We start from the raw sequence: 72,089 nt of genomic DNA, 5'->3' as shown, positions 1-72,089 counted from the left end.
GTTCTAAAGCTCCGAACTGCATCAAATGATTCGCGAACTCGTTCTAAAGCTCCGAACTGCATCAAATGATTCGCAAACTCGTTCTTAAGCTCCGAACTGCATCAAATGATTCGCAAACTCGTTCTAAAGCTCCGAACTGCATCAAATAATTCGCGAACTCGTTCTAAAGCTCCGAACTGCATCAAATAATTCGCGAACTCGTTCTAAAGCTCCGAACTGCATCAAATGATTCGCAAACTCGTTCTAAAGCTCCGAACTGCATCAAATAATTCGCGAACTCGTTCTAAAGCTCCGAACTGCATCAAATAATTCGCGAACTCGTTCTAAAGCTCCGAACTGCATCAAATGATTCGCAAACTCGTTCTTAAGCTCCGAACTGCATCAAATGATTCGCAAACTCGTTCTAAAGCTCCGAACTGCATCAAATGATTCGCGAACTCGTCCTAAAGCTCCGAACTGCATGAAATGATTCGCGAACTCGTCCTAAAGCTCCGAACTGCATGAAATGATTCGCAAACTCGTTCTAAAGCTCCGAACTGCATCAAATGATTCGCAAACTCGTTCTTAAGCTCCGAACTGCATCAAATGATTCGCGAACTCGTTCTAAAGCTCCGAACTGCATCAAATGATTCGCGAACTCGTTCTAAAGCTCCGAACTGCATGAAATGATTCGCAAACTCGTTCTAAAGCTCCGAACTGCATCAAATGATTCGCAAACTCGTCCTAAAGCTCCGAACTGCATGAAATGATTCGCAAACTCGTTCTAAAGCTCCGAACTGCATCAAATGATTCGCAAACTCGTCCTAAAGCTCCGAACTGCATGAAATGATTCGCAAACTCGTTCTAAAGCTCCGAACTGCATCAAATAATTCGCGAACTCGTTCTAAAGCTCCGAACTGCATCAAATGATTCGCAAACTCGTTCTTAAGCTCCGAACTGCATCAAATGATTCGCAAACTCGTTCTAAAGCTCCGAACTGCATCAAATGATTCGCGAACTCGTTCTAAAGCTCCGAACTGCATCAAATGATTCGCAAACTCGTTCTTAAGCTCCGAACTGCATCAAATGATTCGCAAACTCGTTCTAAAGCTCCGAACTGCATCAAATAATTCGCGAACTCGTTCTAAAGCTCCGAACTGCATCAAATGATTCGCAAACTCGTTCTTAAGCTCCGAACTGCATCAAATGATTCGCAAACTCGTTCTAAAGCTCCGAACTGCATCAAATAATTCGCGAACTCGTTCTAAAGCTCCGAACTGCATCAAATGATTCGCAAACTCGTTCTTAAGCTCCGAACTGCATCAAATGATTCGCAAACTCGTTCTAAAGCTCCGAACTGCATCAAATGATTCGCGAACTCGTCCTAAAGCTCCGAACTGCATGAAATGATTCGCAAACTCGTTCTAAAGCTCCGAACTGCATCAAATGATTCGCGAACTCGTCCTAAAGCTCCGAACTGCATGAAATGATTCGCAAACTCGTTCTAAAGCTCCGAACTGCAACAAATGATTCGCGAACTCGTTCTGCAAACAAAAGTTTGCATATGTGTTTTTTGTTTTGTATCACATTTGCCTAATCAATCACAAAGCTTCAAGTAAAGCCAAGCTGCTTCAGTCCAGTAGGGAAATATTACCACAGTTATTATATAGAAATCAGATTGGAGACACATGAAGCACCAGTTGAAGGTGATATGTGGAAGCTCTGACTTGGTAAAAATGTAGACAGAAGGCATGTAATAGTTTGTATGAAACAGGTTTATCAGCACAGTTTTTATCATGTGGATCATTTACAGGCCTTATATACTGACCATGCCACTAAATAATGCACAGTCTTTTATTTACCTTGCTGCAGGACGTACCCATCATGCACTGGGATGGCAGTGGTGTGCGTGGCTCCGCTGTCCAGCACGAGGCCCGTGGCTCGACCGTTAGCAAAGCTGCAGTGGATCAGGTTAAGGTGACGTACAAACATCATGACATCATTAGCCTGTCTATAACACATGAGGGAACTCAGCCTCTCTGGATTATGATTGGCTGATGTTCCCAAGTAGTTCTTTGTGATTGGATACGCGGTGAGCACGGCGGTCTTGCACAGGAAGAAGGCAGGGATGTTGTAATGCTCGAATATGAGTTCAGTTAGTTTTTCCCTCTTCGCCCGCGAGTTCCACTGTCACAAGAGAAACATCACAACATTGCTTCAGATGAGAAATACTGTGAATGTCCACTTGGTTCTTTCAGATTTAACCCTAAACAAATATTCATAAATTTCTGTAGTTTTGATATTTAATTTTTTTTGAGTTTGTTTCTTCATCAGATTTGTAGAAATGTGTCATTCTATCACTAGCTCACCAATGGATGTGAATGGGTGCCGTCAGAATGAGAGTCCAAACAGCTGATAAAAACATCACAATAATCCACAACTAACCCACTCCAGTCCATCAGTTAACATCTGGAGAAGACAAAAGCTCAAACAAATCCATCATTAAGATGTTTTTAACTAAAATACATTGAGTCCATAATCCATAATAACGCTTCCTCCAGTGAAAAAGTCCATCTCCTGTTGTCTCTCACATCAAAATCCAGCCACATATTTGTTCAGAGCTGTTTTGGCTTGTAAACAGTTTCTTGATTTTGATGTGCAGATTTCTCTCCTGATTCAGACCAGACCACTTTTTCACTGGAGGAAGCGTTATTATGGATTATAGACTTGTATTTTAAAAACGTCTTAATGATGGATTTGTTTCAGCTTTTGTCTTCTCCAGATGTTAACTGATGGACTGGAGTGGAGTGGATTACTTGTGGATTATTGTGAGGTTTTTATAAAATGTTTGGACTCTCATTCTGACGGCACCCATTCACATCCATTGGGGAGCAAGTGATGAAATGACACACTTCTTTTGCTATTAAACATCATCTTTTCAGATCAAGTAATCCAAGATTAGGATGAGTTTGTTTCTTCATCAGATTTGTGGAAATGTGTCATTCCACCACTTGATCACCAATGGATGTGAATGGGTGCCGTCAGAATGAGAGTCCAAACAGCTGATAAAAACATCACAATAATTGTAAACAAGTAATCCACACCCCTCCAGTCCATCAGTTAACATCATGAGAAGACAAAAGCTGAAACAAATCCATCATTAAGACAGTTGTAGCTAAAAAAGTCCATAATCCATAATAACGCTTCCTCCAGTGAAAAAGTCCATCTCCTGTTGTCTCTCACATCAAAAGCCAGCCACATATTTGTTTAGAGCTGTTTTGTAAACGGTGCTTGATCTGTGCAGATTTGTCTCCTGATTCAGACCAGACCACTTTTTTACTGGAGGAAGCGTTATTATGCATTATGGACTCATTGTATTTGAGTTAAAAACGTCTTAATTATGGATTTGTTTCAGCTTTTGTCTTCTCCAGATGTTAACTGATGGACTGGAGTGGTGTGGATTATTGTGATGTTTTTATCAGCTGTTTGGACTCTCATTCTGACGGCACCCATTCACATCTATTGGTGAGACAGTTATGGAATGACACATTTATACAAATCTGATGAAGAAACAAACTCATCCTAATCTGGGATGGCCTGAAGATGAGCACATTTTCAGCTCATATGAATTTTTGGTGCTAATATGATTCCTGTAAGAGTGTTGATGTACTCACAGGAGCTTCAGACATCAGAACAGGGTGTAAGCTGGGCTCAGATTTGATGTGTTTGCTGTAGATGTGGTCGATTATGGCTTGAAATGCGTTCCAGTCCTCAACTAAAAGAAATCAATTGAGAACACAATCGAAACTGAGACATTCTGCAAAATGCAAACCTGGACCACAAAACCAGTTATACGTTTTTTTTTAAAGTTTTGATATATTTACGGTAGAAAATGTACAAAATATTTTCTTGGAACAAGATCTTTACTTAATATCCTAATGATTTTTGGCATAAAAGAAAACAATGTATTGTTAGCTATTGAAATATACCCATGCTACTTGAGACTGGTTTTGTGCTCCAGGGTCACAAATGTACTTCTGCATTTGATATCAGATCCTGTGTGTGTCGTACTCATGCCATTCTTTAGTGGAGAGATGAGTTCTACACCGGCCCGTGGCACATGCAGAGCTGTGGTGTCTATGTAATAGCTCCGCCCACTGTTGCTCTCTTGCTCCGCCCCCATATCCGCTTGCCCCTCCTCCTCAGCGCTCACTCCTATAGTAGTCGGGAAATCTGCCTGAACAGCAAATGGGAGCATAACAATGATAATCATGTGATGTTCAGTAGAGACAGACTCTAGGAACTCCAGACTTTCAGGATGATTCTCAAAGCTTTGGCTTTACCTGTCAATCATGTCAAGTCAGCAATACAGCAAATTTCTTCAGATCAACTCAAGATCTATTCTCATCTGATAGTGTCAGTGCAGTTACATTGATTATTTTGCTGAGTATTAATTTGATGGATGATAGATGATGGATGGGTCGTTACCTTGGGACAGTCCTCTCCTGCATATCCTGCTCTAGTGGAGAAGGAGCCGATATCAAACACCAAAGCGCCAACTTCATCTGAGACACACAGAGAGTGTATGATCAATATTAATGGCATCTCAGCTTTATTAGTAAATCTCTTTTCACACCAGTGTTGGAGAAAGTTACTTTTAAAAGTAATACATTACAATATTGAGTTACTCCCTAAAAAAGTAACTAATTACGTTACTTAGTTACTTTTTATGGAAAGTAATGTGTTACGTTACTTTTTTTGTTTCCTTTTAAACCTGGACAGGGCTTGTTTGTTTTTAATATAAAAACTCTATTTTTGTCAAATGTAAAAGCCTTTTCACACCAAAAACCTCAGGCTTAGAGAAAAGTAAATTGACGTCTGTACAGTAGACCGCAGAAGAACAAAATCAACTCTTCAGCAATAAAAAGGGAAAACAAATGTTAGATTATCTCGAGTCATTTCTGTTTATTAGTTTGGATGAATTGGATCATCGAAGGTCAGCAGCAAAGACATCGGTTCATAAAATGGGATTAAATACATAAAGGATATTTGTATTATTTAACATTTAATTATTGCAGATTTTTATTCATTTTGAAGAATACTGTATGTGTTTTTTAGTGAGTGAGATGAATTAATGCATGTTCACGTTTATTCTAGAACTAAAGGAACATCTTACTCACAATTTCTCTCAACATGAGGACAGGAGAGCTTTTAATCAATAAATGGGAAAAAGTAACTCAGATATTTTCTTGTCAATTAAAAAGTAATGCGTTACTTAACTAGTTACTTGGAAAAAGTAATATTATTACGTAACTTGCGTTACTTGTATACATTACTATTCACACACATTACTTGAAAGCAGATTTACATAAATCCATAAAGTGAGTGTTTGTGATCTGTGGATGTCTTCTAGGTGACTTTTCTTTCTGTTTTGAAGATGTTTTCTTTGGGTTGTTTGACTACTCGAAAGAGAATATAGGAAAATAGAACTTAAAATTAATGTGTTTCCTGCTAACTAAATTTCACACAAAAATCTGGCTCTAAACCTCTTTTTTCTTAAGCTGATCTCGACAAGTACATGGAAACTATCTAAAGTTCAGTGAAAACTCTCTATTCATCTTATGTGCAAAAGCTGTATACTTTTTTTCTTTTTTATTTGTTTTATTTTTATAGCTGTACTGCCTTAATAGTTTGATGTTTTGTACTATTTATTAAAAAAATCAGAAAAAAACATGAGTGATATGCGCTCTGAAGCTCTGAATCAAACGATTTGTAAACCGATCTGAAACTCCAATATCAATCAAATGATTCACTAACCCCCTTCTGAAGCTCTGATCTACATAAAATGATTCGTGAACCCACTGTGAAGACCTGATCTGAATTAATCACAAACCCGCTCTGAAGCCCCGATCTGAATCAAACAATTGTCGAACCCACCCCGAAGCTCTGATATGAATCAAATGAATCACAAATCCGCTCTGAAGCTCTGATCTACATAAAATGATTCGTGAACCCGCTGTGATGCACCGATCTGAATTAAATAATTTGCGAACTTGCTTCGAAGTTCCGATCTCAATCAAACAACTCGTGAACCATTCCGAAGCTCTGATCTACATCAAACAATTGGCGAAACTCACTCTGAATCTCTGATCTACACTCTTAAAAATAAAGGTGCTTTAAAAGGTTGTTCACAGCGATGCCATAGAAGAACCATTTTTTTGTTCCACAAAGAACCATTCAGTCAAAGGTTCTTGAAAGAACCAACTCTTTCATACCTTTTTATAATCTGAAGAACCTTCTTTCACCACAAAGAACCTTTTGTGAAGCAGAAAGGTACTTCAGATGTTAAAGGTTCTTTATGGAACCAGACAAAAAGGTTCTTCTAATCTATGGCATCGTGAAGCACCTTTATTTTTAAGAGTGTACATCAAATGATTCCTGAACCCACAACGAAGCTCCGATATGAATCAAACGTCCCTCACTCGCAAACCTTTGGTCACATGAATTCAGAGCTGCTGATTGGATCGTCCACATTAAGAGACAATAGACAGATTTACAGTATCTGTGGCTGTTTATGAACACGGAGAAGTTGATACACGTGTGATAACTGGCAACTAAAGTTACTCATCAGATCTGTGCTCATATATGACTCACTGATGAATGACCATTACAGGATTAGCAATTTATGACATTTTAAAATCATGATAAACACAGGCTAATTATTATCAGATAATGTGTTGCATGATTAAAAGAAGAATTTTGATTGTAGCATCCTCCTGTAATCAGATTGATTCATACTATAATATACAACACATATCTTTGGTGTCAAGACAAAAACTATGGCAAAGAAGAAAAACTCTATTGTGGTGTTGATCTGTAGGATGAGAGTCCAATGGTGAAAGCATGTCTTTTGCACGTGTGCGTTATTCCAGGTCTAGCATGTACACACTATGTTCATGAACGCAGGGATGCCGAGATGCTGGGATGCGGTTGTCATGGTGATGTGCGATCGCTCATCTTACCTCCGCCGTACACGCCGCCGCTCATCGCGCGTGGATCGATTAGTTTCCGCCGCTCGAACCGGGTGTGTTCGTGAGCTCGTGAGCTCGGTTCGCTGTTGGTGAAATAACAGAACCGAATATTCCCGCACGCGCACGCGCACGCGCGTCCCGCTGCTGCTGTCACCGGTCACGCGCTGCTGACGGTAACCGGCGAGTGTCCGGTAGACCCTCGCGCTGTCACGTGCTGCTGTAAAGCATTTTCGTCAGTGACGATTGTCTGTGAATTATCAATATAGTGGAGCATTTACATTATGCCACGTTTTAAATAAATCAGTGATTGTGCGGGTGATGATGGATGGCTGAGTAGTTGCATTCTTCATCACGGATGATGAAAAGTTCAGGCCCTTTTTTGCAAAAAGGAATTCAAATATGTTTAGTATGTTTTTATATATATATATGTAGGCCTACATACAGTGCCTTGCAAAAGTATTCATACCTATTCATTTTTTTCACGTTTTGTTGCAGCATTATGTTAAACTGCTTTAAATGAGTTTTTCCCCACATCAATTTACACTCCATACACCATAATAATGACAAAGCAAAAACCAGATTTGCACATTTGACAAATGTATTAAAAATAAAACACTGAAATAAGTAGATTGCATAAGTATTCATCCCCTTAACTCAGTCCATAGTTGAAGCAGCTTTACAGCCTCAAGTGTTTTTGGGTCTGATGTGAGCATCTTTGCACATCTGCATTTGGCAATTATCTGGCATTCTTTGCCTCACCTTTTCACCTCTCCATCTCTGTCAGCTTGGACATTTTCTAGAGTCCTAGTTGTTCCAGTCGTCTTCCATTATGGAGAATGCTTCTGTCAACCTTCAATGCAGCAGATTTGTTCCTGAACTCTTCTCTAGATCATCGCCTTAACGCAAGTCTGTCACTGAGCTCTACAGGCAGTTATCTTGGTTTTTGCTCTGATCTGCATTTTCAGCTGTTAGACCTTTTCTGAGAGGTGTGTGTCTTTCTAAATCAGACTCATTCAAATGAATTTGCCACAGTTTAACTCCACTCCAAGTGTAGGAACATCTAGAAACAATATGAATGCTCCTGAGCTACATTTCTTTTCTCGATCTTTTCAGTTTTTTTTATTTTTAATAAATTTGCACAAATGTTAAAAACCTATTTTTTGCTTTGCCATTATGGAGTAGGGAGTGTAGATTGATGTGGGGAAAAAAGTAATTTAAAGCAGTTTAACATAAGGCAGCAACAAATCAAAATGTGAAAAAAATGAAGGGGTATGAATACTTTTGCAAGGCACTGTGTAATGAAAAACATAGGGGAGAGTGGGGTAATATGTTTTTTTTTTTTTTTTTTTTTTTGAAAATGAGGCAGAAGTACAATGAAAAAATTATGGCTTCTTATAAAAAAGTGTTCCTATGGCTCAGTTTGCCCCAGGTTAGGGGTAAGTTGACCCGAGTCAGTGGGTAAGATGAACCATCCGGGTGAAAACTAACATAATAATCAAATTTAATTTTACAAACAGTCATATTTTTTTTTTCTCTGGAAGCTAACTTAAAATCCAAATTAAATGAAGTTTAATTTTCAATCTGATTGTTTGTATTTCTGAAACAATGTGTTGAACACCAACAGTTTTAACCAACCCAAAAACAGACTGAACAGAGAGATTGTAAAGTAAAATGAAATAAAATCTGAATTAGAATGAAGGAATAAATGTCACTGAAACTAATAAACATTTCAGTCAAAAGATTCTTGGCATGTTAGCTTTTCTGAAATGTCAAACAGGCCATTAGAGACTACAGGTGGAAAGATATATTTCATTATAATGTGATGAAAAGCATCTTCTGGTTGTCAGAGAAGGATCTGGTGCACTTCTACACAGTCTATCAAATAATATCTATATATAAAACCATTCATAAGGGGCAATTTTGAGATTCATACATCATCTGAAAGCTGAATAAAGAAGCTTGATGTATGATTTGTTAGGATATTTGGCAAAATCTGAAATCTGAGGGTGCAAAAAAAATCAAAACATTGAGAAAATCGCCTTTAAAGTTGTCTAAATGAAGTTCTTAGCAATGCATATTACTAATCAAAAATTAAGTTTTGATATATTTAGGGTAGAAAAAAAATATTTACAAAACATCTTCATGGAACATGATTTTAATATCCTAATGATTTTTGGCATAAAAGAAAAATTGATTATTGTGACCCATACAATGTATTGTTGGCTATTGCTACAAATATACCTGTGCTGCTAAGACTGGTTTTGTGCTCCAGGGTCACAAATATGATAAACGAAACCAGTTGCGTAATATCACATTAAAATACCAGTTTATACTTCAGAGATTTATCTTAACTTCAGTGCCTTATGGTGGGGTAAGTTAACGTGCTGGCCCAACTTACCCCACAGCATTGGCTCACTTTATCCCAAAGCTAACAGCCGTTATATCTGTTATACTAAAATTTTACTTTGACGTGCCAAAAGCAGTTTTTAGAGTAAATGGGTGTCTATGTGTCTCTCCTTTTCACAGTCTGGCAGAAATGATGTGTGATTCCAAAAGATACAGGGGGTGGGTCAACTTACCCCACTGGCTCATCTTACCCCACTCTCCCCTAAGAATAAAAAACACTTCACATGCTGCAGTAAAACCGAGGTCAATTTAGCAGCTCCATTTAGATCCATATTCATTTACTATTGTTCACTGACTACAGTGGAAACTATGATTACTGAGGTAAAGTTATGTAAGTGTGTGTTTTCAGGAAACACCTGTATCCAGATTTCCTTAAACCATCCCACACACACACACACACACACACACACACATGTTTGTTTTTGTGAAATGTGGGGACATTCCATAGACGTAATGGTTTTTATACTGTACAAACCGTACTTTCTATCACCCTACACCTTCCCTACACCTAAACCTAGCCCTCACAGGAGACTGTGCATATCTTTACATTCTCAAAAAAACTTATTCTGTATGATTTATAAGCCTTTTGAAAAGTGGGGACATGGGCAATGTCCTCATAAGTCACCCTCTCCTTGTAATACCTATGTCATACCCATGTTATTACACACATTTGTGTCCTGATATGTCACAAAAACATGCCCACACACACACACACACACACACACACACACACACACACACACACACACACACACACACATGTTGGGTTTACATGTTTTATGGGGACATTCCATAGGCGTAATGGTTTTTATACTGTACAAACCGTACTTTCTATCGCCCTACACCTACCCTACACCTAAACCTAGCCCTCACAGGAGATTGTGCACACCTTTACTTCCTCAAAAAAACTCATTGTGCATGATTTATAAGCCTGTTTCCTCATGGGGACCTGAGAAATGTCCCCACAAGGTCAAAATCTACTGGTATTCCTATCCTTGTGGGGACATTTGGTCCCTATAACGTGATGAATACCAGACCACACACACACACACACACACACACACACACACACACACACACACACACACACACACACACACACACACACACACACACACACACACACACACACACACACACACACACACACACACACACACTCTCTCTCACAGCTCTGGTGTGTGGCAGCATGTGACTGTCATGCGCTTCTATCATAAACACATTCTGTTGAACACCACAAAAATACAGTGAATAATGTTCAGACTACAAGAGTAAAACTCAAATTAAGTCATGGCTTTCTTTGCGTGTGCGCTACACTCTTAAAAATAAAGGTTGTTCACAGCGATGCCATAGAAGAACCATTTTTGGTTCCACAGAGAACCATTCAGTCAAAGGTTCTTTAAAGAACCATCTCTTTCTTACCTTTTTACTGTATAATCTGAAGAACCTTCTTTCGCCACAAAGAACCTTTTGGGAAACAGAAAGTTTCTTCAGATGTTAAAGGGTCTTTATGGAACCATTTAGACAAAAAAGGTTCTTCTGTGGAATCGTGAAGCACCTTTATTTTTAAGAGTGTACCCGGTCATACATTTGAACACATTTATAATTTATATTTATAACTTATTTATAGTATTTTCACTTTTTTAAAAATGTTTATTAATTATTTTAAATATTATTTTTTATAAATACTGTCAACACTAACATCAATTCAATACATGCTATAAAGGTGTGTAGCTACTTGAATTTTGATTAATTCAATAAAAAAAACAACATTTGACTAAATTTGTTTCTCATGAGTTTTCATGAGTATTTCTATTTAGATCAATATAAAATATTTATTTTTTAATTGGATGTTGGTGGAAAACTCATTTAGCAGTGTTTGAAAGCTTGAAATGTGTTTTGTGTGTTTTAATTACTTGACTATAATGTGGGAAATAGTCAGAATTAAGAAATATTATTGTATATTTATTTAAAATGCACCTTTTTTATTTTTCATACTTAAATCTAAAAACTGCCCTAATGGTGTGACTGTCTCAAGCATGGTTAAATTAACTTTAGAAATAAAAAAGATATTGTCCTTTGGGGTGACGCCTTTAAATTATATATAATTTTTAATTAAAAACTGTATGTTAAACTACATAATCATGGACGGTTATGCAAATGTGTGTTGCTAACCACTAATGACAGATTAGCTCAATAGCAAGGTCATTAATTGACACAAAAGGCTGAAACGTCCTTTGGTGTGACGCCTGTATCACTCCACAGGACAAAGATGGCACACCAGAGGACAAGGTCTCTTTAAGAAGCATTTTAAATAATTAAATACGATTGGTTTAACACCTCCCATATTCTTTTTTTTTTTTTTTTGATCATTTTCAGTGTTTTTTAATGCAGTAATACATTAATTAGACTTGTACTGTTATAAAGTGTCATGAAAATAAGTATAAAATGTGACACTTTTGGAGAACTGAAATTAATTGAAGAGAGACGGTGCAGAAATATGTAGAGAAAATGAACAGGGATCCACCAGATCCTAAAAGAACAATGCAGAAAGTAAATAGAATCAGAATGATGCCTTAAAAGAGCCTTTAAAAAATCATTTACATCTTAATAAATATAGCTTGAATATCAACCATTTTTATGGGAGTCTAGAAGAGTTTCAGATACATACTGATTAACTAAAAAGACTGAATTTTGTTGATGAAAACGATTTTTTTTTGTAAAAAAAACATGTTGATATTGTTTGTATTAAAATTAAACCTTCTTTCTCCTTTGACATGTTCAAAATTAAATAAAAATACTTTAATAATTACCATTTCTGTCCTTTAGTATGACGTAATGTCCTATGGTGTGACATAAAAGAACCACAGATTTGTTTTTGTTTTTTATCTCAAAATATCAACAAAAAATTGAGTATTGCAATAGGAGAGATATAAATATCACTCATCTTGAAATGGTATCATTTTCAGCAGTTTTGAAAGAGATGACAGCAAAGTTTGTCTTGAAATTGTCTAAGAAGTCACGGGGGGAAATTATGTTAATTATAATTTCATAGTAAGTAAATAAAACTTTATGAAAATAAGTGTCTAACAATGAAGCTACACCTCTCTAATGCAGTTTTGGAAATTATTATTATTGGAAATATAAAATAAAAAATATATAATATTTTCAAATTAATAAATTAATTCATAAATAAAACATTTAAATATATAAAGGCATAGTATAATACCATAGTAGTATATTTAAAATAAACTATAATATATTCTTTTCTAATTATAAATTATTATAAATATAAAATATAAAAATATAATATTTAAAAAATATTTTCCATTAAAATAAAAATAATAATAACAATAAATGTTAAATTATATTACATAGTTTCCAGATAAATTACAGAAATTATCAAAATACTTTCCATTATTATATATTTTTTTAATTAAATGTAATTACTTGTTTAAATATATAATGTATAGTATACTACCACAGCTGTATAATTAAAAAAAAAACTATAATATGTTCTATTCTAATTATAATTACACAGTTTCCAGATCAATTTTAGAAATTGCTGATATTTAAAAAATATTTTCTATTAAAATTAATTTTAAAAAATTAAATAATTAAAATAATAATTTTTTATCATTTTTTTTCTTTTTAATTTTTGCGATGTCACACCATAGGGCAAATTTATGATACAGCTCAGTAAAAAAATAAAATAAAATATAAAATAAATATTGACGTTAGTGACCATTTATATTTTCTCAAAGATCAGACTTTGAAAAAAGTCACACTACATACATATATGCTTTTTATCTAAGTAATAGTCAGTGGCGGTTCTAGACAAATTTGACTAGGGGGGCCAAGAAGGGGCCAGTGTTTAACCAGAGGGGCACATTAAAAAATGACAACAAGTGATATTTAAAGATTATAAACTTTATTTTACTTTAAAATCATACAAACATTTTAGGGATGCTCATATTGACCGTTCACTGTTAACCGACAGTAAGAATTTTAACCGATTTTTACTATAAGTTAAACGGTTTAATTTTTTTTACATTTGCTGCATGGTGAAAGAAAAAAAATGTTTACTCACGGGCGCGTGTCGACACGTGCAGTGCGGCTGTTTAGACATATTTTGATGAGTAAGCACCTGCTTTACCTTCTCTTAGTTTGTGTAACTGATGTATAGCCTATGTGCTGCACGATAGCAATGGCGATGTTGCGTTATCAGAGAGTGAATCCGTGAATAAATGAATTCAAATTCTGAATTAATTATAGTCTTAAAAGTGCGCGCTCCCCTTACAATCACTGGAAAGCTGTCACTCATACATTACTGTAGTTCATCGCAATCTCTCAAAGTTAATAAAAGGTAATAAAATCACATTTACACAATACAATTAATCTCTTATTTACATCATGTCTACACTTTCTTTGTTTTAATGAGAGAGTTCTCAGAGGTGTAGAATTTCAGCAGAACTGAACCGGCACTTGATCATGAACTAACAATGAACAGCTGTATATTTTTATTAACTAACGTTAACAAAGATTTTACAAAGCCATTTACAAACTTGATTTAATTATCAGTGTGAAAAACAAAAGTAACACGGTTATGTGCAAGAACAACAAGTCACTCACGAAATGAAATTGTTTTGCTTACCTTCAACTCTTGCAACAGGAGAAATAAATCGTAGCTCCTCTATCCAAGAGTAGTTCTAATTGTTGCTGCAGTGTTTGTGTGCGCCGCTCTAATTTACCCATGTAAGTAGAACGATGCGTCGCATTAGTTCCGCTTTTGGCGCTCGTGTGTAAAACCATGATTAATTAATTTTTTTATTTGGTCAGTAGGGGGGGCCACAGGGGTGGCCAAGGATATGTCTACAGGGGCACGGGCCTCCCTTGGCCTCCGTGTAGAACCGCCACTGGTAATAGTAGTAACTAACAAGTAACAAACTATCAGTAATAGCGAGTTTTTACATATATTAGTGCAATTAAAAAAAAATTACATATACTGAATAAAACATTATGCGCATCCGTGTAACTTGTAGGCTTGAATATGCTGATCATTCACCATCACTGTATCCGTGTGTAAATATCTCTGACTCTGTGTGTGTTTTGTGTGTGTTTGAGGTTCCGCCCCGGTGTCCGGTTCGCCGTCGTGACGTCACTGGCTGGACTCTCGGCTGCGCGAGGACGGGACGGGGTGGGGGGCGCGCGCACACACCGCGGCCAGCGGCGACTTTTTCCTCTTTATTTTATCTTTTCTTCACCCTAAAAACACCCTCATCCTCCCCGAAACACGCCGAACGAGCCTTCCAGCCACCGGAGAGCAGCGTCACCGACAGGATTGCGGGAAATCGGGCGCGCGCGGCCTCCGCTGGAAAGTTTCTCACCGGCGCTCGTGACAGCAGCTAACGTAAAGGACAGCGGCGGGAATCTCGCGCGGCTCCGGGATTCCACGAGAGGGGGATATATTAGTTACCCGTGGGGATAACGGAGAAATAGCCGTCAAATACTGTCAAAGTTTGTGTGGAAATATAAATAGAGTGAAAGTCAGAGACGGAGAACCGCAGCGCCCCCGCCCGTGTCCGCCGGTAAACTCACGGTAAACTCTCTCATCCGACACTTCAGCCACACACCGGCGGATCATCGGTGTCCTGTGAAGGTGACTCGTTTTTCCTTTAAATCCTCCTCAAATCTCTGAGAATAACAGTGTTTGATACGATCTACTATAATGTCAACAAATTTAACGGTTTCCTGGATGTTGAGGTAACGTTAACGTTAAAATCTGAAGCAAAAGTTTGCGTATTTCTTATGTTTTGTGTCATGTTTGGATTTTATAGCTAATATAGTATGATATAGTGAGGATATGAAGGAAAAACAGCTCAAAGAGACTGCTGCGATTCTGATATTTAACTTTAATGATGAAATTCTGCTGCTTGTAATGTACCTCAGTGAGATCTTTATAACACTAGAACAGATAGACTGCAAAAAAGCTTTTCTTACTTAGATTTTTTTTTGTTTCCAGCCAAAATATCTACAAATTCTTAAATCAATAAGGATTTTCTAGATGTGTAAAATTATTTTCTTGTTTTCAGAAAAAACAAGTCGAAATTAAGTTATGTACGTTACATCAATAAGATCTTTATAACACTGTCTAGAACAGATAGACTGCAAAAAAGCTTTTCTTACTTAGATTTTTTTTTGTTTCCAGCCAAAATATCTACAAATTCTTAAATCAAGAAGGATTTTCTAGACGACTACATTTTATTAGAAAAACAAGTAGAAATTGAGTGTGTTTTTGCTTAGAACAAGCAAAATAATCTGCCAATGGGGTAAAAAAATAATCTTGTTTTCTGTTTGAAATATTTTTTTTTTTGCTTACCCCATTGGCAGATTATTTTGCTTTTGTTCTAAGCAAAAACTCACTTAATTTTGACTTTTTTTTTTTTCTGGAAATAAGAAATTTTTTTACTTGTTTAGAAAATCTTTCATGATTTAAGAATTGGCTCGAAACAAGACAAAAAAGCTAAGTAAGAAAAGCATTTTTTTGCAGTGTACTGACATAAAATGATGTAAATATCAGTGGTCACTCTATATCTCCAATAATATGTCTTAGTAAAATGAGATTGAAATAATCCAAACATATGCAATGCAATCCAACGATGATTGAAAGATAAACAAACATTCCTCAAAAGATCCCGATTATCAGATTTGACTCTAAAAAATAATTTGTGGAGAATTAAGTAAAGCCGACCTGCTTCAGTTCAGTAAGTGTTCATCTGGAAATATTACTTCACTGCAAAAAATGCTTTTCTTACTTAGATGTTTTGTCTTGTTTCCAGCCAAAATATCTACAAATTCTTAAATTAAGAATTTTCTAGACAAGTAAAAATTATTGTAAAATTAAGTGTGTTTTTACTTGAAACAATAATAATCTGCCAGTGGAGTAAGAAAAATAATCTTGTTTTCTGTTTGAAAAAAAAAAAAAAATCTTACCCCATTGGGAGATTATTTAGCTTGCTCAAAGAAAAAATCACTTTCTGAAAGCAAGAAAATAATTTTTACTCGTCTAGAAAATTATTCTTGATTTAAGAATTTTTAGATATTTTGGCTGGAAATCAGACAAAAAACCTAAGTAAGAAAAACATTTGACAGCAAAAAGACAGGTGAGGCACCAGCTGAAGGTGGATGTTTGTACAGTTACACTAAAAGACTTTGAACTGGATAAAACACTCTAAACTATTAATCAGACGACAGAAGACATCAAGTAGATTGAGAGAAACCAGTTTAACAGCAAAGTTGTGATCATTTAGAGCCTTAGAAAGTCATGAATCAAATATGATACAGTGATTTTATAGAGTTAATGAGTTAATTGGGTTTTAATGATTGCATTGCATTGTATTTTACTGAAGTCACTCCTGCATGTGCTTCATTAAGTCATTCTATAATGACACGTTAATTCTGAGTAACAGACACAACATGTCCGGACAGACTAGAGCTGTGTGTGTGTGTGTGTGTGTGTGTGTGTGTGTGTGTGTGTGTTGATTGTGACAGCTGGAGCAACTTAATAGCAAACACACATGACATTCCTCTCCCGTCCCTTTAAACACCCTCTGACCGACTCTGTGTGTGTGTGTGTGTGTGTGTGTGTGTGTGTGTTTGTTTTTGTGACATATCAGGACACAAATTTGTGTAATAACATGGGTCTGACATAGGTATTACAAGGAGAGGGTGACTTATGAGGACATTGCCCATGTCCCCACTTTTCAAAAGGCTTATAAATCATACAGAATACGTTTTTCTGAGATTGTAAAGATATGCACAGTCTCCTGTGAGGGCTAGGTTTAGGTGTAGGGAAGGTGTAGGGTGATAGCAAATATCGTTTGTACAGTATAAAAAACATTACGTCTATGGAATGTCCCCACAATTCACAAAAACAAACATGTGTGTGTGTGTGTGTGTGTGTGTGTGTGTGTGTGTGTGTGTGTGCTGATGCTTTGACTGTATTTGCCAGTGAATCGCTGTAGTGTTGATGTGAGCGATTCATCAGGTCAAAGTATCTCTCATTCAGTCTGTTGATCTGACAGTCTAATCTTTAACTTCTGATGATCTTCTCATGTGATTCCATCATTTCTGATTGACTTTGTTTGGTTTTCACATGTTCAGGGTTTCGACTGGTCTTAAAAAGTCTTAAATCAGAGCAGAAAGTCTTCTTAAATTCATGAAGTCCTGCTATTAAATATGAATCTCTTCCTCAGTATTTTTGTAAAAAAAAAACATATTTTTGTTCACAGTACAAATACTGAAAATTGTTAAATCAGGATACATTGGAGATGCAAATGTAAAATTAAACATAATATTTAATGTAAAACTAAACAAAATTAAGTTTATGCTTAAAACAACAACAAATATCTGTTCTTGTTTTAATCATAAATTCACTTTATTTTGATCAGTATCTGATTTATCAAACCTGCAGTCAGACAGACACTGTGAAAAGGGTTATCATCATTAACTAAAGCTATTAAAACATTGAAATAAAGTGTAGAAATGTTGTGTAGAAAAGTGTAGAAAAGCCCATAACAAAGTTAATAAAAATTAAACTAAAGTTAAAATGAAAACAAAATATATATAAAATAAAATCAATTCAAAATATGAATAAAACTATAATAGTTTATTAGTAAAACTAAAGCTAGACCGTTGGGTTTCTAGGAGTCTATTTTTAGCACACATTTATTATTTTGATGCAGTGATTCACAATATTTTTTATGAGCTCAACCACTTTTAAGCTTGAATATTTTCCACCTGAGATTTTTTATTAATATTTCAATAATTTATCAACACATGTTCACAGTTCTTTGATGACTGTTTATAGTCACATGGCATGCAGCTGAACAAATTAAATATTTCACATTTTTTAATCATTTTTTTTTTTTTTTTTTTATATAGATGATCTGATTTAGGGTGAGACACTGCAAGTGAATAGGGTAAAAAATTAACTAATAGTTATTGCCTTACTTACCCAGTTGATTACACTGATAATTGCAAACATTTTTTGTATTACAAGTTTTCTAAAATGTTAGGTTTAAATATGCAAATGATCATTATTTAATGAAATATGCACTAATTTGCATACATTTCTGGTACAAAAATCTACACTGGATGAAGTCAGTTCTTTGTTTAATTTTTTTGACATATTAGAGTCAAATGTTTTTACAGAGGAGATTTTGGGTATCTCATTTTGTTACTCTATAATTCAGAAAATACTTAGAACAGGCAGAAAAGAAGACTTTAAAGAAGTCTCTTCTTCTGCTCATCAAGGCTGCATTTATTTGATTAAAAATACAGAAAAAAACAGTAATATTGCAAAATGTTTTTACAAGTTAAAATAATGTTTTTTATTTGAACATACTTTAAAATAGAATTTATTCCTGTGATGAAAAGCTGAATTTTTATCAGCTGTTACTCCAGTCTTAAGTGTCACATGGTCCTTCAGAAATCATTCTAATATGCTGATTTATTATTAGAATGATCAATGTTGGAAAATATCAACAAATATTTTTTGGAACCTGTGATTTTTTTTTTTTTTTTTTTTTTCCAGGATTCTTTCATGAATAACAAGTTTGAAAAGTACAGTGTTTATTCAAAATATATTTTTTTCTTATAACAATGTAAATTATTTATTATTAACTTTTAATAAACTTTTTATTAACTTAATACATCCTTGGTGAATAAAAGTATTAATTTGACCCCAAACTTTTGAACGGTAGTGTATATATTTTTAAATTTTTGGTGCAATAAAATGTTGTATAAAATCAAGCAAATTATATATGAACAAATCCCTCTGTAAAAACCTTCAGGCTATAGACAGGAATAAAAATGTAAAGTTGTGTGTGTGTAAGTGGAGATTTATAACTCTTGGCCTTTAAAAATATGTATTGTCTTTGAAGATAAAGCGCTATAAAAGAAACACTTAACAGCGTCTTTTAGATGTTTTTTTCCACTAGTCTAAAAAAACACACTTTATGAAAAAGCCCAGAATCTTAAACTTGACAGTAAATGTAAAATCTAAAAAAATATATATATATTTAAAATGCACAAAGTATATGCATATATATCTCTCTTATGTAGTAACGCTGTGTGTGAGGAGCAGCTGATGTGAGATCTGAATAACATCACATGTTTGAGAACTAACATTTAAATACTGAGTGTGTGACTGACATGTACAAGAGTTCAAAACAGAGCTGTCGGCATGACAACACACACACACACACACACACACACACACACACACACACACACACACACACACACACACACACACACACACACACACACACACACACACACACACACACACACACACACACAGACAGAGAGACAGCTGGAATGTGTTAAAGCAAACACACACAGAACAAGAGAGGCTGAAAACGACACAATGGAGGAATGAGGGAGAGTTGATGAGTCTTGTGTGTTTCTGTGGATTTGTATACATGTGAAACAGACATTTGTCAAAATCTGCCACACTGTGTTTGATACGCTATCCCACAATGCACCACACTCGACTTGTCCTTTTATGTCCAGCACTGCAAAAAATGCTTTTCTTACTTAGATTTTTTTGTCTTGTTTCCAGCCAAAATATCAAAAAAATATTGAATCAGGAAGGATTTTCTAGACAAGTAAAAATTTGAGTCTTGTTTTCAGTAAAAACAAATCAAAATTAGGTGAGTTTTTGCTTGAAACAAGCAAAATAATCTGCCAATGGGGTAAGAAAAATAATCTAGTTGTCTGTTTGAAATAAGATTTTTTTTTCTTACCCCATTGGCAGATTATTTTGCTTGTTTTAAGCAAAAACACACTTAATTTGGACTTGTTTTTACTAAAAACAAGATAATAATTTTTACTCGTCTAGAAAATCCTTCCTGATTTAAGAATTTTTAGATATTTTGGCTGGAAACAAGACAAAAAATCTAAGTAAGAAAAGCATTTTTTGCAGTGAGTGTGATGATCGTCACATCTAATTCTTGACTCATTTTCTCACTGACAAAGGTTCAGCTAATTTTACTTAAAACTGAACACTGCAAAAATGCTTTCTTCGATTTTTTGTCTTGTTTTTAGCCAAAAGTAGTTGAACTCATAAAAAATATTGTGAATCACTGCATTAAAATATTAATAAATGTGTGTTAAAAATAGACAAAATGCTCCTACTAGCTTTAGTTTCACTAATAAACTATTATAGTTTTATTCATATTTTGAATTGATTTTTAAATTTTTTTTTATAAATTTTGTTTTCATTTTAATGTGCTTTTGTCATCTTTATCATTTTTTTCTTTTTAGATATTACTATTTACGTTTAAAATAAAATAATAAATACAACTTTTTTATTTATTTACAGGTAGTGACTTCAGTGCTTCAAAAAATGCTTTTCTGACTTAATTTTTTGTCTTGTTTCCAGCCCAAGTATCTAAAAATTCTTAAATCAAGAAGGATTTTCTAGACGAGTAAGAATTTGACTTGTTTTTTCTGAAAACAAGACAATAATTTTTACTTGTCTAGGAAATCCTTCTTGAGAAAGGATGGGTGATTACCAAACATGGTTTTTTGTGGTTTTTCCCCCATGTATTTTGCCAGTTTTTTTCACCATTGCATAAATTAAATAGCCAAAATGTGCTTTTTACAGTTTTGTCTTGCTTTTCAAAGAAAAAAATAAATGACAAAACAACAATTAAAAAATATTTACTTAACACTGAACATTTGTAACATTCTAATAAACATTATAGCCTACCAACAAACCACAATTTAACTTTAAATTAATAAGTTAGTGAAATCATATTCTTTGGCCATTTTTAAGAGCCCCTTCTTGAATCAGGCATGTGTTTTTAATGTACAGATAAATGCAGCCTTGCTGAGCAAAAGAGAATGTTAGAATAAATGTATTAATAGAGCTGTTGAAATGATTATCATTTATTTTTATTTTACAGAACAACAGCAAAATTACAATACTATCATTTCTGAATGTTGTCTTTTATTTAGTGGTAAACCCGCAAGAAGAGCTCAGTCCTAGTGTTTGCTGGCAGCAGCAGATTTGTGAATGATTGTCATCTTTGGTCTTTGAACCCTGGCTAAGGAGCTGCTGTCAGAATAAACACAATTGGTGTCTGGTGTATTAGACAACAGAACGTTCTGGAGTTGATTGACTAATGGATGATTTCAGTCATCATACAGTAACCTTTCTCTCCTCATGAAGACATGCGATGCGCTTCTAAACAGTCTCTCGCTGTCGCTGCTTGGAATGAGTTTTGTGTCTTTCTCAGACAGTTTTAAATGCTTCCACACTGACCACATGTTTGATCATTAGTGCACAGTGATGCGCGGATGGCAGTTATATCCGAGGGTGCTGCGGATAATCCGCGGGTCGGGTAATAAAATAATGCATTCTGATTATTTGCGGGTGGGTCGCGGGTGGATGAGATAAATCAACAATGATGCCAATATTAACTACATTTTTTATATGAACCTGTTTTAAATACTTTTTTCATCAGGCATATGATTTCATTTGTGTGTGTTCGCCTGTTCGAGAAGTTGCGGTGACAGAAACGGTGACATTCCATATGAAGTTTAAAGGGAGTTATGCCTGTGTTAATGGTATTGAGTACGGTAATGCAGTGGTGCATTATCCAAAATCATGACAGTCTACCACACGAAGAGCTAATTCAATCGCATGTTAATAAATGCAAATATTCCCTAAAACCACCCAGTAAAGACGGTGATGTGGTCAGGACCGTGGCGCCGGCTTCTTTTGAAATATATTTGACGATTGTGCCTGATGCGCCTGTGCCCGCTCTGTCCACTTCTCTGCTGCCTGTTCATACGCGAGAGCATGTAAGGGGAGGTGCGCAGTGGTATAATAATACATATTATTGATTACTTATTTGAATCAGTACATTATAACGAAATCAGTACCTTAACAATGTAAAGAAGCAGATTTTTACGGTCACAATATTCCTAAACTGGTGAACCCCTGTAGCCTAAACTTAAGTCCGAGCTTCCAGTATGCGTTCATATGAATCTAATACAGAGAAAACCAGGCCGATTTCATCAGAGATTGCGGAGAGTCTCGTCCAGATGTCAGATAACATAACATTATTCTTTTCAGCGTGGATTTGGCTTAAAATCACGAGTGATTAAACGTATTTGAGTGCACAGCGATGTGCAGATCAGATGAATCAATCTGCTGTTAAAATGAACCAAAACTAAGAACTAAGAAGGGTGACGTTTGAGCCCATCCGCGCATCTCTAGTGCACACCTCTATTTGATCGCATCACGTCATTGATCATGTCACCACATTGTTCGCTATCATTTATTCAGACGAACACTGAAAGAGCTTTTAATGCTATTTTTGGCCGAATAATTTTGGTTGCTGAACATTCGGTGCATCCCTAGTTTTCACAAAAATATTGCGCAGCACAACTGTTTTCAACATTGATAATAATCATGTTCCTTGAGCAACAACGGATTGTCACATTAAAACTGCTGTTTTAAATTGGAATATTATTTGACATTTTTACTGTATTTTTAATCAAACAAAGGCAGCTGTGTTTCTCACTAGTCCTCTGTTCTCAACAGCCATCATTTCAGGGTTTCTGAGAGTTTGATGTGATTGACAGAGAAACATTAAGCTCTGATTGGTCCAAAGGGAGTTTCTGTAGTGTCTCTGATCCTGATTGGCTGTTGTTTTGTGTTTCAGGATGGCCGCCTCAGTGAAGGTAGCGGTGAGAGTTCGGCCCTTCAACTCCCGCGAAACCAACCGAGATGCTAAATGTGTCATACAGATGCAGGGAAACACCACCTGTGAGTGCTCACACACACACACACACACACACACACATATATATATAAACATAATCATTCCTTGGCACAATTTGTATTTGCAAATCAAATCAAATCAAATAAAAATATATTGTACTGTTTTTTTTAAATTATTAATATTTGACTAGAAAGTAAATCATCTCGATTACTGTATTTTCATGATCATTTGAAGCTGAAATTGAAATTGAAATTGAAACAGAATTTTGATGAATTGCACAGCCCTAAGTTAACCAAGGTGTGGGACCCCTGTCTGTATGAGTGTGTGATGTCTTAGAATGAAGTGTAAGCTGTCTATCTTCTGAAGAAAACCTCAATCTCTGAACCTCTGTTGTGTTTGTCATCTCACAGGCATCTGGAACCCCAAACAGTCCAAAGAATCAGCGAAGAACTTCAGCTTTGATTATTCGTACTGGTCTCACAGCACGGTAAGATCACACGCTTCTGTTTACTGTTGCTGTCTGTGCTCCTGTGCCTCTAAATTTACCGACGTGTGTGTATGTGTGTGTGTGTGTATGTGTGTGTGTTTGTGTGCAGGAGGACGACCCAGCGTTCGCGTCCCAGCGGCAGGTGTATCTGGACATCGGGGAGGAGATGCTGCTTCACGCCTTTGAGGGCTACAACGTCTGTATATTCGCCTACGGTCAGACCGGAGCCGGAAAATCCTACACCATGATGGGAAAACAAGAGCCTGGACAACAAGGCATCATTCCACAGGTACACACACTCTCACACACTCTCTCACACACACACACACACACACACACACACACACACACACACACACACACACACACACACACACACACACACACACACACACACACACTCACACACACACTCACACACACACACTCACACACACTCACACACACACACACACACACACACACACACACACACACACACACACACACACACACACACACACACACACACACACACACACACACACACACACACACACACACACACACACACACAGTCACTTGAAGATTTGCTGTGTAGTGTTGTTTTGGTGTTCTTGTGTGAATGTGTCTGATCAAGATGTGACGTGTGTTTCTGCAGATGTGTGAAGATCTGTTCCAGCGCACCAGTGAGAACACCGATCCTGATCTCTCTTACTCCGTAGAGGTGATGCTTCACACTCCTCCATCACTCATACACAAATATGCAGGGCTTTGATGACTGATATCAATATCTCAGAGAACAGGGTGACTCATTGCGTTCAAATAAACACCAAGACCTGATGCTGATCATTAAAATATGCCAAATAAATTGATATACAGTACAGACCAAAAGTTTGGACACACCTTTGAACCAAAGTTTTCTTTATTTTCATGACTATGAAAATTGTAGATTCGCACTGAAGGCATCAAAACTATGAATTAACACATGTGGAATTATATACATAACAAAAAAGTGTGAAACAACTGAAAATATGTCATATTCTAGGTTCTTCAAAGTAGCCACCTTTTGCACTTCACAGGTGTGCCCTGTCAGGTTTAATAAGTGGGATTTCTTGCCTTATAAATGGGATTGGGACCATCAGTTGTGTTGTGCAGAAGTATATATAGTATATATAGAATTAAATATAATTCCACATGTATTAATTCATAGTTTTGATGCCTTCAGTGTGAATCTACAATTTTCATAGTCATGAAAATAAAGAAAACTCTTTGAATGAGAAGGTGTGTCCAAACTTTTACCCTGTACTGTATATCAATTGAACACTACTTGACAGTACAGCTGAATACTGAGCTCAACGCGCTGTGGGTTGCTCGAGTATTTGCCAACTTGCTTTTCATGGTGAATTCATCAATGAAATATGATTTAAACACTAGGACATCATACACGGGCACACACAGTCATAAGAGTCAATTTTTGGAAATTGGAGAGTTACACCGCAAAAAAGGCTTGTCTTACTTAGTATTTTTGTCTTGTTTCTAGTCAAAATATCTAAAAATTCTTAAATTGAGATTAATTTATTAAATAAAAGAAATGAACAATATATTTAGTCTTGTTTTCAGGGGGGGAAAACTAAATGAAGTGCGTTTTTCTTAAAACAAGTAAAATTATCTGCCAGTGGTAAAAAAAAGCAAAATACTCTTGTTCTAAGAATATATTACTTACCACACTGGCAGATAATTTGAATTCCACTTAATTTAGTTTAGTTTTTCCCACCTGGAAACAAGACTAAATATCATTTTGCTTATCTAGTAAATGCATCTCAATTTAAGAATTTTTTGATATTTTGACTAGAAACAAGACAAAAATACTAAGTAAGACAAGCTTTTTTTGCAGTTTTTTTTTTGGCCACGATACAACTGTTTGAAAATCTGTAATCTGATGATGCAAAAAAAAAAAAAATCTAAATATTGAGAATATCGCCTTTAAAGTTGTCTAAATGAAGTTCTTAGAAATGCATTACTAATCAAATTTAAGTTTTTTATATATTAACGATAGGAATTTCACAGATCATAGCTAGGTGATAATTTATGTGATCATTTAATATATCAACACTCCCAGTTTCTGACATTAAAAATAAATTCAAATAAGCAGCTAAATCATAATTATTGAAAAATCTAAAATATATGGTCCACATCAGTGAGCCTTTCAATTAAAAAAAGGTTGAGAAGCACAGTTGTAGTTGAACATTATAATGAACGTGATGTTGTTTAATAACTAAAGTGTTGATGTGTGTGTGTTTAGGTGTCCTACATGGAGATCTACTGCGAGCGAGTGCGAGATCTGCTGAACCCCAAGAGCAAAGGTGCGCTGCGTGTCCGAGAGCATCCCATCATGGGGCCGTATGTCGAAGACCTGTCCAAACTCGCCGTGACGTCCTACCATGACATCAGAGACCTCATGGACGCCGGGAACAAGGCCCGGTACAAACTCGCACGAGCATTTATTCACATGAACACACATTACTCCTGTAGGGCCCTATGATTTCTGTGATGTGGAAAACATGGACTGAATGGCGGCATCCAGTCATAAAATCTAAATTTACTATATAACGCTAACATAAATAATAAGGACATAAAAGCATGAACAACATCTTCAGAACTGCTCTGAGAGTCACTTTATGACCACTTTACCATTTCTTTTGACAGAAACTAATGTCATACTATATACATACATACATACTTGAAGACTTGTGCCAGAAATATATTACTATTCAGTAATGTACATACATACTACTACTACTACTAATATTATTAAAACGTATTTTTAAGGAATAAACAAACAAAATTTCTTCCATGTTTTAATTTAAAATAAAGTTTGTTTAATTTTTACTAATTAAAAGATAATGGAAATTGTCTTTGATTTTCATTTGATAACCAGAAAAATGTAAACACACAACACAGAATTTCTGAGGGGAAAAAAGCATTTAAAAAAGCTATTTTTAATACATTATGTTTTTGTTCAAATAATAATAAAAATAGAAAAAATTCATAGGGCTATTTTTTTATACTTTTAATAAATTTATGTGAAATTGTGTAAAACATGCTTTTTGACTAATAATATTTCATTCAGCCATTAAAGAGGAGTAAAGAAAAATGAAAACAGAAAAAATGGAATAAAAAAAAAAAATAAAACGGAAAAAATGAAATCCAGAAAAATTAAAACAGAAAAAAAGAAATCCATAAATATTCAAATGGAAAAAATGGAATCCAGAAATATTAAAATGGAAAAAATGGAATCCAGAAATATTAAAATGGAAAAAATCATATCCAGAAAAATTAAAACGAAAAAAAAAAAAAAAAAAAAAAATCCAGAAATATTGAAACTGAAAAAACGGAATCCAGAAAAATTAAAATAGGAAAAAATGGAATCCAGAAAAATTAAAATAGGAAAAAATGGAATGCAGAAAAATTAAAATAGGAAAATATGAAATCCAGAAAACTTAAAACAGAAAAAATGGAATTTAGAAAAAAATAAAACAGAATTTTGGAACAAATAAAACAGATTTCATAGGGTCCTACTCCTGTACTCAGATGAATCATTCTCACCGTTGTGTGTTTGATTGATCAGGACGGTGGCGGCGACAAACATGAACGAGACGAGCAGCAGATCACACGCCGTCTTCACTATCGTCTTCACTCAGCGTCGCCGAGACCAGCTGACCGGCCTCGACACAGAGAAGGTGTGTGTGTGTTTGTATGAGTGTATGTGCATGTGTGTGATGGTCCGTGTGGTGTTCACGTGTTTGTCTGGCGTGTGTAGGTCAGTAAGGTGAGTCTGGTGGATTTGGCGGGCAGTGAGCGAGCGGATTCATCTGGAGCCAAAGGCGTGAGATTAAAGGTACTAAAACACGTTCACATCCGTAATGAAGAGTCAGCATCTCCATCAAAGTCTCAAACCCTGTCCATCTGTCTGTCCTTCAGGAAGGTGCTAATATCAATAAATCTCTCACCACGCTGGGGAAGGTCATCTCCGCTCTGGCTGAAATGGTGAGACACTGAATGATTTAGTTCGTTTTGTCCTCATGCCGCTCCAAAACCTGTGAAATACAAGAGAGTTCCAGAAGCTCCAGTCTGTGAAATGACTGTGTTGAGAGCGTCTTTCAGTAATCATGATTCATGGTTTTCGTCTTAAATTGTACAAGAAATTCTTAATTATGATTTCAAGAGCTCTTAAATTTGGCTGAACTTCAAAAGGCTATGATTTTATTAAATATAAGCGTTGCATGTTTTAAAGACCGGTGCTGTACTGCTTTGTGTACTGCCCTTAACAGGGGAAACGGTTATATTTCTACCAAAAGTGCCACCAGAAAATGCATTTTCAAAACGGCTGTTGTTTTTAGAGTTTAGATTAATGCACAAATCGACCTGTTTTTACCCTGCAAACATGCATGCAATGCATTATAAAATTATAAAATTGTAGGGGTATGCAATATATATCGTCTGCGCTGATATTGCAATTGTTGTTTTAAAGATGTGCGACGTTGTTGAGTATATCGTGAAAAGAAAACAAAACAGGTCTTTAAAAAAAGATTTTAAAAAGTCTTACATTTCAGTATAAAAATCCTGCAGAAATCCTGTGATTTCTACTGTGTTTTAACTCTGTGTGTTTGTGACGTACAGCAAAACAGCAAAAGAAGGAAAAGTGAATTCATCCCATACAGAGACTCAGTGCTCACCTGGATCCTGAAGGAGAACCTGGGTGAGACACCAAAACACACACATCAACACACAGACACTCATAGACAGAGTTTCAGAGTGCTTAAGAAACGTGTTTGTGTTTCAGGTGGTAACTCTCGTACGGCTATGATCGCTGCTCTCAGTCCTGCAGATATTAATTATGAGGAAACACTCAGCACTCTCAGGTACATCAATCAATCCATCAATCGATCTGTGCAGCTCTTTCAGAGCTTCATGTTGTGTGTGTGTTTGTTTGTGCAGATATGCCGACCGTGCGAAGCAGATCCGCTGTAATGCTGTAATTAACGAGGATCCAAACGCTCGTCTGATCAGAGAACTGAAGGAGGAAGTGAACCGACTCAGAGATCTGCTGCTGTCACAAGGACTGAGCCAACTGATCACTGCTCCAGGTACACACCAGTGTTCATTTAGTTGACCCTTTTGAATAATTTTCGTCATAATTTTCGTCAACAACATTTTTTCACAGACGATAAGGAAACGAGAACTCGTTTTGAATGACAAAATCTATGATGAAAATGTATTGACATTTTCGTCAACTAATAAAAACAAGACAAAAATGTTAAGGAGGGACGATTTAGGAAGAGATTCATTCAGAACGAATCTGCTGTGGTGAGGAGGTTAGATGCGTATATATATGAGCTGAATCATAGCCTATTGATCTATCCTGTGGGACACAAGTTAGCATACATTTGCTGCACGTCTCATAAAACATTCACAAATGTCAATATCTGGGACTAAGAGAAGAGCAGACTCTCTTAAGTTACTCTTTTGTGTCTCATGAACAGAGAAATACACAAAAAATGATGTTGAATTGTCCGTTTTGATGAGTATTCACATCCTTTCGGGTAACAGCAGTATCAGTGAAATCATAAGATTACAAAAAACAATAAATCATCAATACATATGTTAATGTTTGAAAACTAACATGAGCTTTTACTTAAACCAAACACCCTATTCTGTGTCGGATGATCTCTAATAAGTGCTCATCTAGTGTCAGGCGACGCTTCCTGAATGCTTAGAGCGTTATAAATCAAAATACAGATTTTTTTTTTCAGTCTGTTTGCCTTTAATTACACATCTGTGTTTATTCACATAAACACAGTTGGTTACATCTTAAGGTGAATGTAAACATTTGTGAGACTATCAGATGTGTGTCAGTACATTGAATCCGTGCGTTCGGTTTTAAAGGGACAGCAGCCTAATTTAGTTTCTATTGTCTGTGGCACTGATGTTAAAGGTTGTATCAGCGATTTCAAGCCTGAAACATAAAGTGTCACTTTCAGCTGACCTTTCTTCACGATCCGCTTGCTGCCTGCCCATAAATTGTCTGTAAAAAAATTGCATCTCTGTGGTCAGCCTAGGGTCCGAGATATGCCAAAAAAAACAACGGATCGTGAAGAGAGGTCAGCTAAAAGTGATACTTTATGTTTCAGCCTAGAATCGCTGATACAACCTTTAATAAAGAAACAAAAGAAAGACAGAAAATCACTCACAGCTCTTGACTGAGTCACTTTAGTAGCCCTAATAAAGATTCATCTAAAATGATTTATACAAATAAATGTCTGCTTGAAAGAATGAAGAATGTGGTGAACAAGTTGTTATAAAGAATGCATAATTAGCCTATATGTTCTTGTTTCTTTATGAGAAGTGGTTTCATTTCATTTTAATATAAAGGCATGTTGCATATCACAGCAGTCATGATAAAACCTTAACATCAAACCTACATAATGAGTTTGGTCATTTTAGAGAAATGTTTAATAAATGCATTACACTGTAACTAAACCCATTAGATTTTACTGTGGATTTAGTCGACTAAAATCTTTTGATATGACTAAAAATGTTTAAAATATGACTAAAACTAAATGGCATTTTAGTCAAAAGACTATGACTAAAACTAAATCAAAATTGTCTGTTAGCTGCTGAAGTCAATAATAACCGTGTGGACGTCACTCTGATGCCTGCTGACTCCGCCTCCAATGGTGCTCCGCCCACAACCGCACCTGTCCCGGGAGATGGCCCCGCCTCTGAGAGTGACCCCGCCTCTGTGGATGACCACAGCCAATTAGAAGAGTTTCAGGGCGAGATGATTACCAATGAAGAAGCAGTGGAGAGACTGAAGGTACGAGGGCGGAGCTATGAAGTGGGTGGAGCATAAGTTAATCAGCATCTTGCATTCGAACACAAGCTTTAATGTGTGTGTGTGTTTGTGCAGGAAACAGAGAAGATTATTGCTGAGCTGAATGAGACATGGGAGGAGAAGCTGAGGAAGACAGAGTCTATACGACTGGAGAGGTAAAGTACAATGTCACTGAAACCCCAGATGACAGTCAATAAGTTAATAAAAATGTATTTCTGTGATCAAAGCTGAATTTTCTGCATCATTACTCCAGTCTTCAGTGTCACATGATCCTTCAGAAATCATTCTAATATTCTGATTTATTATCAATATTGGAAACAGTTCTGCTGCTTAATATTTTTTTGCAACCTGTGATACTTTTTTCAGGATTCTTTGATGAATAAAGCATTAAAAAGAACAGCATTTAATTAAAATATTTATTTATTTAAAACTTTTATTCAGCAAGGATGTGTTAAATTGATAAAAAGTGGTAGTAAAGACTTATATTGATTTCTATTTTGAATAAATGCTGTTCTTTTGTACTTTTTCTTCATTAAAGAATCCTGAAAAAAGTATCACAGGTTCCGATAAAATATTAAGCAGCACAACTGTTTCCAACATTTATAATAAAAGTAATAAATCAGTATATTAGAAATGATTTCTGAAGGATCATGTGACACTAAAGACTGGAGTAATGGCTGATGAAAATTCAGCTTTGCGTTGCATAAATAAATTATATTTTAAACTATATTAAAAATAAAAACTGTTATTTTGAACTACAATAATATTTCAGAATATACATTTTTTTCTGTATTTTTGATCAAATAAATTACATTTTTTAGCACAAGAGATTTAAAAAAAAAACCAATCTTACGGATCCCAAACTTTTGAGTTTAGTGTCAATCTATCAGATTATTTTTTTTATTTTTAATCCATTATTAATTCCAGCGTAGAGGTGTTTTTGATAAGACGTATTAAAATTAAATTTTTAAGAACAAATAATATACAATAAAACATTAGGTTCAAGCATTTAATTGAATGAATTGTGTTTTATATTCCATGTTACGTTTTTTTTTCAGCGTCAAAACTTCATTCAGATTAATTTCCGACTGTGAATCTGTAAATGCTCAGATGGTCATGTGACCTGTGTGTTTCCTGTGTGCAGGGAGACAATTCTGGCGGAGATGGGAGTGTCCATTCAAGAGGATGGAGGAACTGTCGGAGTGTTTTCACCTAAAGGGGTCTGTTCACACACACACACACACACACACACACACACACACACACACACACACACACACACACACACACACACACACACACACTCACACACACACTCACACACACACACACACTCACACACACACACACACACACACACACACACACACACACACACACACACACACACACACACACACACACACACACACACACACACACGAGTATACTATGTAAAAACAGAGTGTAATGATGCTTATGTGTGTTTCAGACTCCTCATCTGGTGAATCTGAACGAGGATCCGCTGATGTCTGAGTGTCTGCTATACTACATCAAGGAGGGTGTGACCAGGTGAACGAGTCTAAACCATTAGATCTCTAGGGTGTTTGTGAGATTGTAACAGACGCCAAATCACTTAAAATGAATAGTTTGAAATAGGGTTGCCCAATTATGGCAAAAATCATAATCACGATTATTTTGGTCAATATTGTAATCACGATTATTTAACTCGATTATGACTGGGTCCAAAACTTTATATTAGTGATCAATTTAAAGATAGCAATACAACAGGAAAAAAAGATACAAATAAAAATACTGCAAAGTAGTCTAACAGCCTACTACAGAAATTGAATCTAATTATTTGAATGTAAAATAAAACGGCGTCTTCACCGTAAGAATTAAACATGCTTTCACTGCAAAAAATGCTTTTCTTACTAAGATTTTGTGTCTTGTTTCCAGCCAAAATATCTAAAAATTCTTAAATCAAGAAGGATTTTCTAGACAAGTGAAAATTAATGTCTTATTTTCAGAAAAAACAAGTCGAAATTAAGTGTGTTTTTGCTTGAAACAAGCAAAATAATCTGCCAAAGGGGTAAGAAAAATAATCTTGTTTTTTGTTTGAAATGAGATTTTTTTTCTTACCCCATTGGCAGATTATTTTGCTTGTTCTAAGAAAAAATCACTGAATTTTGGCTTGTTTTTTTTTCTGAAAACAAGAAAATAATTTTTACTCGTCTAGAAAATCCTTCTGGATTTAAGAATTTGTAGATATTTTGGCTAGAAACAAGACAAAAAAATCTTAAGTAAGAAAAGCATTTTTTGCAGTGTTGTTTCTTATTAAAACTACAAAAGTCCTTCATTTAAGAGCAGTGAGTGATTTATCTCTTTGTATTTTTACGTTTTATTAATATTAAGCACAGAGACGGCAGAAGGAATATTATCTGTTGCCGCTTTAAGAGCCACACGGATCCAATATACTGTTACACACGTATTTTCATTCTCAACCGTTTATGATCATTTAAGACAGAACTGACAAGGGTTTACACGAATGATCGCCAAATACCAAACCACCATTTTGAAATGTTTTTGCTTGTGTTTGACCGTTTAGGTGCACATCTTGAGCAAAAAGATAACTTTACATGTCTGTGTTCTGCTCCGTCTCTGAGCCCATCAAACATCAAAGAAACATTAATAAATCAAACACGTCCCGAATTAGGCTTTTATGGAGGAGCGAAAGCGCACCGCTGGAATTTGTTTCATCTCGATTAATGTATTTTCATGATAGTTTGAAGCCAAAATCTAAACTGAATTTTGATTAATTGCACAGTCCTACTTTGTTTCTTAAAAAAAACTACAAAAGTCCCTCCATAAAGAGCAGTGAGTGATTTTGTTGTTTAATTAACATTTAGCTGACGAAGGTTTACATGAATAATCACCAAATGCCGCATTTTGACATATATTTGCATGTATTTGGGCATTTAGGTCATCTTAAGCTAAACAATCGCTTTTCTTGTCTGTGTTCTGTTCCGTCTCTGAGCGCATACACAAAACAGCGCAAATACTCTTTCAGGCTTTTAAAAACACAACGTCAAATAAACATTAATAAATCAAGCACGTCCCATTTTATGCAAGTCACGTTACATGATTTTACTGATTTGCATGTGACATTGGGCTTTTATAGAGGAGCGAAAGCGCACAAAGAGGGTGGAATCAGGAGCAATAATCCTTTTATCTCCTAATTGTTTGAAGCCGAAATCGGAACTGAATTTCGATTTAATTGCACAGCCCTAGTTTGAAACTAAGAATGTTTTTAAAGAATTAGATGCTCTGATCTGGTAGTGCAGTACATAACTGCAAAAAATGCTTTTCTTACTTAGATTTTTTGTCTTGTTTCCAGCCAAAATATCTAAAAATTCTTAAATCAGGAAGGATTTTCTAGACAAGTAAAAATTATTATCTTGTTTTTAGTAAAAACAAGTCCAAATTAAGTGTGTTTTTGCTTAAAACAAGCAAAATAATCTGCCAATGGGGTAAGAAAAAAAATCTTATTTCAAACAGACAACTAGATTATTTTTCTTACCCCATTGGCAGATTATTTTGCTTGTTTCAAGCAAAAACTCACCTAATTTTGATTTGTTTTTACTGAAAACAAGACTCAAATTTTTACTTGTCTAGAAAATTCTTCCTGATTCAATATTTTTTTGATATTTTGGCTGGAAACAAGACAAAAAAAGTAAGAAAAGCATTTTTTGCAGTGCATAACTGCGTTGATGGATGTTTATGCACTGATATTCATCTGTGTGTTTGTCAGGGTCGGTCAGAAAGATGTGGACATTAAGCTGAGCGGTCAGTTTATTAAAGAGCAGCACTGTGTGTTTTACAGCTACATCAACCAGAATGGAGGAGGTAAGAGTGTGTGTGTGTGTGTGTGTGTGGTATGATACACCAGTGTTACAGTAGTATTATGATGCACAAACTGATGCCACAGTATTTTCTAAATTGTCGTACATGATGTGGATAAAAGCGTATACCTAATGCATAAATATAAATGTGCTTTGAGGCCAGAATGGCAGACGGAGCTCCACAGGATAAAAGACAAAGATGAACTTGATTTAATTTGACAGCGTCATATAACCAAACTAAACATTTTACAGTCAAACCTGTCTGATGCATCTGTGCTTAAACCATTATAAAGACAAATGAACCACATGAGCAGCTCCTCTGATCAGTTCAGTGAAAGATTGAAGAAACTTACATTTTAAAACTGCAATGCAGTGCTGCATGAAAGCAATCAAACAAGTCAGAGCTATACTTTTGTACAGTAATATTCCAGTATTTACTGTAGTAATAATTATAACATCATCTTCACAGGACAAAAGTTTTGGAGAACAGACTTATTGACTATAATAATGATTTTGTGTGAACTGTAAATAATGAACAGTAGGAAGATGATCGTAGAGAAACTGTGAGGCTGCTGTTAGTGCTGTGTTCAGGAAGTGTTTTGATTGAGTCACTCGTCTGTATGAAGTCATTGTTAGTGTTCGTGCTGAAGATAAAGTTCATGATCTCATGCTGAAGTAAGCTTTCATGAGATTCACACTCATCATGTGACGGCGAACAAACATATGAACTAACAGAGAGTTCAGCAGGGCCCTCTGAGACTTTTTTTTCTGCTTTTAATTTTTCTGGACTCCTTAAATAGTTAATTAAAAGATTACTCCACTTCCAGAATAAAAATTCCCTGAAAATTTACTCACTTGTCATCCAAGATTTGTTCATGTCTTTCTTTCTTCAGTCGCAAAGAAATTCGTTTTTTGAGAAAAACATTCCAGGATTTTTCTCCATGTAGTCGACTTCTGTGGTGCTCAACGGATTGAATGTTAAAAATGCAGATTCGGTGCAGCTTCAAAGGGCTCTAAACGACCCCAGCCGAGGAATGAGAGTCTTATCTAGTGAAACAATCATTTATTTTCTTAGAGAAAGTAATATTTCTACACTTTTTATCCTCAAATGCTCATCTTGTCTAGCTCTGCAATGTGCATGTGTAATCCGGTTCAAGACAGTTAGGGAATGTCTAAAAACTCCCATCTCATTTTCTCCTCCAACCTCAAAATCATCCTACATCGCTGTTTGACCTTTTTTGTAAAGAGCATTTGACCTTCTTTGCATGTTAATTTTGTAAACACTGGGCCGGTACTTTTGCAGCGATGGAGGACAATTTTGAAGTTAAAGGAGAAAATGAGATGGGAGTGTTTCTACATCCCCTGTCACAGAGCTAGACAAGATGAGCATTTGTGGTTAAAAAGTGCATAAATTGTAAATATTTTTAAAAAATAACCAACAATTTTGCTAGATAATACCTTTATTCCTCGGCTAAGGTCGTTTAGAGTCCTTTGAAACTGTATTTTTAACCTTCAATCCATTGAAGTCCTAGAATGAAGTCCTCAAAAAACGTAACTTCTTTACGACTGAAGAAAGAAAGACATGAACATCTTGGATGAGTAATCGAATCAATTGAATAAAACTCTGAATAAAATAAACTTGACAGTTTAAAGATAAATTAAAATGCAAAAAAAGTAATAATCCTACAGAAATTCTGTGTTCATTTTTCTGGTTTCTGTGTTTTATGATTTAATACAGATGTATCAAAAACAGTGGTCAAATTAACAAAACTTTGATGTTTATCAATTTATTAAAGTTTTATAATAATCGCACACTATGAAATGTTTTTTTGGCAGTGGCTCTTTACACTAACTGCAAATAGCTATAGATTCTATTTACACTGTGTTGAAATTGCAGGATTTTCTGCTATTTATAATACTTAATAGACGCAAGTATCTGCACCTTCACTGCAAAAAATGCTTTTCTTACTTAGATTTTTTTTGTCTTGTTTCCAGCCAAAATATCTACAAATTCTTAAATCAAGAAGGATTTTCTAGACGAGTAAAAATTATTTTCTTGTTTTCAGAAAAAACGAGCCAAAATTCAGTGATTTTTTCTTAGAACAAGCAAAATAATCTGCCAATGGGGTGAGAAAAAAAAATCTAATTTCAAACAGAAAACAAGATTATTTTTCTTACCCCATTGGCAGATTATTTTGCTTGTTTCAAGCAAAAACACACTTAATTTCGACTTGTTTTTTCGGAAAATAAGACATTAATTTTGACTCGTCTAGAAAATCCTTCTTGATTTAAGAATTTGTAGATATTTTGGCTGGAAACAAGACAAAAAAATCTTAGTAAGAAAAGCATTTTTTGCAGTGTTAGTACCGTAGTACATTAAAACAGTACGCAGTAATTGTGTACTGAGTGTAAAGTATAGTTTTAATTCAATTTATTAAATGGTACTGCCTTATTGGGACGACTTTTCAATTTTGTCCTTCATTTTTAATTCCAATGCCTTTCTAATAAGATATGATATGAGATTTGAAAAAGTAGAAAAAAGTTTGCCAGAAGGGGGATTTAAACCTGCAAGAGTCAAACACACAAACTATCCTCTGCGCCACCGGAGCTGATAATTACCAATCATCTTTTGTAGTGTTGACTGTTCCAATCACACATTGGTGGGTGGAGTTAGTGTAAATAGCCTCTGCCAACAAGACGCGCTGTTTGTACTCAGTGTAAATAGACACTCCGTTTTTTTTTAGGTTGTTTTAATTTAGTTCATATTCCTTATTTATGTGAATCATATTGTAATCAAATGAATGCATAAAACTTAGTTCATATTTTAAAAACTAAACAAACATTTAAACTATTATTTTAATTTTTTGGCAAACAAAGTGCAGCACAACAGATATGTATTTGTATTTGTAATGCAGATCTTAAGTCAAAATGCTGTGAAATATTGGTAGCATGAGTTTCAGATGAAGTTCATCTGTTTATGTGCTCATACACACGCACAACACGCAAACTTCAAGTTTAATAGCAGTTTATTATTCATAGACTCCAGTCAGTGCATATTATTCGATTAAGTGCACAGCCCTGCTTTTGATTCATCTAAAAATGTGCAGATTTTATAACATTTCACAGTAAATTCCATTTCTATGGCTAGATTTCGTGACTCTGTCCATGTCATAGGACTCTGCTGATATAGATGTGTGTGTGTGTGTGTGTGTGTCAGTAACACACACTCATGTACTGTGCTGGTTTTCTCTCTGTCGCTGGAACAGTTGCTGGGATTTGACACAGGTATCATCTGTAAATCACTCATGAGCTCCTTCCTCTGTCCTTCCTCAGCAGTCATCCTCCTCCTGTTGTGATCACACACTCTTAAACATGCATACATGTCATGTATTGTCCTATTTCACCACATGTCTGTGTGTCATCTGTGAGTTTCTCTGTGTGTTCATGTGCTGCATTAGCATGACATTGTTAATTCACTATCAGAGGTGTCTTCCGTCACACCGAACTCATTCGAAATCCGTAAATGTGTAAATAACGTTGTTTGCAATGCATGTAAATGAATCCCTGACCAGTCAAAGCTGCTCCATTTCATTTATTTGTTTTCGACTTGATTGACGATGATTCATAAGTGCTGTTTGAGCCAGTGTGGGCGGGGCCTACAGGAGGCGGAGTCTTCTTCAATCAGCCGTAAGCTCCAGGGAGCCCCGTCCTCCTCATTAGCATACTGTATACACCCCAATGACATCACTTCCTGTGTGTCCGCAGTGGACGTCACTCTGGAGCCGCTGGAGGGAGCGGAGACGTATGTGAACGGAAAGCAGATTATGGAGTGCGTCCTGCTCAAACAGGGTGAGTGTGTTCGAATTAATGTGAACATGCCGTGCTCGTGATCACATGACCCTGAGCTTGACCTCTCGTGACGCAGGCAATCGTGTCGTGATGGGCAAGAACCACGTGTTCAGGTTTAATCACCCAGAGCAGGCGCGTCTGGAGCGCGAGCGCAGCAGCTGTCTGGAGCAGCAGGGGGAGCCGGCCGACTGGAACTACGCTCAGAGAGAACTGCTGGAGAAACAGGGCATCGACATCAAACTGGAGATGGAGAGGAGGTGAGACACACACACACACACACACACACACACACACACACACACACACACACACACACACACACACACACACACACACACACACACACACACACACACACACACACACACACACGTGTGCTGACGTGATTGATTCACTATCCACGTGTGTCTGTCTCAGGTTACAGGATGTGGAGGTTCAGTATCGGAGAGAGAAAGAGGAAGCGGATCTACTGCTGGAACAACAGAGACTGGTGAGAAACACACACAGAGACTGACAGAAAGAGACCTGTTACACTGCAAAAAATGCTTTTCTTACTTAGATTATTTTGTCTTGTTTCCAGCCAAAATATCAAAAAATGCTAAAATCAAGAAGGATTTTCTAGTCAAGTAAAAAAAATCTTGTTTTCAGAAAAAAAACACGTCAAAATTAAGTGAGTTTTTGCTTGGAGCAAGTAAAATAATCTGCCAGCGGGGTAAGAAAAAAAATTCTAATTTCAAACAGAAAACAAGATTATTTTTCCTACCCCACTGGCAGATTTTTTTGCTTGTTTTTAAGGAAAAACACATTTAATTTTGACTTGTCTTTTCTGAAAACAAGATTTTTATTTTGTTTAGAAAATCCTTCTTGATTTAAGAATTTTAAAAACAATTTTGGCTGGAAACGAGACAAAAAATCTAAGTAAGTGTAAAAAGTGCAAGATAAACACACTAGCTTCAAAAGTTAGGGGTTGGTAAGATTACAAGGCTGCATTTATTTGATCAAAATACTGTAAAAAATGTGAAATATTATTATAGTTTAAAATATACACTGCCGCTCAAACATTTGGGATCAGTAAGATTAGTAATTTTTTGTAAAAAAAAAAATACAGAAAAAGTAATATTCTGAAATATTATTGCAATTCAAAATGACAGTTTTTAATATACTTTAAAATATAATTTATTCCTGTGATGCGCAGCTGAATTTTCAGCATCATTACTGCAGTCTTCAGTGTCACATGATCCTTCAGAAATCATTCTAATATGCTGATTTATTACCTTTATTATCAATGTTGGAAACAGTTGTGCTGTAATATTTTTTCAGGATTCTTTGATGAATAAAAAGTTAAAAGGGACAGCATTTACTTAAAATAGAAATCTTTTCTAACAATATAAGTCTTTACTATCACTTTTGATCAATTTAATCACTTTTTTATCACATCCTTGCTGAATGCAAGTATTACTTTCTATCAAAGAGAGGAAGAAAGAAAAAATGTGCTGCCTCCAAACTTTGAACGAGGTGTTTATACGTTTTCTGTTTTAAATAAATGCTGTTCTTTTTATCGTTTTATATATCAAAGAATCCTCAAAAAAGTATCACAGGTTCCAAAGTAATGATGCTGAAAATTCAGCTTTGCATCACAGGAATAAATTATAATATAAAGTATAATAAAATAGAAAACTGTTATTTTAAATTGCATTAACATTTCACAATATTACAGCTTTTTCTGTATTTTTAATCAAATAAACTCTCAAAACCCTCAAAAAAAGTCTCCTTTAAAAATCTTACTGATCTCAAACTTTTGAGCAGCGGTGTGTTTTCTATGTGAATATCTATTAAACTGTAATTTATTTCTGTGATCAAAGCTGAGTTTTCATCAGCTGTTACTCCAGTCTTCAGTGTCACATGATCCTTCAGAAATCGTTCTAATATACTGATTTATTATTAGAATTATCAATGTTGGAAACAGATGTGCTGCCAAAAATTTTTTTGGAACCTGTGATTTTTATTTTTTTTTGGGATTCTTTGATAAATAAAAAGAAATAGAAACAGTAGTCTTTACTATCACTTTTTATCAATTTAACACATCCTTGCTGAATACAAGTATTAATTTCTTTCAAAAGGAGGAAGAAAGAAAAAAATGTACTGTTTCTAAATTTTGAACAAGGTGTTTATTGTTACGAAAGTTTTCTATTTTAAATAAATGCTGTTCTTTTTAACATTCTGTTTATCAAAGATATAAAAAGTATTGCAGGTTCCAAAAAAATATTAAGCAGCACAACTGTTTTCAACATTGATAATAAATCAGAATCTGATTTCTGAAGGATCATGTGACACTGAAGACTGGAGTAATGATGCTGAAAATTCAGCTTTGCATCACAGGAATAAATTATATTATAAAGTATATTAAAATAGAAAACCTCTTTTTTAAATTGCATTAATATTTCACAATATTACTGCTTTTTTTTGCTGCTCAACAAACATTTCTGATTATTATCAATTTTGAAAACAGTTGTGCTGCACAAAATTGTTGTGGAAACATTTTAACAGATGAATAGAAAGTGGAAAAGAACAGTGTTTATTTGAAATATAAATATTTTGTAACATTAGAAATGTCTTTACTGTCACTTTTGATCAATTTAATGCATCCTTGATTGCTAAAAGTATTTAAAAAATTACTGACTATAAACTATTGAACGGCAGTGTGTATATATATATATAGTACAGACCAAAAGTTTGGACACACCTTTGAACCAAAGTTTTTTTTTTTTCATGACTATGAAAATTGTAGATTCGTATTATATATAGAATTAAATATTTTATAGAATTAAATATAATTCCACATGTGTTAATTCATAGTTTTGATGCCTTCAAAGTGAATCTACAATAGTCATGAAAATAAAGAAAACTCTGAATGAGAAGGTGTGTCCAAACTTTTGGTCTGTACTGTATGTATATATATATAACTTCTCATGCAGTGTTACATGATAAAGGTCTGTCAACTGTGACTATTGTTTGTGTGTGTTCAGTATGCAGATTCAGACAGTGGAGATGATTCTGACAAACGCTCATGTGAAGAGAGCTGGAGACTCATTTCATCCCTGAGAGAGAAACTACCAGCTAACAAGGTGCCAGAGACATTTCAAAATAAGAGTCCTAGTGTATTTCAGTCTTGTTTTTTTTAATCTTGCAATATGGAGAAAAGTTAGTTTTTTCTTGGTTATTATTAGTATTATGGGTACAAACTCTTGTATTTTCTCTCTGTGCTGCCTTAACAGAAGGCGAGGAAGGAGAATGTCCATTGTTCTGGCCCTAGCCTTTACAGAAATATTACTCTTGAAAAACACTTTAGGGTTAAATTTTTTTTCTATTTTAAAATCAAACAATATGTTATTTAAACAATTCCACCTTCTTGAGCCGTTTTTGAGCTCGTTTTTAAATGAATTATATAGAATTCCAAGCGCCACAAAACAGTTTGTCCCCAAAGCCATGTACAGAGGGAAAGTGCTTTATTTCGAAGTCAAGTTCTTTTCCGTTTATATGCTTTTGTTTGTTTAATTTTCTTTTCTTTTGTTTAATTTTCTTCTTTTCTTTCTTGCTTTTTGGCTTTCTTTTTTATTTAGTTTTTCCAGTTCTGTTTTTTTCTTTCTTGATTATTTTTTCTTTCTTTTTTGTTTTCTTTTTTTTATTTCCTGTTCATTGTTTTTGTTTGTTAATTTTTTTCTTTTTCTTTTTGTTTTTCTTTCTTTTCTTTTTCATTGTTTTTGTTTGTTGTTAATTTCGTTCTTTTAATTTTTCTTTCTTAATTTGTTTTTTGTTGTTTTCTGTTTTTTTCTTTCTTTTTTGATTTCTTTTCCTTTTATATGTCTTTGTTTCATTATCTTTTTTTCTTTCATATTCTTTTTTTCTTTTTTTTGTTTTTGTTTTCTGTTTTTTCTTTCTTGATTATTTTTTGCTTTCTTTTTTGTTTTCTTTTTTTATTTCCTGTTCATTGTTTTTGTTTGTTAATTTTTTCCTTTTTCTTTTTGTTTTTCTTTCTTTTCTTTTTCATTGTTTTTGTTTGTTGTTAATTTCGTTCTTTTAATTTTTCTTTCTTAATTTGTTTTTTGTTGTTTTCTGTTTTTTTCTTTCTTTTTTGTTTTCTTTTCCTTTTATATGTCTTTGTTTCATTATCTTTTTTTCTTTCATATTCTTTTTTTCTTTTTTTTTGTTTTTGTTTTCTGTTTTTTCTTTCTTGATTATTTTTTGCTTTCTTTTTTGTTTTCTTTTCTTTTTTATAAGCTTTTGTTTAAACATTGTCACTGCTGTCACCTTCCTTATGGGTAACACAAGTGAAGATCACATTAAATAAAACGTAATCTCCTTATTTCATAAAAATCTTTAATATTGCCAAAGAAGGTAACACCAGTGACAAAAATGGTACATGTGGTCTTTAAACCAATGCACAAAAAAGATTAAAAGAAATCATTAAGCTGTAATTTATGTGTACATGTCATACAGTCAAAAGGTAATCTAATAATGTGGTCTAAGTTTAAAAGTTAGAAAAATGCATTTTAAGACATATTGCCATACCAAAAGTGGACATTTTTATCTCTCTCTCTCTCTCTCTCTCTCTGTCTCTCTCTCTCTCTCTATATATATATCTCGAATAAAAAAATAAAACAAAAATTGTTGCTTGAAATAATAGTTAACTGAAAAAAATATATTAATAAAAAAAAAAATTAAAATTCTGTCATTAATTACGTAAGACCTTCATTTGTCTTCAGAACACAAATTAAGATATTTTATAGGAAATGAAGAGTCCTTTCACATTTGAGGTCCAGAGAAGTACCAAGAACATCGACAAAATAGTAAAAATAGTGACATCAGTGGTTCAACCATAACTTTATGAAGCTTAGAAAGTACTTTTTGTGCACAAAACAACAAAAATAATGACTTTATTCAACAATATGTAAAGAGGAAAGCGCATGTATGTGTCGTGATACTCTACAATATTTTTTTGAGCACAAAAAGTATTCTCGTAGCTTCATAACATTGCAGTTGAACCACTAATGTCACATGGACTAGTTTGTCAACGTTCTTGGTACCTATCTAGACCTTGAACGTGGATTTCATCAAAAACATTTAATTTGTGTTCAGAGAATGATCAAAGATCCTACGGTTTGGAACAGCATGAGGTTAAGTCATTAATGACAGAATGTTCATCTTTGCCTGAACTAACCCTTTAAACCTCTGTGAACACTCTGTGGCAACCTTCATCGATCTTCACGTCCGTGGCGGAGCCAGGATGTTTTCATAGGGCTGGCCCAATAATCTTCATTATTTCAATATAAAAATGTGTTTGACTATAAAGTAAAGGTCTGTTTTAGTGACTAAAACAAAACTAAATACAATTAATTTCCACTTAATTGTAATTGAGATATTTTTTTGAATTAGATCAAGTGAATTTGACTATTTTTTGTAGGGGCTCACTATTGCGCAGTCAGCTTGATTATGGTTCTCAAACCCCCCAAAAGCCAGTTAAAGCCCCAAAAGTAACTTGCACAACACTGGTTCCTGGACAGACGTCTCATGCTCATCACGAATGTTTCCTGCGTGTTTCAGGTTCAGTCCATAGTGAAGCGGTGCGGTTTACCCAGCAGCGGCAAACGTCGCGAGCCGCTCCGCGTCTATCAGATCCCGCAGCGCAGACGCATCTGCAAAGACCCCGAGCAGGTGACCATGAGCGACCTGAAGCTGCAGGCGGTGAAGGAGATCTGCTACGAGGTGGCCCTGGGAGACTTCCGGCACTCGCGGCGGGAGATGGAGGCGCTGGCCATCGTCAAGATGAAGGAGCTGTGCCGCATGTACGGCAAACGGGACGCGGCCGAGAAGGACTCCTGGAGGGAGGTGGCGCAGGACGTGTGGGACACGGTGGGGATGGAAGACGAGCGCACGCAGGACACCGCCGACGCCACCGCCGCCGAGGGAGAGAGCGGCAGAAGCGGCGTCTACAACCTGAAAGCGCACATCGACAAACTGACCGACATCCTACAAGAGGTCAAAGAGCAGAACAACATGAAGGACGAGGAGATCAAAGCCCTCAGAGACCGAATGATGAAGATGGAGAGCATCATACCAGGAGTGCAACAGGTACACACTGTTTGTGAGGACATTCATTGACACAATGCAATCTCCAGCTCCTTACCCTAAACCAGTGCTTCTCAAACTTTTTTGGTCGCGCCCCCCTTTAAACTAGGGCTGGGCGATATGGCAAAAATGTAATCTCGATAAATTTTTTCCCATATTGAACGATAACGATATATATTTCGATATAAGCTGTTGATGTTGCCAGCTTTAAAATAGTATCCCAACAATGACTAAAGCCACAAAAATTAAAGGGTTCATTAAATTACATTTTAAAGTATAGTTTATTAACAAAAACAGATTACAGATTTGGCCTTAAAAATTAAAACAACTTACTAAAATAAATTAAAAAATAAAAGTTGTGACAGAGTATGGTAAATCAGAGTACATGTACAAAATGTAAACATAAAATGATTGTAAAAACATAATTTGTAACACAATTATTTGTTTATTTATTATTATTATTAACACAATTGTTTATTTTCTCTATTATAGGTTGAGCTATTTAAATTAGAGGCAACCACTGCATTTTGAAACAATCTACAGTATAAATAACAAAAAATTTACGACACAGTTCTTTCTTAATCATATTAAGTGCAGACAATTCAGCCATAATCAAAGCAGGCTACTCTCTAAATATTCAAAGTGCAAATAGAGACGGATATTTCAAATATGATACAGAGCTATAGACATACACAACCTATTATAGTCTTCATACCAATAACAGCCTAGATATGTCATGTAGCCTAATTTGCGTGCATTGCGGAGTCACTCTCTAAAAAAGAGGGATTAAAATTGCTTTTGAATGCGCGTGCGTTTTTTGCTTTCGGTTTCAGTTTTAACAATCGCGCCAAACTCTCAGCTGAGCTAAGAGTCACTTTTCAGATAGTCAAACCACTTATATAAAGGAATTCGTGCTACCTTTTTTGTCGACAATTTCAACATCTTTGGATAATAACTCGAGGTTAGACTCACTTTCGTCGCTGCTTCGTCCTGGTGCTAAGTTTGCTTTGCAAAGTGCGGTAGGAAATGAACTTTGTACTTTGACGTGCACACGCACGCTGCACGCTGATTGGCTGTTTTCGCATAGTTTTTGCTGTGTGATTGGCTCTTAGATTAATTCATGTCGAGCAAAAAATGTCTAGAGCTTATCATCGTTATTAACATAAATTTGATCGTGATTCGATATGATATCCCTACTTTAAACCTTTAAAAAAATCTGGCGCCCCCCTCCCAAAAATACCTATCCCACCTAAGACTAATTTTGATGATTTTACTGAAGTTAATGAAAAATTAATGCTTTCTTAGTTAAAAAAAAAAAAAAAAAAAGCTACAGCAGAAAAAAACATGCAACACTTGAAATATTAAAAAATAGCACAGGGAGAATAACTGTTATTATTATAATTCTCTGTTATTTATTTATTTATATATTTTTCCTAAGGCATAGCAGGGCTTGAAATTAACTTTTTTACAGTGCTACCACGTAAAAAATATAGGAGCACCCAATTTATTTTTAGTAATGTGCCGATCTTGATTCTTCATGGCTGATTCTGATTGCAGATGTTTTACAAGCAAATGGACTGATTCTGAAAGCCTTTTTATTTATTTATTTTACGCCTTAAGCAAGGGACAGGAATTAATGAAAATATGAATATATGAACAAGATGTTTATTTTCTCTATTATAAGTACAGCTATTTAAATTAGAGGCAGCCACTGCATTTTTAAAGAATCTTCAGTATAAATAACAAAAAATAAACGACACAGTTCTGTCTTAGTCGTGTAGACAATAAATGCAGCCATAATCAAAGAAGGCTACTCTTTCAATATTCAAAGTGCAAATAGACCGAATTTTCCCACCATGTTACAGAGTTATAGACAACTATACAACCTATTATAGCCCACATACTAATAACAGCTTCGATATTTTATGTAGACTAATTTGCGCGCATTGGGGAGTCGCTCTGTAAACGTGGGGTATTAAAATTGCTTTTGAATGCATGTGCGAGTTTTACTTTCGGTTTCATTTTAACGATCGTGCGAATCAGCGGCGCTGAGCATGCATTCTACAATACAGGAGATTACTTTTACAAAACCATTTGAAAGTGGGAGGACACAAGCAGGATTTTGAAAAGCCCCAAGTGGAAATTACGCCCTGCATGAGCTGAACTCTGCCGCTGAGTTATCATTTGTGAATGTATGCCGATTTGTACAGTAAACCGAGACTGAGGCGCCAGAATGCCGCAGTTCAGCGGAGCGCAGTGTCAGTGACATCTCTGCTGGACGCGACAAAGTTGCAAATAATTTTAACTTTGAAGCCCTGCATTGAGCTTTTGAATGACCAGCACCTGCCTGGGTCTGTGCGAATTCATCTATGGTTTTCTCTTCTCTTTCACAACTGTTACGTTTTTATATTTATTTTTCTGCTGATGGCCCGCGCCCCCCACTTTGAGAACCACTGCCCTAAACCTACCCATCAGAACTAGGTGGAACGAAATGTTGTGTCTCGCAGGACCACGGTGTTACATAAACAAATATAAACACACAACAATTTTTTAAAACCTATACCTTACTGAAGCTGTAATCTAACTTTACATATGCTATACATAGTTGACTATACACATAACCTAAGACTATACAAGTACTTTACATAATACTGTATAATTTTGTGCAAGATATTGTGCGAGGTATTAAGGTTAAAAAGCAAGTAGTACTGCAATATGAAGGTGCATTTACAAGCACAATTTTCTTTCATTTTTTGATTTTTTTTGTTTTCATTTCTTTTTTCATTGTTTTTGTTTGTTTATTTTTTTGTTTATTTTTTTCTTTTTGTTTTTCTTTGTTGTTAATTTTTTTTATTTTCATTTTGCTTTTTTTTTTGCTTTCTTAGTTTTTCTTATTTTGGTTTGTTTTTCCTGTTTTGTTATGTTTTCAGTTTTTTTGCTTTCTTTAATTTTTTTTTTTTTTTTCTTTTCCTTTTATATGCTTTTGTTTGTTTCATTTTTTTCTTTTGGTTCATTATGTTCTTTTCTTTCTTGCTTTTTAATGTTGTTTTTCCAGTTGTTTTGTTTTCATTTTTTTTTCTTGATTATTTTTTCTTTCTTTCTTTTTTTTTCTTTGTTTCATTTCTTGTTCATTGTTTTTGTTTGTTTATTTTTTTCTTTTCTTTTAGTTTTTGCTTGTTTTCTTTTTCACTGTTTTTTGTTGTTGTTAATTTTGTTCTTTTAAAAAAATTGCTTTAGTTTTTTTGTTTTGGTTTGTTTTTTCTTTTGTTTTCTGTTTGTTTGTTTCTTATTTAATTTTTCTTTCTTTTTTCTTTTCTTTTTCTTTTATATGTTATGGTTTCGTTTCATTTCCTTCTTTTCTTTCTTGCTTTTTTATTTTTATTTTGTTATTTTGGTTTGTTTTGGCAGTTTTTTTTTGTTTTGTTTTCAGTTTTTTTTTCTTTCTTGATTATTTTTTCTTTCTTTTCCTTTTATAAGTTTTACTTATAACTTTTTTGCTTGCTTTTTAATTTAGTTTTTCTTACTTTGGTTTGTTTTTCCTGTTTTTTGTTTTGTTTTCAGTTTTTTTCTTTCTCTAAACCTACAAACTGACATTCTCAGCTCAGTTCAGAATGAAGTCAGTAATGTCTGACATGATTGTGTTTGTAGGATGACGATGATGAAGAATCAGAGGATCTGCCTGCAAATGGCGATCAGGAGCGTGATGACGAGCAGGATGGGTGTGGCCCTCTAGAGCACCTCCCCAAAGAGGAGCGCGTGTCACGGCTGATGGAAGAAGACCCCGCCTTCCGTAGGGGCCGCCTGCGCTGGCTCAAACAGGAGCAGATGCGTCTGCACAACCTGCAGCAGCAGCAGATCACCAAACGACTGCGCAGAGGGGGCGGAGCCGGAGGCGGGGCCGGGGAGGGCGTGGTTCACCTTCCCGGAACGGGGCGCTTCATTCCCCCGCAGGACTGCAAGCTGAAATTCCCCTTCAAGAGCAACCCGCAGCACCGGCTCTCCTGGGGCCCGAACGCGTCCGTCACGCTGGAAGACTTCAAGGACGAGCGCAACGAAGGACGAGGCCCCGTTCCCCTTCCCTGCATGCCGTTACTTCCTCTGCCGTTCCAAGTGCCGGTCGTGATGCGCGCGCCCTCCCCCAGTCGCGCCTGGCAACCTCGCCAATACAGCGACGGTAACTATGGCAACGGCAATCAGTTTCCTCAGCAGCAGCAGCAGCAGTGGCGCTACAGACGTAACTCACTGGACGGCTCCACCCTGCCTGGCAACCAGGGTTACTATAGCAACGGTCACCACAACAATAACGGTTCGCAGCATCAGGGCCGCAGCCGCTACCGCCGCCAGTCGCCGGGCCCCAGAGCACGTGGGGACGGGGCCTACGCGCAACCGTACGTCAATCATCAGCGGCCCGCCTACCAGAACTACCAGACTCTACCGCACGCGTTCGCGGATCAGCAGCACGGCAGAAACCAAAAACCGCAGGGATACGTCACCCCGCCGCGCATGAGACGGCAGTACAGCGCCCCCGACCTGAAGAGTAAAGAAACGCCCGTCTGATGCACGTGTCCATCGTTTAACTGTCGTTCACTGATAACGTCATCAAGACAAGCCGTGTTTTAATGGGTTAGTTAACAGTCTCTATAGTCAGACTATCAGAAAGAGTTCATTCTGGCCAAAAACTGCCCACTTTAGACAGAAAGAGAGCGTTTGCGTGACAATTAAGACCCTTTCGCAACAAGAACAATAACTGTGATGAAGACTTTTCAGAATCATTCTTAAGGGGAGACACTGCAGGCAAAAACGCTGTTTTTTCATGCAGCTGTCAAGTTCGAGATTTTGAGGTTTGAGTGTTTTTTCAGACTAGTGGAAAGAAAACATCCAAAAGACATTGTTAAGTGTTTATTTTATAGCACTTTATCTATTTGTGTCAATAGATTTTGTTTTTACACACACCAAACTTTACATTTTTATTCCTGTCAAGTCAAGTCAAGTCACCTTTATTTATATAGCGCTTTTAACAATACAGATTGGGTCAAAGCACTGCACAGTATTTAAACAGCACAATAGTGTGTAAGTAACGCATTATTGTAAACAATCAATTAGAAATCCGGAAATCACAATATTATATGATATCGCTGGAAAGTGTCCCCAACTAAGCAAGCCAGAGGCTGTCTATATCCTGAAGGTTTTTACAGAGGGATTTGTTCATATATAATTTGCTTTATTTTATACAACATTTTATTCCCATAAACATTGTGAAAATATATTGTTTTTTGTCTGTTCTAACAAACAAAACAAAGATGAGATGCCCAAAATTCCCATTCCCATTTGACCCTAATATGTCAAAAAATCAAGCAAATATGTGACCCTGGACCACAAAACCAGTCATAAGGTTAAATTTGACAAAACTGAGATTTATACAATAAATAAGCTTTCTATTGATGTCTGGTTTGTTAGGATAGGACAATATTTGACTGAGATACATCTATTTGAAATCAGAAATCTGAGGATGCAAAAAAATCAAAAAGACTGAGAAAATCACCTTTAAAGTTGTCCAAATTAGGTTCTTAACAATGCATATTACAAATCAAAAATTACATTTTGATATGTTTACAGTAGGAATTTTACAAAAAATCTTCATGGAACATGAACTTTACTTAATTTCTTAATGATTTTTGGCATAAAAGAAAAATCTAAAATTTTGACCCACACAATGAATTTTTGGCTATTGCTACAAATATACCCCAGCGACTTAAGACTGGTTTTGTGCTCCAGGGTCACATACATATATATATATATGATATATCTGAACAAATCCCTCTGTAAAAACCTTCAGGATATAGTCAGGAACACAAATGTAAAGTGTGGTGTGTGTAAGTGCTGCTGAAGTGGAGATTTATGGCTCAGTGTAGAAGAAAAAACTCATTTTGAGAAAAAGGCCTTTAAAAATATGCATTGTAATTGAAATCTATTGACACAAATAGATAAAGTGCTATAAAAGAAACACTTGACAGTGTCTTTTGGGTGTTTTCTTTCCACTAGTCTGAAAAAATACATTTTATGAAAAACCAAAAAGCCCAAAATCTCAAACTTGACAGGTGCATGAAAAAACTGTGTTTTTGCCTGCAGTGTCTTCCCTCAAGGTGAAATCAAGTCGTTTTAATAGGAATCTACGCGATTGCAAATCTCACGTAAGAGTGAAAGATTTCCCTAAAAGTTGTCACACAAGTTTGCAGTGTTGACCAACAGAAAGCTGCTTTGTTTAAAAGTTTTTTTTTTGGTTTGTGAGAGACAACGGACCTTTCTTGTCTGTGAAATGTTGCTAAAATTTCACAAATGTTTTATGTATCGCTACACTTCTGATAATGTACAACACAATGTTTTAGTTTTAGAATTTTGAATACGTTTGCCTAATATAACCGTGACTATAGTCCACATTACAACTAACCTGATGATATAATTTGAATCACTTTCAAATAGGGATGTAACGATATTATCAATATCGTGGTAAAGCGATAGCAAAACTGTCTCGATATTATCATGGTCACAGCACGATATGAAACGATAGGTCTTCCAGGCAAAAAGTGTAGATTTTTAAAATATTATAACCAAAAAGGTATTTAAAGTTGTGTTTTGGGCCATTATGCTTTGACACAGAATCTGTCAAACAAACTAAAAGCACAATATGGCCTAAACCGCTTTCGCTGCATGTTTCAAAGCGAAGGGCACACTTCATTTAGACGATCAACTCGTGATCCAGTGTTTTCCACAACTCAGAACGGCTCCGTTTACAGTGAATAAATGCAGTGAACTGGTTTATTGCATGTGCTGTGAGTTTAGGAACGCAACGGCCACCAGTTATGCTTTATTTTCGTGACAGATGATTACAGCATTTCACTAGATTTGTAGTGAGATGTGTTTTTGTAAGACTGTTTTCACTGAAGCTGAATTCTAATTAGTTTGTCTTCCTAAAACACCAGTGTGAATGCAATTTAGACTGAGACAGTATACCACAAATAAAAAATGGGTTGAGTCCCCTTTAAAAGTTTAGGTACAAGTCAACTCACTGACTTTTTTCTGACTGACTTTTTACCTCTTAATTTTAAAAGTGCATTGGATACAAGAATTTAACTTTAAAATGTACAAAATGTAAAAACTTTTCAACTCTTAATTTGTCTTTTTTTCGCAATAAACATAATTTCGTGATATCATCAGATTTTGATATTGTTACATCCCTATTTAAAAAAAAAATTCCATTGGTGGATGACAAAAACATCGACAGCCAATCAGAATCTATCTGAGCTCAAGCATTTAAAGCGACAGACGACAAAACTGCTGCTTTTAATAAATAGACCTTTATGCACACGCTGATGTAGTATGTTGTTATAGTTATTATTCTTGTTGTGAACGAGCCTTCAGTCACACTGACTCCTGGTCATCCAATCAGATTAGAGCTTTTGATTTTTGGAAAGCTCTCTTTTTTTAAAGTGCAATATGCATGTGTGGGCAGTCCGACACTAGTTCACCCAAACTGACCCAAACACACAGTCGCCACGTCACTGCTCCGTCTGTGGGTGTGTTCCGGATCACGTACCTCTCAGCAACCACTCAATAGCCCAGGACTAGTACAAGTGCGTAAGTTTGGGGTGTTTGTATGTTCAGCCTTAATGTGCCTTAATGAGACGCCAATAACCTCAGATCACAGAAGGAAACGCCATGAGTGAGTGTGAATGTGATGGTTTACTATGTGAGATCTGGGATGCAGAAGGAATTTTGATGCCTGATTCATGGATGATTCATTCACCTCGAACAACTATAAACATCATAAAGAATTACTTCACTTGTAAAATAAACATTTCCTGATCATTTCCTCACCCCCTTGTCATCCAAGATGTTCATGTCTTTCTTTCTTCAGTCGCAAAGAAATTACGTTTTTTGAGGAAAGCATTCCAGGATTTTTCTCCTTCTGGTGCCCACGAGTTTGAACTTTCAAAATGCAGTTTAAATGCAGCTTCAAAGGACTCTAAATGATCCCAGCCGAGGTTTTATCTAGCAAAACAATCAGTCATTTTCTTAAAAAAGGCAATTTATGTACTTTTTAACCTCAAATGCTTGTCTTGTCTAGCTCTGCGTAAACTCTGTTCACTCTGGTTCAAGACAGTTAGGGTATGTCTAAAAACTCCCATCTCATTTTCTCCTCCAACTTCAAAATTGTCCTCCATCGCTGCAGAAGTACCGACCCAGTGTTTACAAAGTGAACATGCAAAGGCAGTCAAACAACCTTTGCAAAAAAAGGTAAAACAGCGATGTAGGATGGTTTTGAAGTTGGAGGAGAAAATGAGATGGGAGTTTTTTGACATTCCCTAACTGTCTTGAACCGGAGTACACACAGAGCTAGACAAGATGAGCATTTGTGGATAAAAAAAAGTGTATAAATATTCATTTATTAAAGAAAATGACCAATCGTTTCACTAGATAAGACTCTTATTCCTCGGCTGGGATCGTTTAGAGTCCATTGAAGCTGCTTTGAAACTGTATTTTTAACCTTCAATCTGTTGAGCACCACAGAAGTCCACTATATGGAGAAAAATCCTGAAATGTTTTCCTCAAGCAAAAAGAAAAACGAATTTCTTTGCGAAAAAGACATGAACATCTTGGATGACATGGGGGTGAGTACACTATCAGGAAATTTTTGTTGTGGAAGTGAACTAATCTTGTCCTTAGTGTTCAAATACCGTTTATCACCAGCTAGAATCATTTGACTCACCCTTCAGTTTTTAAGGGTGTGTTCACACTTGTAGTTCAGTTCGTTTGGTTCATTTGATCCGGATCAAAAAGGAAAATGATACATTTGGTCCTGATCCGCTTAGCGTTCACACTGACATTTTTAAAAGCGAACCTAAAGATACTGAACCTAAAGGCATAGTGATATGTTCACAACCTGTGTGTTTGACTTAAAGCAAACGCATACACCTAATGCCATCAGCTGGACTAAGAGCGCTCATCGTGTACAGTATATGATTTTATTTTGACCACCTGCGAACTCACAAAGAGCTCATAAAAGCCACTTTACATCCTCTTTGCTCTACGTTTGCCCTCTGCTCATTTTGGTTTGAATACACCACTTGTTCCCTTTGTGAAATCATTTTGCATAGCGTCACACCTTGTCATTACTTCTTATTTTTGGTTTGTTTAGAAGTATATGTGACCCTGGAGCTCAAAAACAGTCTTAAGTAGCACAAAGTAGCAAAAATACATACTAATGTATGGGTAAAAATGATCCATTTTTCATGCCAAAAATCATTAGAATATGATCATGATCCATAAAGATATTTAGTAAATTTCCTACCGTAAATATATCAAAAGCTAATTTTTGATTAGTAATATGCATTGCTAAGAACTTCATTTGGACAACTTTAAAGGTGATTTTCTCAATATTTAGATTTTTTTGCACCCTCAGATTCCAGATTTTCTAAATATTCTGCCCTCCAAAGGCAAAGCGCAGTAACTACACATTTGGTCAAAATTGAGTCTCAAAATGGACTTTGTGACGACTGTTTTGTCTTGTGGCAAAGTCTCCTGGTTCAATTTTGTCCTGTTTCAGAGAAACGAGAGTGTCAACAGGTTTGACTAGCTGGTGTAAAAACTTTAAAGGCATTTGGCATAGTTACTGCACTTTGCCTTTGGAGGGCAGTATTGTCCTATCCTAACAAACCATACATCAATGGAAAGCTTATTGACTCTTATGACAGGTTTTGTGTTCCAGGGTCAGATTTGCTCCTTGTTGCGTTCATATTTAATTCGAACTGCACCAGAGTTCATTTGAAAGTGAATTGAAACCCATCTTTTTAGTGGTTTCACTCCGCTTGTTTGGTGCGCAATAGTGCGCACACTTACTCAAATGAAGAACAATCACATCAGAGTTAATTTTATTCAAATCAAACATGTGTGAACACACTCTAAATTTCAGTTCAATGTAGTGGAACACAATGAGCCAGATGATCAGTGTTAGACTTCATCATTCACCTTGTTTACAGTTTAAATAATGAATGATTCAAATGAATCCGGTTCATTAAAATGAATTGATTCAGACTACACTGTAAAAAGTTTTCACCATTTCCAACTTAACATTTTAAGGCAGCTTTTTTAAGTTAAATCAACTTAAGTCATTTAAACTCATAAGTTAAATCAACTCATTTTTATTGTAATAAGTTAAAATAACTTGTAGTTTTAAGCTGATTTAATTTAAAAACTTAAGGCAGCTGCTTAAGTTGAAACTGGTGAAAACTTTTTACAGTGTAGAGAGAAATGAGATGAGCAGCACTGAGGAAAGCAGTAGATGATTGACAGCTGTCAATCACTGATGATGATGATGATGAAAGGGATGTGAAGAGTTTAAAGGTCAATGAAAGGACATGTAGAGTGAAGACGCAAGTCGTAGATGTTTTTGATTTTGATGTTGGTTTTTTTAAAGTTGGGAGTGAACGTGCTGATGACTATTTATTTGGAATATGATTCCTGTGCCTTTGTGCCACAGACAGTGGTTTAAACCAGTTGTTATTTCTGAGTGTCAGATGTGTTTGTGTGAGTCTGCGGTGGTGCATCATGCTGGAGATGAATGTTCAGAGAGAGGGTTCTAGTGTTGGTTATTACTGCGAGACGTGACGTCACACGGCTAGCATCTTCTGACCGTGACCTTTAACCCTTCTGGACAATCTGCTGACTCCTATTAAACCCGTAGACTGTTTCCTGCCGTAATATGACCTTTGTTTAGTTTCATCTTGCCTTCTTCAGTTTGATGATTTCTTTGATTCATGAGTGTTTGTGAGTTCATTTGCACAGATGCACACATGCGGCGTGTGTTTTGTTTTAAGATGAGGTTGGCGTCGGCGCTTCGTTTTCCGACACGATAAACCTCACGTGTCTCGTCAGACACAAGCTTCTGTTTCTGCTCTTCTGTTGCTCTTTTATTCTGGGTTTTGAGTTATTTTTGAGTTTTAAAAGTGTTTAAAAACTGCAAAATGTCAATAAAGGACAATGTGTATAAAAACGAATTTCTGGGGGTTTTTTGTTGATTGAAGGTTTTAAGGGTTCATCAGATGCAAAACTCACTTTTCCATGTAGTTTGAACATTAATGTGTGTTGTCAGTTTGTGAACACAACCACCCTACAATGATAAACATACACCCAGTGGTATTTTTAATCTTTAAAATATCCCCTTTTTAAAATCAGCTCATTCTCAGCTTCTTGTGGGTGTGACGAAACACAGTTGATTGACATGAGCGCCTTACCTTAGCCCCGCCCTCATCGAGCTGAAACAGTCCGACTCTGATCTCCATTGTGTGACTCAGGAGCAGAGGAAGACTCTAATTGAGCGATTGAGGTGTTCTGTTATTAATAATGAACACAGCAGTCGTCATTTACTCCCGACATCTGAGCCGCTGAAGACGCAGAGGATTAATGTTACTTTTGGTTTTAAACTGATCTACATATGCGTCTATGTTTGTGTGAATCATTGATGATGCAGCTTCACCCACAGCAGAAGTGAGTAGAAGCGTTTTTTATTATGCATCTTTGCAAATGGCCTTTCTTAATAATGTGCTTGTTGGCAAGTTTCGCCGATAAATGCAGCTAAACACGGCTAAAGTAAACATTACGGCTCATAATCCCTCAGCAGAGAGGGGCGGGGCGAGCAGAGCTCATTAGCATTTAAAGGGGCCATGTCTTAAAATGAGTTGATGTTTTGCAGAGCTGATTTTGACAAGGTAAAAGGGTGTTTTATTACACTGCTATTGAGAATTTTTAGCCAAAGTACATTATAGACTTTTCATTAAGACCCTAAAGAATCATATCAACTTGTGGAAAATGGTCATCCGATGACCCCTTTAAGGCGAGACACTGCGGGTGAATAGAGGAAAAATATCAATAATAATCAATAGTTGTCACCTTTCTTACTCAGTTGATTGATTACACTAGCTGCTTTTTCATTACCCTTTGAATTGCGCAAATTGAAAATATGTTTAATGGAAACGTGTCAATTGCGCAAAAACTCCCATATATTGCAAAATAGTTTTTACACTCACATGAGGTGGTTTTCCAGACAATTTGAAAAAGGAATATTTTGTAAAACAGCATGTACAGGTCACATTCGATTAAATATAGACAAAATCCCACAAAAATCCATTGCCTTGACTTATCACGAGAGGAAAAAAATATGTTTCAGTTGCATAACATGGGTTAATGGAAACTTTTATTAATATAAGCATTAAAGATCATTCTAGTACGTTTTATATTTATTTTTTTGTTTTAAATTAATTAATTTATAAATATTTTTTACGTTTTATTTGTGTTTTAAAATAAAAAAAGTGAAAATGTCCAGATCCATATTTATTTATGTTCTTGCAAAATGAAAACAAGTCTTTTTTTTTTCCTTTTTCTTTTCCTGTAACAGCGCAACCATATAAAAGGTTTTCAGTAATAAATATAATTTTGCAAATTAAGTGCAAGAATATACTTTAAACTTTGGATTGATTCTGTTAATTTCTTGCAAAACTATAATGTTAATTACTTGAAAATGGGACATGATGTAAAAGTGCAAGGATGCTTGGGTGATTTTGCCTTTAATTTTCTCAAAGACTATACAGTAAAATCATCTGAAAACGAATGCAGTAATAGTCAGGGTGACTGTGAACAAGAATCAATTGAGAAAATGAGCAAACCTATGAAGGAAGAAGTTTTATGAGTCTCTGAAAATGGGAAATGGTGCAAATGAACTTTGTTTTTTGGGCTAATTTGCCATTTATTTTCTCCAAAACTATACAGTAAAATGACTTGAAAATAAATACAGTAATAGTCAGAGTGACTGTGAACAAGAATTAATTGAGAAAATGAGCAAACCTATAAAGGAATTTTTTTTGAAAATGGCAAATGGTGTAAATGCATTTAGTTTTTGGGCTAACTTGACAATTATTTTCTCCAAAAGTATACAGTAAAATGACTTGAAAATGACTTTTCAATTTCATTGAAAATGAAAACCTATGAAGGAAAAAAATGTATGAGTGTCTGAAATAGGAATTTTTTTTTTTTTTTGGATGATTTGCCATTTATTTTCTCTTATTTTCTAAATTTTCAGCATCATTACTCCAGTCTTCTCTGTCACATGATCCTTCAGAAATAATTATAACATGCAAATTTTTATTTTTATTATTAACATCAATATTTAAAACAATTGAGTAATTTTTGTCAGGATTCTTTGATGAATAGAAAGATCCAAAGATCAGCCTTTATCTGAAGTAAAAGTTCTGTATCATTATACACTATACCATTCAAAAGCTTGGAGTCTGTGTTTATTTTTAATCAATCAAAATTGATGATAACGGCATTTATTTTTCAAAAGATTTCTTTTTTTTTTTAAATGTCCGTGTGAACTTTCTATTCATCAAAGAAACCTGAAAAAAACTACTCAGCTGTTTTCAACATAATAATAATAATTTTTTTTTGAGCAGCAAATCAGTATATTAGAATGATTTCTGAAAGATAATGTGAGACTGAAGACTGACAATTTCAGCTTTAAAATACCAGGAATAAATTATTTATATTTATATATATACACACATACATACGTACATTATATATGTGTGGACCTAATGATGTGTCATTAATCGATCTATGTACTCTAACATGTAAAACGGGAACATGAAAGAAATATTATAAAAGCAACTCATGTAAACAGCTTAATCATATTATTGTCTTATTCAGAATAAGGTCATTAATTAGATTACTGCTGTCCATGTAAACGTAGTCAGTGTGAGTTTGAATAGTGTTGATCATTTGAACATTCCCTCAATGTAAGTCTATGGGATTTTTCTCAGTTTTAATCCTCATTTTTAGGAAAAGCGTAAGTCGGATCAGTCTGAAAAGATCCAGCAACTGGTGTCAGATCAGTCTGAAGATCTGGACTGAGTTTGGAGTTTGGAGAGTTAAAGCTCGAGGAGAAGGAGCAGTCAGAAATTATAGTCTCAGAAGAAAAACCAAAAAGGCCAGAATCTCAAACTTGACAGGTGCATGAAAAAATGTGCTTTTTTTAAATATCCCCTTAACATCTTAATGATTTTTTGGCTTTTGCTACAAATATAGCTTAAGTGTCTGAGTGCAGATAATGAATAAAGATGGGTGTTTTTCAACACAATAAAGCTTAAAATGATTTAAAACAGATCCTTGTTAGTAAACAGTTCTCTCCTCTGATATAATGACACTGTTCACAATAATAACTGCTATATAAAGCATATTCACTTGTTACAGAAATGAACATCTTCCAGGAAACCCAAGACAAGCTGATGTTGGGAAATGATGAATATATGCTCATATTTGGAGAGGCGGTTGACTCTGAGAAAGCCAGATAAAGCTGTGAATCCAGAGACCAGAGGAAACAGGCTTCATTCAGACTCATGCGGCTCCACAGACGCCAGAACTCAGAGGTACTCGTTTTATTTACTCCTTTACTGTATCATAATGTCAGTTCTGAAGATGAAATGTTATATTTGTGTGCTGTATTGAAAGCAATACTGCAAATGAAAATGTCAACTGCAAAAATGAAAATGCAAAAGTAAATATTCAAAAACACAAAATAAATGCAAAATGCTACAATTTCAATAAAAATTATGCAAATACAAAAAAAAAAGCAAAATTAAACTGCAAAACTAATGCACAATGTGAAAATTAAAGTGTGGAATTCAAAATATAAAATACATGCAAAATGCAAAAAATTCAATGAAAATTAAATGCCGAAATTAAAATGCAAATTTTAACAATCATTTTTTTTTATTAAAATTATTATTATTAAATAAAAGTTATTATTTATCATATATTTCATTATTTTTTTATTATTATAATTATTTTTTTTTAAATATAAGTAGTGTCCATATTTGTAGAAAGTTAGTGAAGTGCTTATGCTTTAATGAAGATGATCTCAGTCTGAAACAATGCTGTTACTATTATTTCTGTTCTTATTAGTAAGATTTGTACTGTTTTTAAAGAAGTTTCTTATGTTCATTAAGGCTGCATTTATTTCATTAAAAATTCTGAAAAAGTAATATTGTGAAATAATATTCCAATTTAAAACAGCTGGTTTCTATGTGAATATATTTTAAAATATAATTTATTTCTGTGATCAAAGCTGAATTTTCAGCATCATTACTGCAGTCTTCAGCGTCTCATGATCCTTCAGAAATCATTCTAATATACTGATTATAATATTATAATATGATTATATACTGTTAATAAAAGTTAATTTAAAGACAACTTGTGATAAAAAAAAAATCACTTTCTCTTTTGGTTTTGTTGTGAATTGTGGCTGCTAGCCTTCATCATGCCACGCTTCATCATCACCCTGGTCTTCCTCATGATGCGGTGCTTCATGGTCAGGAGCAGCAGCTGTCAGAGCGACAGGAATCAGGATCATCGGCCCCGCGTCAGCTGCGTGAGTCAGGGACTGACGGCTGTTCCGGACGCCATCGACACCAGCACGCAGGTCCTGGTTCTCACCGCAAACCAGTTCACTTCTCTGTCCTGGTCCATGTATTCTGGATTCACAGAGCTGCACGAGCTGGACCTGAGCCACAATCACATCAGCACACTGGAGCCGCCTGGTAAACACAAGCACAGCAGGCGTTTGTCAAAAATACAACAATTCAAATGCAAAAAGCAAAATGTCAACTTCAAAATGCAAAATGAATGAAAAGTGCAAAAATTTTAATGCAAAAATTAAAAAGCAAAAAAATAAAATAAATAAAAATTAAATCACAAAGTGTAAAATTCAAAATACAGAACTTTAAATGAAAATTAAAAGGCAAAATGCAAAAATCCAAATGCAAAATGAATGCACAGTGTAAAAAAATATATCACAAAGTGTAAAATTTAAAATACAAACTAAATGCAAAATGTGCATATTTCACTGGAAATGAAAAGGCAAAATGCAAAAATCCAAATGCAAAACAACTGCACAATGTGAAAATTAAATCACAAAGTTTGAAATTCAAAATACAAAATAAATGTGAAAGGCAAAAATTTTAATGAAAATTAAAATGTAAAAATTAAAAGGCAAAATGCAAAAATTTCAATGAAAATTAAAAGGCAAAATGCAAAAATCCAAATGCAAAACAACTGCACAATGTGAAAATTAAATCACAAAGTGTGAAATTCAAAATACAAAATAAATGTGAAAGGCAAAAATTTTAATGAAAATTAAAATGTAAAAATTAAAAGGCAAAGTGCAACAATCTATATGCAAAATGAATGCACAGTGTAAAAAAATAAATCACAAAGTGTAAAATTTAAAATACAAACTAAATGCAAAATGCATAAAATCCAATGAAAATTAAAAGGCAAAATGCAAAAATCCAAATGCAAAATGAATGCACAATGTGAAAATTAAATCACAAAGTTGGAAATTCAAAATACAGAAATTAAAATGCAAGAATTAAAAGGCAAAATGCAAAAATCCAAATACAAAACAAATGCACAATGTGAAAATTAAATCACAACGTGTGAAATTCAAAATACAAAATAAATGCAAAAATTTCAATGAAAATTAAATGCAAAAATCCAAATGCAAAATGAATGCACAATGTGAAAATTTAATCACACAGTGCGAAATTCAAAATACATGCAAAAATTGGATTGAAAATTAAAATGGGAAATTAAAATGCAAACTCAAAATGCAATTTTTAAATTATTTTGATAAGTTAATATTTATCATATATTTTATAATTTTTTTTATAATTATATTTACATTTACATTTATTTAGCAGATGCTTTTATCCAAAGTGAGAGGCAAATAGACAGAGAAAGTAAAGTTTCAAGTATTGTTAAAACAAGTACAGGGAAAGATTTAAGAAAAAAAATTTTCAGCTGTCGCTAGATAATTGTCATGGAAAATGGTCATTCTTTTTAATATTTTAAAATATAATTAGTGTCTATGTTTGTAAAACACAAGTTAAAGGGATAGTTCACCCAAAAATGATAATTTGATGTTTATCTGCTTACCCCCAGGGCATCCAAGATGTAGGTGACTGTTTCCTCAGAAAAACACAAACGAAGATTTTTAACTCAAACCGGTGCAGTCTGTCAGCCAAATAATAGACGTGGATGGGCACCAGACCTTTAAAAGTAAACAAAAACATGCACAGACAAATCCAAATTACACCCTGCAACTCGTGACGATACACTGATGTCCTAAGACACGAAACCATCGGTTTTTGTGAGAAACTGAACAGTATTTATATCATTTTTTACCTTTGATACACAGCCACGTCCATCTGTCATGAGCACGAGTTCATCATCCGGATCGTTACGCGTGAACGCGCTCTGGAGTAGAATACGCAAACACCAGAAGCGATCTGTCGCATGAATACGACACTCATTGTTTCCACAGAGCACAGAGATTGTGGGTATAGCGGCTATTCAAAATGGTAATTACTTGTGCTTATCCTGATTGTTCAATCCCATTTAAAGCTAAAAGATTACGTTTGTTTGCGCAAACTCATCCGGGACTTTTCACTGATAAACTGCCATTATTTGGCTGACAGACTGCACCGGCTTGAGTTAAAAATCTTCATTTGTGTTCTGCTGAAGAAACAAAGTCAGCTACATCTTGGATGCCCTGGGGGTAAGCAGATAAACATCACATTTTCATTTTTGGGTGAACTATCCCTTTAAGTGTTTGAGGTTTACAAAGTATTAAATTATTAAAACAAGCAACAGCAAGCTAATTTGTAAAATAAATTAAAATTGTAAACTTATTTTAAATTAAGATTTGTTTTTATAATATATTTATTAATTAGTTTTTTATTATAATTACATAATTTATTATTATTATTAATTAAGCCTTTTTATGGTTGTAGACTTAGTCTTTATGTACAGACATGGTTACGAAGGCACAAAACTTTTATTTTGATGTGATGACAGTCTCAAACTCTGATGCCTCTGTGTGTTTCTTTCAGGTCCAGTGCTGGAGAAGCTGAGCGTGTTGCGTTTGTCTGGTAACAGGTTAACCGGTTTGGGAGGAATGGTGTTCCGTGGCGCTCCCAATCTGATGGAGATCTACTTAGACAGCAACCAGATTCGCTCCCTTCACGACAGCACCTTCAGCGAGCTGCCGCGTCTGGAGATCATCAACCTGTCTCAGAACAAGCTTCCCGCTCTGCCTCTGCGCCTCCTGGAGCGCGTCTCCTCCAGCGGCCTGAAGACGTTCAACTTGGAGAATAACAGCGTCTCGCTGATGCCCGATGGGTTCTTCTCGTCCAAACCAGATTTGCCTTACGTTTACCTGTCCCACAATCCCTGGCTCTGCAGCTGCACCATCGGTTACCTCCACAGCTACCTGAACGACCAGGAACACAACGTCTACATCCACAACGGACCCAACGACATCGTTCCTGGCGCAGATTCTGTGGTGTGTTCTGGACCGCCTCATCTGCTCAAACGGCCCATCATTGAGCTGGAGGAGAATGACTTCTGTCCACCAGATCCAATATATCCACCAACTCCACCCATTCCAATGTATCCTCCACCTCCCTACCCCATTGGAGACCATGATTTGGGACCCCCTCATGTTTTTCTAACAACCTCAGTAAAACCAATTTCCATCACTCAAACGCCAACTGCTCCATATGACACCACCACAGACACCCACCTGCACGATTCCACCAATTTCTGGACCTCTGTTGAAGAGTATTGGGTCACTGAGACCTGGACCAGAATCTGGTATGAATTCTGGACGGAGTATTTTACCTTGACACCAATGGCCAGTCCATATCTTCCCTCTCAATACACCACAGAACCAAACATCTGGAAAACTGACACATCCCAACCCACAACTAACCCTGAATCACCAACCACCGGTCCAATTAGTGCTGAATCCCAACCAGAACTCCACACGATCATGCTCCAAACCGAACCTCCAACCGCTGGATGGGTCACTCCCCAAACAGAACTGCCATCCAGCGTTTCAATTATTACAGAATCCCAAAGTCAAGATACTGACCAACCAGAACCACACACTTTCAGGGCATTGATCACATTCGACACCACCTTTGAACCAATTATTGACCAATCCCAACATCAAAGTACCGCCAAACCAGAACCGCACACGATCATGCTCCAAACCGAACCTCCAACCACTGGATGGGTCACTCCTCAAGCAGAACCACCAACCAGCATTGGTCCGCACTGGTCAGATGCTCAGGAAGTGAATGGACGTCTGCTGCCGTGGTGCTGGTGGCTGTTTGCTGGCTTTGTGTTGCTGTGTGTACTTTCTGCTCTCACTTCCTGTTTGCTGTTCCTGTGGCTCCTCAGAATCTACCTGGTCGTCTACCGGCGGCTCAAGCGTCACGTCTCGGCTCGCTCGGACAGCGGCGGGGTCGCCCTGCGGGCGTACAGACGCACTGAAAACACACACAAATGGGAGAATGAGGGCGAGAGCGTGAGGTTTTTACCTCTAGAACAGATCAAAGATGCTCAAGCCGTGTTCCGGAGCGTCCTCTTCATCTCCAGGGATGAGGAACAGCAGATGAGAGAGACTGAAGGGAACGTTTCTTCCGAAATAGAACTGGTGAGAGATAAGGAACAAGTGGCAATGGTGAGCGGGGAAGTGTTCAGGAAGACGCTGTACAGAGTGATTAGCCGAGAAGAGGAAGCACACAGATGGACGGAGGAAGAGGAGCACTGGACTCAGAGCGGAGTGGGGACGAACGCGCGCTACAGCCTGATCCTGAAAGAGGAGAGAGGACGCCAGAGAGAGATGCAGTGGGTGGTTGGGGAGTGGGAGATTGGGGATGGGGGCGTGGCCTGTGAGAGGTCCTGCTCTCTGATTGGCCAACCCTCTGCAGTCGCTCTGGAATGAACACAATTTGGTCTTACTCATCAGTTCTGAGCTTTCTGATTGGGGTTGGTTGGGAGTTGGGAGTGAATGTGCTGATGACTATTTATTTGGAATATGATTTGTGTGCCTTTGTGCCGCAGACAGTTGTTTAAACCAGTTTGATGTTATTTCTGAGTGTCAGATGTGTTTGTGTGAGTCTGCAGTGGTGCATCATGCTGGAGATGAATGTTCAGAGAGAGATGCAGAAGGGGTTCTAGTGTTGGTTGGCGAGTGTTTCCTGCCATAATATGACGTTTGTTTAGTTTCATCTTGCCTTCTTCAGTTTGATGATGATTTCTTTGATTCATGAGTGTTTGTGAGTTCATTTGCACAGATGCACACATGCGGCGTGTGTTTTGCTTTAAGATGAGGTTGACGTTGTGTTTCTGACATGATGAACCTCACGTGTCTCGTCAGACACAAGCTCCTGTTTCTGCTCTTCTGTTGCTCTTTTATTCTGGGTTTTGAGTTATTTTAAGTTTTAAAAGTGTCTAAAAACTGCAAAACATCAATAAAGGACAATGTGTATAAAAACAACTTTTTTTTTGTTGATGGAAGATCTTAAGGTGAGACACTGCAGGTGAATAGAGGAAGAAAATTAACCAATAGTTATGGCCTTACCCAGTTGATTGATTACATTGATAATTGCAAACATTTTTTGTATTGCAAGTTTTCTAAAATGTTAGGTTTAAATATGCAAGGAGTCATTGTTTAATAAAATATTGCATGCATTTCTAACACAAAAATCTGAACACTGAATGAAGTCAGTTTCAAAATTAAAGTTTAATTTTGTTTGACATATTAGAGTCAAAAGTATTTACAGAGGGAATTTTGGGTATCTCATTTTTGTCACTCCATACTTCAGAAAATGCTATATTTTCACAATATTAGTGGGAATAAAATGTTCAAAATAATCAAGCAAATTCTATCTGAACAAATCCCTCTGTTAAAACCTTCAGGATATAGTCAGGAACACAAATGTAAAGTGTGGTGTGTGTAAGTGCTGCTGAAGTGGAGATTTATATCTCAGTGTAGGAGAAAAAACTCATGGCCTTTAGAAATCTGTATTGTAATTGAAATCTATTGACACAAATGGATAAAGTGCTATAAAAGAAAGACTTAACAGTGTCTTTTGGATGTTTTCTTTCCACTAGTCTGAAAAAACACTTTATGAAACAGCAAAAAGCCCAGAATCTCAAACTTGACAGGTGCATGAAAAAACTGCTTTTGTCTTCAGTGTCTGGCTGCAGATACTAATTCTGTTGTTGTTTTGTCATTGTTAAAGGTGTTTTTCAACACAATAAAGCTTAAAATGATTTAAAACAGATCCAGTTGTTGTTAGTAAACAGTTCTCTCCTCTGATCTAATGACACTGTTCACAATAATAACTGCTTTAGATTTCACTAGTTACAGAAATGAACATCTTCCAGGAAACCCAAGACAAGCTCATGTTGGGAACTGATGAATATATGCTCATATATGGAAGGAGTGATTGTGGTTTGTGTTTGACTCTGAGAAAGAGAGATAAAGCTGTGAATCCAGCTGAAGATACAAGCGTCTCCATCCAGACCAGAGGAAACGGTCTTCATACAGACTCACGCGGCTCCGCAGACGCCGGAACTCAGAGGTACTCGCTATATTCACTCCTTTATGTATTTGGGGACACTTAACTTCCAGCAATACCGTCTACTATTTGAACTGAACTGAGCTGGATGATGACATCACTGAATTCAATGATGAACTTCCTTTAACTGGAAATTGATTGCTTACAATACTGCATTATTGACACACTATTGCCCTGTTTAATGCTGTAAAGCTGCTTTGACGCAACCTGTATTGTTAAAAGCGCTATATAAATAAAGGTGACTTGACTCCTTTACAATAGCAAAGTTTGAAATTCAAAACATTCAAAATAAATGCTAAATGCTAAAATTTCAACAAAAATGCCAAATTAAAATGCAAAATTAATGCACAATGTGAAAATTAAATCACAAAGTCTAAAATTCAAAATATAAAATAAATGTAAAATGCACAAATTTAAATATGAAACTTAAAATGCATTTTTTGTAATTATTTTGTAAAGTTATTATAATAACGTATCACTTATCATTACTTATTACAATAAGTAATTATTTAGCATATATTTCATTATTGTATTATTATTACTATAATCTTTAACTTTCTACAAATATAGACACTACTTATATTTTTTAAATGTTTAAAAATGAAAGTGAAGTGCTTGTGCTTTACAAAATGTGTGTGCTGTAATGAAGATGATCTCAGTCTAAAACAATACTGTTACTGTTATTACTGTTCTTACTAGTAAGATTTGTACTGTTTTTAAAGCAGTTTCTCATGTTCATTAAGGCTGCATTTATTTAATCAAAAATCTGGAAAAAAAAAAAACAGTAATATTGTGAAATATTATTTTAATTTAAAATAACTGTTTTCTATGTGAATATATTTTATAATGGTATTAATTCCTGTAATGCAAAGCTAAATTTTCAGCATCATTACTCCAGTATTCAGTGTCCATGATCCTTCAGAAATCATTCTAATATGCTGATTTGCATTAAATTTAAAGACAACTTTTGATTTAAAAAAATGTGTAAAATGTTCATAAAATAAAAAAAGTCTTTTTTCTCTCGATTTTGTGGTGAAATTTGGCGTAAACATGTTTTATGAGAGTTTTGCTCACCATTGTTTTAATATCCTGCAGCCTTCATCATGCCACGCTTCATCATCACCCTGGTCTTCCTCATGATGCGGTGCTTCATGGTCAGGAGCAGCAGCTGTCAGAGCGACAGGAATCAGGATCATCGGCCCCGCGTCAGCTGCGTGAGTCAGGGACTGACGGCTGTTCCAGACGCCATCGACACCAGCACGCAGGTCCTGGTTCTCACCGGAAACCAGTTCACTTCTCTGTCCTGGTCCATGTATTCTGGATTCACAGAGCTGCACGAGCTGGACCTGAGCCACAATCACATCAGCACACTGGAGCCGCCTGGTAAACACAATTAGTCGTTTTACTCAAGCTGTGGGAGAAATTGTGAAATTCAAAATGCAAAATGAATGGAAAGTGCAAAAATGTGAACACAAAATGAAAATGTAAAAAATTAAAAAGCAAAATGCATGGACAATCCAAACATTTAAATGCAAAAGTGTAAAATTCACAAAAACAACATGCAAAAGGCAAAAATTTAATTGAAAATGAATAGGCAAAATGCAAAAATCCAAATGCAAAATGAATGCACAATGTTAAAAATTAAATCACAAAGTGTGAAATTCTAAATATAAAATAAATGCAAAATGCAAAAATGTCAATGAAAATTAAGAGGCAAAATGCAAAAATCCAAATGTGAAAATTAAATTGCAAAGTGTGAATTTCAAAATACAAAATAAAAAATTCAATGAAAATTCAAATATTAAATTAAAATGCAAACTTAAATGCATGACTTTTAATCATTTTGATAATTTATTATTTATCATATATTTTATTATTATATTTCCATGTTTTTTATTTATTATTTTTATCCAAAGCGACTTACAATTGGGTAATACATCATGCGATTTGTCTTAAAGAGGCAAATAGACACAGGAAGTGCTCATATTATGTCACTTGTGGGGTTCGTGCTGGGTGGGGTGGGGTTGAGCATTGTGAGCTGGTGTGTGTGTGTGTGTGTGTTGTTGTGTGTATTATGCTGTCTTTGACCGTGATTTTTGCTCTGCTGTTTTGGTTCTTTTTTTTTGCTTTGATGTACCGGAGGACCCCCTTGAAAACGAGATGTTTCATCTCAAGGGGTTAATCCTCGCAATAAAGACATGTTAATAAATAAATATTACCAAATTTAAAGCATTGTTCAGATACAAGTACAGGAAAAATTAAAGAAAAGAGAAAACAGCTTTTTTTTGTAGGATGAAGTCAAATAATGACAAAAGAGATTTAAAAAAAATATATAATTAGTGTCTGTGTTTGTAAAAATCAGTTAAGTGCTTGTGGTTTACAAAGTTTAGAGTATTAAAACAAACAGCAGCAGAAGTACATTTTGTAAATTAAAATTTGTAAATTATTTTGATAAGTTAATAAGTGTTATTATAATATATTAGTTTTTTGTAGATTTAGTTAAGTGTACAGACATGAATTAAAAGGCACAGAATGTTCACTTTCTCAAACTCTGATGCCTCTGTGTGTTTCTTTCAGGTCCAGTGCTGGAGAAGCTGAGCGTGTTGCGTTTGTCTGGTAACAGGTTAACCGGTTTGGGAGGAATGGTGTTCCGTGGCGCTCCCAATCTGATGGAGATCTACTTAGACAGCAACCAGATTCGCTCCCTTCACGACAGCACCTTCAGCGAGCTGCCGCGTCTGGAGATCATCAACCTGTCTCAGAACAAGCTTCCCGCTCTGCCTCTGCGCCTCCTGGAGCGCGTCTCCTCCAGCGGCCTGAAGACGTTCGACTTGGAGAATAACAGCGTCTCGCTGATGCCCGATGGGTTCTTCTCGTCCAAACTAAATTTGCTTTACGTTTACCTGTCCCACAATCCCTGGCTCTGCAGCTGCACCATCGGTTACCTCCACAGCTACCTGAACGACCAGGAACACAACGTCTACATCCACAACGGACCCAACGACATCGTTCCTGGCGCAGATTCTGTGGTGTGTTCTGGACCGCCTCATCTGCTCAAACGGCCCATCATTGAGCTGGAGGAGAATGACTTCTGTCCACCAGATCCAATATATCCACCAACTCCACCCATTCCAATGTATCCTCCACCTCCCTACCCCATTGGAGACCATGATTTGGGATCTCCTCATGTTCTTCTAACAACCTCAGTAAAACCAATTTCCATCACTCAAATGCCAACTGCTCCATATGACACCACCACAGACACCCACCTGCACGATTCCACCAATTTCTGGACCTCTGTTGAAGAGTATTGGGTCACTGAGTCCTGGACTAATATCTGGTATGAATTCTGGACGGAGTATTTTACCTTGACACCAATGGGCAGTCCATATCTTCCCTCTCAATACACCACAGAACCAAACATCTGGAAAACCGACACATCCCAACCCACAACTAACCCTGAATCACCAACCACCGGTCCAATTAGTGCTGAATCCCAACCAGAACTTCACACGATCATGCTCCGAACTGAACCTCCAACCGCTGGATGGGTCACTCCCCAAACAGAACTGCCAACCAGCGTTTCAATTATTACAGAATCCCAAGGTCAAACTACTCACCAACGAGAACTCCACACGATCATGCTCCAAACCGAACCTCCAACCGCTGGATGGGTCACTCCCCAAACAGAACTGCCAACCAGCGTTCCAATTATTACAGAATCCCAAAGTCAAGATACTGACCAACCAGAACTCCACACGATCATGCTCCAAACTGAACCTCCAACCGCTGGATGGGTCACTTCCCAAACAGAACTGCCAACCAGCGTTCCAATTATTACAGAATCCCAAGGTCAAGATACTGACCAACCAGAACTCCACACGATCATGCTCCAAACTGAACCTCCAACCGCTGGATGGGTCACTCCCCAAACAGAACTGCCAACCAGCGTTCCAATTATTACAGAATCCCAAAGTCAAGATACTGACCAACCAGAACTCCACACGATCATGCTCCGAACTGAACCTCCAACCGCTGGATGGGTCACTTCCCAAACAGAACTGCCAACCAGCGTTCCAATTATTACAGAATCCCAAAGTCAAGATACTGACCAACCAGAACTCCACACGATCATGCTCCAAACTGAACCTCCAACCGCTGGATGGGTCACTTCCCAAACAGAACTGCCAACCAGCGTTCCAATTATTACAGAATCCCAAGGTCAAGATACTGACCAACCAGAACTCCACACGATCATGCTCCAAACTGAACCTCCAACCGCTGGATGGGTCACTCCCCAAACAGAACTGCCAACCAGCGTTCCAATTATTACAGAATCCCAAGGTCAAGATACTGACCAACCAGAACTCCACACGATCATGCTCCAAACTGAACCTCCAACCGCTGGATGGGTCACTCCCCAAGCAGAACTGCCAACCAGCGTTCCAATTATTACAGAATCCCAAGGTCAAGATACTGACCAACCAGAACCACACACTTTCAGGGCAATGATCACATTCGACACCACCTTTGGACCAATTATTGACCAATCCCAACATCAAAGTACCGCCCAACCAGAACCGCACACGATCATGCTCCAAACCAAACCTCCAACCACTGGATGGGTCACTCCTCAAGCAGAACCACCAACCAGCGTTGGTCCGCACTGGTCAGATGCTCAGGAAGTGAATGGACGTCTGCTGCCGTGGTGCTGGTGGCTGTTTGCTGGCTTTGTGTTGCTGTGTGTACTTTCTGCTCTCACTTCCTGTTTGCTGTTGATGTGGCTCCTCAGAATCTACCTGGTCGTCTACCGGCGGCTCAAGCGTCACGTCTCGGCTCGCTCGGACAGCGGCGGGGTCGCCCTGCGGGCGTACAGACGCACTGAAAACACACACAAATGGGAGAATGAGGGCGAGAGCGTGAGGTTTTTACCTCTAGAACAGATCAAAGACGCTCAAGCCGTGTTCCGGAGCGTCCTCTTTATCTCCAGGGATGAGGAACAGCAGATGAGAGAGACTGAAGGGAACGTTTCTTCCCAAATAGAACTGCTGAGAGATAAGGAACAAGCTGCGATGGTGAGCGGAGAAGTGTTCAGGAAGACGCTGTACAGAGTGATTAGCCGAGAAGAGGAAGCACACAGATGGACGGAGGAAGAGGAGCACTGGACTCAGAGCGGAGTGGGGACGAATGCACGCTACAGCCTGATCCTGAAAGAGGAGAGAGGACGCCAGAGAGAGATGCAGTGGGTGGTTGGGGAGTGGGAGATTGGGAATGGGGGCGTGGCCTGTGAGAGGTCCTGCTCTCTGATTGGCCAGGAATGAACCGCTGGATGCAATTTGGTCTCATTCATCAGTTCTGAATAGGGGTGGGAGAAAAAATCGATTCTCCGATGCATCGCGATTCTCTCTTCAACCATTCTGAATCGATTCCTAATATTTCAGAATCGATTCTGAGCTTGGTTTTTTTCCCCGCATATGGCACATGTGCGCGCTAGAGAGGCGGCTGACTTCATTGCACAGAATTTGCATTGTGAGACTCGTGCGCACTGCTTGACATTGTGTGCTTCCACCCGCCGTGTTTTACTTAAGTTATGCTTTCATTTCTGCCGTCTGGAATGCAGTAGGCCTACTATTAGATGCACTGACAGACTTTCACGTGTGCTTTGTGTTTGTTCGTCCTAAAGCTCGATTGCAGAAGCGGTTAAATGCGCTTGCATTTTCGAATAGTTTTAAATGAAACTGTACATACAGTCAGTTATGTTTTCAGAGCAGGACAAAACATCTGATATATTGAAATAGATCTGTGCGTCAGATGCTCCGCATACCCAGGCTGTCAGAGAGAATGCGTTCACGTGTTAATTAATATACACATGCTTATAAGTTGATACCTTATTTGAGATTGAATTCTCCGCATCTTCCTCGACTCCTCAGAATTGATGCGCATTTTCTGTTTTGCTGTCATGCGCATGATTTCATTCGCGGGGTAAGCTGTCCGGGAAGCGCTCGGTGCACAACTTACTCGACTAAATCAAATGGAAAAAAAAAAATCATAACTGTACATTTTTTATAATTTCTCAACAATTCAAAAGTCCACTGAAAATAATAGCCTA

The 72,089-nt window shown here is 36.2% G+C and overlaps 3 protein-coding genes across 4 annotated transcripts in view; 2 read left to right on the top strand and 1 right to left on the bottom strand.

Moving 5' to 3' along the window:
* Nucleotides 1-7,145, bottom strand: part of actl6b (actin-like 6B) — a 15,619-nt gene extending 8,474 nt beyond the window's left edge. For both annotated transcript variants that reach the window (XM_073823365.1, XM_073823366.1), the window contains exons 1-6: nt 7,002-7,145; nt 4,468-4,544; nt 4,051-4,216; nt 3,654-3,754; nt 2,069-2,166; nt 1,842-1,936 (exon numbers count right to left, since the gene is read on the bottom strand). In XM_073823365.1, the coding sequence (XP_073679466.1) occupies nt 1,842-1,936; nt 2,069-2,166; nt 3,654-3,754; nt 4,051-4,216; nt 4,468-4,544; nt 7,002-7,026 (562 nt within the window). In that variant the 5' untranslated portion in view covers nt 7,027-7,145. The remainder of the gene's footprint in view (nt 1-1,841; nt 1,937-2,068; nt 2,167-3,653; nt 3,755-4,050; nt 4,217-4,467; nt 4,545-7,001) is intronic.
* Nucleotides 7,146-14,615: 7,470 nt separating this feature from the next.
* Nucleotides 14,616-55,488, top strand: LOC141290465 (kinesin-like protein KIF1C). The gene is made up of 23 exons (XM_073822592.1): nt 14,616-15,075; nt 23,159-23,262; nt 23,629-23,705; nt 23,815-23,994; nt 24,346-24,411; nt 25,990-26,168; nt 27,316-27,427; nt 27,508-27,585; nt 27,669-27,734; nt 28,368-28,446; nt 28,531-28,609; nt 28,686-28,834; nt 30,362-30,564; nt 30,658-30,737; nt 31,727-31,802; nt 32,054-32,133; nt 34,373-34,467; nt 38,229-38,312; nt 38,389-38,569; nt 38,730-38,802; nt 41,339-41,437; nt 43,914-44,441; nt 48,087-55,488. Exons 2-23 carry the CDS (start codon nt 23,160-23,162, stop codon nt 48,993-48,995), a joined length of 3,576 nt encoding a protein of 1,191 aa, XP_073678693.1. The 5' UTR covers nt 14,616-15,075; nt 23,159; the 3' UTR covers nt 48,996-55,488.
* Nucleotides 55,489-59,817: 4,329 nt separating this feature from the next.
* Nucleotides 59,818-64,371, top strand: gp1ba (glycoprotein Ib platelet subunit alpha). The gene is made up of 2 exons (XM_073822591.1): nt 59,818-60,085; nt 62,438-64,371. The coding sequence occupies exons 1-2, from the start codon at nt 59,839-59,841 to the stop codon at nt 64,336-64,338; spliced, it is 2,148 nt and encodes a 715-aa protein (XP_073678692.1). The 5' UTR covers nt 59,818-59,838; the 3' UTR covers nt 64,339-64,371.
* Nucleotides 64,372-72,089: the final 7,718 nt, after the last annotated feature.

This window comes from Garra rufa, chromosome 18 (assembly GCF_049309525.1).
Source record: "Garra rufa chromosome 18, GarRuf1.0, whole genome shotgun sequence".
Classification (NCBI taxonomy): Eukaryota; Metazoa; Chordata; class Actinopteri; order Cypriniformes; family Cyprinidae; genus Garra; species Garra rufa.
This window is presented reverse-complemented; position numbering and strand designations above follow the sequence as displayed.

Bases quoted from the DNA above. Each gene is read 5' to 3' on its own strand.
- LOC141290465 (XM_073822592.1), top strand. From the start codon at position 23,160: ATGGCCGCCTCAGTGAAGGTAGCGGTGAGAGTTCGGCCCTTCAACTCC. The intron at 23,995-24,345 runs GTACACACACTC...GTGTTTCTGCAG, and splicing joins AACAAGGCATCATTCCACAG to ATGTGTGAAGATCTGTTCCA. The intron at 26,169-27,315 runs GTACAAACTCGC...TTGATTGATCAG, and splicing joins GACGCCGGGAACAAGGCCCG to GACGGTGGCGGCGACAAACA.
- gp1ba (XM_073822591.1), top strand. From the start codon at position 59,839: ATGATGCGGTGCTTCATGGTCAGGAGCAGCAGCTGTCAGAGCGACAGG. The intron at 60,086-62,437 runs GTAAACACAAGC...TGTTTCTTTCAG, and splicing joins CAGCACACTGGAGCCGCCTG to GTCCAGTGCTGGAGAAGCTG.